General features: G+C 46.9%; 1 protein-coding gene across 1 annotated transcript; it reads left to right on the plus strand.

The window, feature by feature from the left end:
• The first annotated feature begins 33,775 nt into the window (after positions 1-33,775).
• Positions 33,776-60,501, plus strand: LOC141167427 (extracellular calcium-sensing receptor-like). Its single transcript, XM_073654831.1, has 5 exons — positions 33,776-34,033; positions 57,703-58,530; positions 58,882-59,109; positions 59,220-59,343; positions 59,591-60,501. The coding sequence occupies exons 1-5, from the start codon at positions 33,776-33,778 to the stop codon at positions 60,499-60,501; spliced, it is 2,349 nt and encodes a 782-aa protein (XP_073510932.1).
• The last annotated feature ends 11,588 nt before the right edge of the window (positions 60,502-72,089 follow it).

Here is a 72,089-nt window from a genome sequence, read left to right on the forward strand (position 1 = left end):
GGGGTTTGATCCATGACACGTCTCCATGTTTTGGTGCGGACCACTCTGTCTGCAAAAATATATGGACAAGTGAACACCCCCCATAGACTAAAAGGTTGTGTGCCCACGATGAGATTTTGGTGAGTTTTCGAATCTCCATATTTTGACTGTGTTACAAATGCAGAGTCTTACAGTTCCAACAAAGTGGATGGGATTTTTATCAAAAACATCAAAACCTCACCAAATCCACGTTCTTGATAACGTAGCCTAACAGGGGCGAGTTCTATCCATGAAAAACCGACGTCTGAATGAGCCCTCGTAGATATATTTGGTGCTGTTGTAGAAGTCCTAGTGTTATACAAGAGTTGTGCTGGGCTTCATTCAGACATCCGTATTTCACGTGTATTCTTTACATGTTTAGTGGTAGGAGAAGCTTGAATTTTTTTTTTTTTGTATGGAAGAGAACCAGATGCCAAACTTGATGGTAAAAAAGAACACATGGCCAAAAATGGATGGATGAGACCAAGGTAGTAGAACATTCTAATGTTATACTGGAGCTGTACTGTCACTTTACGGCAACCAGAGTTACTCTGGGCTCATCCTAAGTTTAAAGTAGGCCTACAATAGGCTTGTATCACCTTTTATGGTCAGCCTATGGTTGTAGTAGAGCTAGAGATTAGAGAATCTTTTGAAATTCAAATTCGGCAGATTCAATGAATTTTCCATTTGGGGCCAATTGATTGAAAGTGGTCCAAATCCTCCAACTGGATCAATTGACCTGAAAACCGTGTACGACACTATTCTCTTTTCCTCATATACTATTCTTTCTCATTACTTTGCTATCACACACTATCTGTAGAGTTTATTCAGTTTTTTTATGGCTTTCGCTCCCCTTCTCCTATCTCACACGTTCAGTATTTGGTTAGTATTTTACATTAGTATTTGGAAGACAAAACCAGGATTGGGTGGAAAATGCAGAAGTGGTGACGTGTTTCTATTATTCTATTCCTCTTATTGTTCCACTGCTGGTTTTGGCTTAGAAATACTGATGTAAAATACTGACCAAATACTGAAAGTGTGAACGTGGCCTTAAGCTGTGAACTGTGATATTATCTCCATTATCCATATTTATCAAAAAACGGCTGCTGCATTCCATTCTTCTGCTTTTATACTGGCTATGATAGTCCCTCCTGGCCTGGATGTGCTATATTATGTGATGACATAGTTTCATAATTTCAGTTTTTAGGCCACGTTCATACATTTAGTATTTGGTAAGTATTTTGCATCAGTATTTGTTCCACTCCTGGTTTTGGCTTTCAATCAGAGGAAAAGTATAATAGAAAGACTTCACCACTTCTGTATTTTTCAGCTACTCCTGGCTTTGGCTTACAAACACTGATGTAAAATACAGGCTAAATATTGTACGTGTGAACATGGCCTACTGGATGAAAGTCGGAATAAGTTCATTGAGTTCAATCTATAAACTAACTTGTTGATCCAAAAGAAGGCAAAAACTCTATGATGCAAATGATAATTTCACCATATTAGGGGAAAAATTCCTTCCAGGTCCATAGTTACAAGGTATTAGGAGGAAGCCTGGCCAAGGTCCTGTGTGGTCCTTATTTGGCTGATGCAATCTTCTGCAGTGTGTAAAATAGTGGCGGTCAGTTTAAGAGATTTGTGCAAAGCAAATTGTTCAAATTCGCTATGTTCAGCAAATTGCTACAAAATTCCATCTGAATTAGATTTGGTCATCTCTAACTAAAGCTATTGTATGGTTAGACTAGGACTGTATTGCCAATTTACTGCGTATTAACGCTTTCAGCAGAATTAGCAACACTTTTTGTCATTGTGGATGAATGGTTTACTCTGAACTTACATCGACCATCATCTGTATCTGAAACCTGCTTTGTTTTCCTTCTTCTGGCACTTTATATTCCTCGCCTTAATAGCAAATCCACTGTCTCTTTCTTTGAGTCCTGCAGCTTGTCCTTTCTTTTCTGGTTTTGACAGTGGAATCGCTCTAAAAATGACGAATACAAGGTCCCACAAGAAGGAAACTAGAGCAGGTTTCACATGCAGTTGGTGATTGCTGAATGTCCCAAGTAAACCAATAATTCTCACATAATGTCTGAACTGATGATTCTGCTGAAAGCTGAATTTCTGACACATGTTATAGGCACGGTAAAAATCGATGTTTAGGCTGTGTGCACACGTTGCGCTCTTGCTGCGTTTTTTCAGTACAGATTTGTTACAAAACCTGAAGGGTTTCCTGAGTCCAGCAAAGGGAATGAGAATCCTGACGTCTCGTGCACACGTTGCTTATTTCTGACTTGTAGTTTTGGTGCAGATTTAAATCTGTATGATGTCAATTCTTTCAGGGTTTTTGCTGCAGATTTCATCCATACTACTGTAATGAGTGGGGAAAAATCTGTACCAAACTGCAAGTAAAAAACGCAGCAAAAATGTACATTTTTGCAACATTTTTCCTGCCAAGAGATGCAGAAATGGACCTGTAAATTCTGCACCAAATACTTAACGAGTGCACAGACCCAAATAGTGCAATTGTCACTATACAATTTTACAGGTCTATGTGCACAGTACTGTGCAAAAGTTTAAGGCAGGAGTGGAAATTGTACAACGGGAAGCTTTCAAAAATAGAAGTGTTAGGCTGTGTGCCCACGTAGCGTTTTTCAAGCGTATATGCTGCGGAATTTCCGCAGCGTAAACGCTTGAAAAACGCATGTATATCCGCACCCCATGGTCCCCAATGGCATTCCGCAATGTCAATGCCCATGCTGCGGATTTTTCCGCAGCGTATATGCTGCGGTCAAAAATCCGCAGCATGTTCATTAATTTTGCGGAAGCGCAGCGGAATCAATGTGCGGATGGTACCCAAGTCTGGATGAGAGGAGACTCTCATCCAGACCTGGGTACCAAAGAACCTGTAAAAAAAAGAATAAAATAAAGTTTATACTTATCTTCTGATGTTTTCCCTCCGTCGCGCTGTTGTCTGAAGGACCTGCCACGTCATTGAGTCATGTGACCCACCACATGACTTAATGACGTCACCGCAGGTCCTGCACACAACAGCGTGAGCCGCTCAAGCCTCCGGACGGGGCAGAGAATGCATCAGAAGGTGAGTATAAAGTTTATTTTTTTATTTTTTACCATTCTGAACAAGTTGTCAAGCACTTTTCCAAGTGATGCTTGGAGAAGTGCTTGATAACCCGCATGCGGAAATGCATGCAAAGACAAACGCTTCTACCTGGCGGGAAAACCGCATGTAATATCCGCATGCGATTTTCCCGCCAGGGAGAAGCGTAAAAAATATGCTTCAGGTCCGCAACGTGGGCACATAGCCTTAACAGTTTATTTTTCTCAATTTACAAAATGCAAAGTGAATGAGCAAAAGAGAAATCTAAATCATATTAATATTTGGTGTGATCCACATTTGCCTTCATCAATTCTTCTTGGCTATTTGTCATTTGCACACAGTTTTTGAAAGATCTCAGCAGGAGGTTGTTCCAAACATCATGGAGAACTGACCACAGATCTTCTGTGTATGAGGCTTGTGCAGATCCTTCTGTCTCTTCATGTGATCCCAGACAGTCTGGATGATGTGATATCAGGGCTCTGTGGGGCAGATCATCACCTCCAGGACTACTTCTTCTTTATAACGAAGATAGTAATTCCCGTATTTTTCAGACTATAAGATGCACTTTTTTCCTCCAAAATTTTGGAGGAAAGTGGGGGGTGCGTCTTATAGTCCGAATACTATATTATTGTATGGCCGCATGGTGGTGGGTGTGGGGGATCAGCGGGGCACAGGAGGCAGCAGCCGCCTGCTGCAGCCTAGCTGTGCCCGCTAGTAAAAAAAAGAATATTCCCTGCTCCCCACGGCCATGGGCGTGGAGAGCAGTGAATATTAATTTCTCTTAATAGCTGGAACACTGGAGCCACAGCGTGGCTCCTGCTGCCGCTCTGCGGTCAGTGTGCCCTCTATTAAAGCTCATGAATATTCGCTACAACCCACTCCCATGGGTTGTAGGGAATATTCATGGTCTTTAATAGCAGGCACACTGACCACAGAGCGGCAGCAGGAGCCGCGCTGCGGTACAGTGTGCCGGCTATTGAACAGACTAAAGGGTCACTGCTCCCCACGCACAGAGTCCCGGCGTGGGGAGCAGTGAGTATGCCAGCACAGTGTCTCACACTGTATGAGGGCGCATGGCAGGGACGCCATGCACACCCTGCTATGCACGGCTCATACAGTGAGAGTGTCGGCAGCTGAGCGGGACAGCGCTGGAGGAGAGAGGAGGTGAGTATGATTGTTTATTTTTTTTTGTAGGCAGCGTGACTCAGAGGGTGCCATGCATACCAGGATGGGGGCTCAGAGGGTGCCATGCATACCAGGATGGGGCTCAAGGGGTGCCATGCATACCAGGATGGGGGCTCAAGGGGTGCCATGCATACCAGGATGGGGGCTCAGAGGGTGCCATGCATAACAGGATGGGTGATCAAGGGGTGCCATGCATATCAGGATGGGGATAAAGGGGTGCCATGCATACCAGGATGGGGGATAAAGGGGTGTCATGCATACCAGGATAGGGGATAAAGGGGTGCCATGCATACCAGGATGGGGGATAAAGGGGTACCATGCATACCAGGATGGGATGGGGGCCACTTATGCCAGGAAGGAGGGGCCATACGTACTAGAATGGAGAATATTAACAGAATTGGGGGACATTACCGCAATACCAGTGTCAGCAGCAGACCCCTCCCCCATAACAGGGCATCATGACCACATTTTTTGCTTAATTTTTTCTTCCTATTTACCTCCTTTAAAACCTAGGTGCGTCTTATAGTCCGAAAAATACGGTAATGACATTGGCTGTATGTTTGGGGTCGTTGACCAGCTGTAGAATAATTCTTTAGCCAATCAGATGGTTTCTTCATGTAATGGTATTACATGATGGAGAAAATCTGAGGTTAGTTCTTCAGGATGTTTGGAACAACCTCCTGCTGAGTTCCTTCAAATACTTTGTGCCAGTGACAAGTACCTAGAAGAAGTGATGAAGGCGACGGGTGGTCACCAGATACTGGTGTGATTTACATTTCTTTTTTGTTCATGCACTTTGTATTTTGTTAATTGATAAAAAAAAAATATTAACACTTCTACTTATGAAAGCTTCTTACATTATGAAGGCGACGGGTGGTCACCAGAGCATTTTTTCCATACACAGTAGTGTCTGTATTAGTGTATATTTATGTATATAAACTCCTCAGCATTGAAATTGCAACACCAAGAAGAAAAAGTGATAAAATTATGGAAAGCACAGGTTCGATAGAAATTTTAGCAAATTATGTTGGTTATTAATGGTCGACTGATGAAGGTTCTATCACGCTGAATACACTTGGGCAAATCATCCAGATCTGCTGCTGGCAGCTCCTGTGTAATCAAATGACGTCCCTGATGTGTTTGATGGGAGACAAGTCTGGAGATGCTGCAGCCGTGGCAGTACATTTAGGCCACGAAGACTGCTCAGAGTAGCACCAGCAACGTGCGACCTGCCATGGTTGTGTTGAAAAACATCTCCAAGGACACTTTAAAGAAATCACAATTTTACTAGTTGCATAATCAATGTAGCGCTGAGCTGTTAGGGTACCTGGAATGAAGCCTAGAGGGGTCCCGTACATTGTGCTATCCCACACTATAATCTTGGGAGCAGGACTGGTGTGACATTTCCTAGTGAAGGCCTCTTGATGTTGTTGCCCATGTGGTCTAATCAGATCCAAAGAATGGCGCATAGTGAGACATTCTGTACTGCAATTGAAATTAGATGTCACATGCCAAGACTAAGACAAAAGTATCTGCAAAAACCATCACGAGGCATTTGCGCTACGGACCAGACATCCAGTTACAGGTGTCCATTCATTTCACACCACCGCTCTCAAAGGCTATCACGGTGTAGAGCAAACTGGCAAAGGAGGCTGAAATGAAGGTCTGTCCTTTTCAGCAATAAGTCCCTCTTTTGCCTTGAAGATAGCCAGAGATTGATCTGGAGACCACATGGACAATGCCACAATACCATAAAGAGGCCTTCACGAGAGAACATGAAAGTGTCCACATAGATTTTCAACACGACAAAGCCAGGCCACATCTTGCTTGTGTACTTGTGAGCAGCCTGTATGGCCTAAACGTGCCGTGTCTCCGGACCTGTCTCCCGTCATTAGATGGTGATTACACAGGAGATGCCAGCTGCAGATTCTGATGATTTGTCCAAGTGCATTCAGCAGGAGGAGAACCTTCATCAGATGACCATTAATTGCGAAGGTGGTAGCAGTCTAGGATATAAATGCCGGGATTTCTGCACGAGGCTCATACTTGAAACTGAATAAATCAATGTTTTGGATTTTTTTTCATCCTTTGCTTATCGTTAACATGTCTAGCCATCCTGTGATTTCCATAATCCCATGACTTTTCTTCTTCGACTTTACTGGTCCCATTACCGGTTGTAGGGTTCAGCTTTCAGCAGAATCATCAGCACTAGGAGATTGTGGGACAAAGAGCTGTTTTACTTTGGACATACATCTACCATTACCTTCATGCTCACAACATGGAGGAGCGCAGATCACGATCACACTAGTATTTGTGACGTTCGCTCTTTTTATCCTCCATGGTGTGATGATGTAGAAAGTGATTCCAAGATTATAGTAATTATACTATTGTTTTACTAGGATGACACTAGGGCTGTTTTACGGTTGTATGAGGGATACTCTAGTAATATTGTCCCTGTGGTAGGTTAGCATTACAGTTTTCTATTGTTATACTACTAGATACTTCTGTACTAGGGTTAATGTGTTCACATACTGTCAAAATACAAGGATACTGAATTCCTAGCTAATCAAGCACATTTTATTTTGTTATGGGATACCGTGATGATCATCTCACACGATGTCTCACCAGCTGGAGAGCAGTCAGCGGTGATATATTATATACAGTATCTACACAGAGCTGGGTATATACAGTGGGGAAAATAAGTATTTGATACACTGTCTAGTTTGAAAGTTTTCCCACCTACAAAGAATGGAGAGGTCTGTAATTTTTATCGTAGGTCACTTCACCTGTGAGAGACAGAATCTCAAAAAAAAATCCAGAAAATCACATTGTATAATTCTTACATAATTACTTTGCATTTTATTGCATGAAATGAATATTTGTGACAATAGAAAAACAGAACTTAATATTTGGTCCAGAAACCTTTGTTTGCAATTACAGAGGTCAGACATTTCCTGTAGTTCTTGACCAGGTTTGCACATATTGCAGCAGGGATTTTGGCCCCCTCCTCCATACAGATCTTCTCCAGATCTTTCTGGTTTTGGGGCTGTCGCTGGGCAACGTTGAGTTTCAGCTCCCTCCAAAGATTTTGTATTGGGTTCAGGTCTGGAGACTGGCTAGGCCACTCCAGGACCTTGAAATGCTTCTTACGGAGCCACTCCTTAGTTGCCCTGGCTGTGTGTTTCTGGTCATTGTCTTATTGGAAGACCCAGCCACAGTCCATCTTCAATGCTCTTACTGAGGGAAGGAGGATGTTGGAAAAAATCTTGTGATACATGACCCCATCCAGCCTCCCTTCAATACAGTGCAATTGTCCTTTTCCCTTTGCAGAAAAGCACCCCCAAAGTATGATGTTTCCCCCACCATGCTTCTCGGTTGGGACGGTGTTTTTGGGGTTCTGTTCATCCTTTTTCTTCCTCCAAACACGACAAGTGGAGTTGCTACCAAAAAGTTCTATTTTAGTCTCATCTGACCATATGACCTTCTCTCATGCCTCCTCTGGATCATCCAGATGGTCATTGGTGAGCTTCAAACTGGCTTGGACATGTGCTGGCGTGAGCAGGGGGACCTTGCATGCCCTGCAGGATTTTACTCCATGACGGCATAGTGTGTTACTAATGGTAATGTTTGAAACTATGGTCCAAGCTCTCTTCTGGTCATTGACCAGGTACTCCTGTGTAGTCCTGGGCTGATTAGTGACCTTTCTCAGAATCATTCTTATGCCATGAGGCGAGATCTTGCATGGAGCCCCAAACCGAGGAAGATTGACAGTCATCTTGTGTTTCTTCCATCTTCTAATAATTGTGCCAACAGTTGTTGTCTTCTCACCAGGCTGCTTGCCTATTGTCCTGTAGCCCATCCCAGCCTTGTGCCGGTCTACAATTTTGTCCCTGGTGTCCTTAGACCGCTCTTTGGTCTTGGCCATGGTGGAGAGGTTGGAGTGTGATTAATTGAGTGTATGGACAGTTGTCTTTTATACAGGTAACAAGTTTTTTCAAACAGGTTCAATTAATACAGGTAATGAGTGCAGAGTAGGAGGGGTTCTTAAAGAAAAACTATCAGGTCTGTGAGAGCCAGAATTCATGCTGGTTGGTAGGTGATCAAATAATTATTTCATGCAATAAAATTCAATTTAATTATTTAAAAATCATACAATGTGATTTTCTGTTTTTCATTTTTATATTCTGTCTTTCATAGGTGAAGTGACCTACGATAACAATTTCAGACCTCTCCATTCTTTGCACGTGGGAAAACTTGCCAAATTGGAAGTGTATCAAATATTTATATTTCCCACTGTAGCAATGGAGGAGATAATACAAGTCAGTGATATCTTTATTTTAGGGGACTCCAACTTGCAGGAGTTGCAGTTTCCAAACATTGGGAAATCCAGGTCAGTACCACATACTGTTATAATTGAGGACATGTTCTCCTTCTTTCCCTCTCCAGGTTATTTTCACATCTATATAGAACATTATGGCACCTTCTTGTGATTTTCCCCATTTTATACTCTGAAGGTAATACAGCTTCCATCGACCTCAGTGGAATTTTAATAAATGGAGATGTCCTTATCGGAGCAGTAATACCCCTTCACATTGATAAACTGTACCCCATGGTGACCTTCCAGGAGAAGCCTCCAGCAGATATCTGCACAATGTAAGGTTACGAGTAATCACATTTATTTACTTCATACCAGCAAACTCTCACGGAACATCAGGGTGTTCTCTCAGAATAAGAGGAGACCTCTCGGACTCCTAAAGGAGTTGGCAAATCTTCTATTTACCACCTAACTCCCCATACCCCCAAAACCTAATGACAAGAAGAGATAAGCAGGAAGTATAGAAGGAGATCTTGGAAGGATAGGAGGTTGTGTGCAGGTAACTAGTACAGGGAGACTAGGTCACATATGTATGGAGGAAACAGGTTTTCGATGGCTTGGTATGCCAAAGTTAAGCTTTTCAACTGGAGTGTCTGGGCAACAGGGAGCCCGCGCAGGGATTGTAAAAGGGGAGAAGCCTGGGAATAGCGGGGTGACAGGTGGATTAATCGACCAGCACACTTTAGGATAGATTGGAGGGGTGCGAGAGTGGTAGAAGCGAGGCCACAGAGCAGGAGCTTGTAGTACAAGAGGCGGGAGATGTTGAGGGCGTGCACTGCTGTTTTTCTAGATGCATGGTTGAGAAATGTGCAGATCCCCGAGATACTTTGGAGTTGGATCAGCAGCAAGTGGAAAGGACTTGGATCTGACGTTTGAAGGACAGATCAGAGTCAAGCTTGCGGGACTGGGGATAGCGGGCAGCCATTCATTTTGATGGATAGGTCAGTTGGGGGGGGGTGAATGAGATGGTGGAAAGACGATGCATTCAGTTTTATCCATGTTAACTTTTAAAAATCTAGCAGAGAAGAAAGATGAAATAGAGGACACACATTGTGGGATTCTGGTTAGTAAGGAGGTGATATCAGGTCCAGAGAGGTAGATCTGTATATCATCAGCATAGAGGTGATACTGAAAGCCGTGAGACCATGACCTGTCCCAAGCCGAAGGTGTAGATGGAGAAGAGCCTGGGTCCCAGAACATTACCCATGCCCTCCCCAGTGCACTTACTGGGAAGGACTACCTAACCACAAACACATGGACAAGTGAATATGGCCAGGGACAGTACGGAGCCAGTCCACAGCTTGTCGGTGAGACTTGTATTTCACCACAGCCATATTCTTTAGCTCGGTGAAAGGACTTGGGAAACCGTATCTACTCCAGCTGTCATTTCTCCCAGGAAATCCTCTAATGCAGCTTCTTGCATAAGCAATGGCAGCCCTTCCAATATCAACTCACACTTCTCGTTGGTTCTTAGCCAGAGACAAAAATCTTTCTTTACACCTTGAATTTAATCACTACAGAGTTGGACAATGGCCTGATCTGCAATGCGTTTTGAGAAATAACGTGCATAAGCAAAGCCACGGTTTTGGTCACTGAAGGTCATTAACCGAAACTCATACTGCTTTCCTACAGACTGAAAGAGGGGTATCAAGACTTCCAAGACAGGCAAGACTTCCCTGTCCTCCCCAAGAGAACAACTGTCCATGTTCTCCTCCTCATCCCCCTCCTCATTATCACCAAATCCGCATTGAGATGAGATGAGGCTGGGCTGCATACTTCCTTGCTCCGCCTGCAGTACCTCCTCTTTATCTGTGAGCAGCCAGCGTTTCAGTAGACAGAGAAGCGGGATGGTGACGTTAGTTATGTCGTCATCGCCACTCACCATCTTGGTGGAGTACTCAAAGTATTGGAGGACGGCACAGATGTCAGACATCCATGCCCACTCATCAGTTCTTATGTACAGAGGCTGACCTGAATGCCAATGGGTGTGTTGATGCTGGTACTCAACAATTGCCCTCTGCTGCTCAAAAATCCTTCCCAACATCTGCAACTTTGATTTCCAACAAGTGGTGATATTGCACAACACTCGGTGAGCTGGAAGCTGCAAATGCTGCTGAAGTACTGCCAGGGTGGAGAAAGCTATAACTTTCTCAAATGGGCACACACGCGTTGTACTTTCACAAGCAGCTGTGGCAGATCTGGGTAGGTTTTGAGAAATCGCTGAACCACTAAGTTGAGCACATTTAGTGCTTTCTCATTGCTGATGTGTAACCCTGTATAGAGAACAATATCAGCACCGAAAAATTGAAAGATGAAATATAGCCTGCTTTATATACCACGGTACTCAGAAAACCAATTTTGATCCTATCTTGTGTACCCCTGTGACAAAAATATCTGCACCAAAAAATAAATTTCACTAGAGTAGAATTAGTATAATGGTGACCGACATCTCTTCCACTACAGCCAAACCCAATGGAGACCCAATCAGGATACTCTACATTTACAAAAATTAGTGGCAGACACCATCAAAGTGGCATCGATTTCACCAGAGTAGAAGTAGTTTAATGTTTACAGAAACCTCTTCCACTACAGCCAAACCCAATAGATGGAGACCCAATTAGGATTCTCCACATTTCCAAAAATTAGTGGTATGCACTAGCAATGTGTAATCAATTTCACTACAGTAGAAATAGTGAAAATAAGTCCCACACCTCTTCCATTACAGCCAACTTAGGAGATGGAGACTCAATCGGAAGTGTTTACATTAAAAAAAATAGGGCCTAAGACCACAATTCCCGTGGCCTAAAGATTGGAGATGGTGGAGTTCAACCTCTTAGCTTTGTCATGTGTAGGATGAATCAATCTTTTACGTGACCACAATTGTGGGACTGAGGGCAGGTTGAGGTGCTGAGAGAGGGCAGAGTACAGTGAAACGGACAAACTGATAGACCGTGAGTGAGGTGCAGGCGGAAATGTTATGGTGGATTGAGAAACGTATGGTGTGCGCAGTGAAATGATCCCAGCAGGCATGTCCGCTTCTGTTACAGCTGACGGGCTCTCACTGAGCGTAACTGCAGTGGGTATACAGCTGGTTCTGTCAGAGACCTGCATGACAATACTTGGCCCGGTAACAGAGGAGGAGGAAGAAGCAGCAGAGGCATTTGATGGGGCTGCTGATGGTTGATTATTGAAAATCAATTTAGAGTTTATCATGTTTGTGTATCTGTTTGGGGAGAACAACATCTGCACCAAATACTCAATTTCACTAGAGTATAACTATACAAATGAATGGAGCCACACACCTCTTCCACTACAGCCAATCCAATAGATAGAGACCCAATCAAGATTCTCCATATTTCCAAAAATTAGTGGCAGACGCCAGCAAAGTGTAATCAATTTCACTACAGTAGAAATAGTGAAATAAGACCCACACCTCTTCCAGTACAGACAACCCAGGAGGTGCAGACCTAACCTGGAGTGTTCACATTTCCCTAAATTAGGGCCTAACACCACCGGAGTGGCATCAATTTCATTAGAGTACAGGTAGTTTAATGGAGACTCAAACCTCTTCTACGACAGCCAACCCAATAGATGGAGACCCAATCAGGATTCTCCAAATTTCAAAAATTAGTGGCAGACGCCAGCAAAGGGTAATACATTTCACTAGAGTAGAACTAGTGTAAAAAAGACCCACATATCTTCCACTACAGTCAACCCAATAGATGGAGACTCAATCAGGATTCTCCACATTTCCAAAAATTAGTGGCAAACGCCAGCAAAGTGTAATCAATTTCACTACAGTAGAAATAGTGTAAATAAGACCCACACCTCTTCCACTACATCCAACCCATGAGATGGAGACCTAACCAGGACTGTTCACATTTCCAAAAATTAGCGGCAAACACCAGCAAAGTGGCATCAATTTCACTACAGTAGAAATAGTGTAAATAAGACCCACAACTCTTCCAGTACAGCCAACCCAGGAGATGGAGACTGTTCACATTTCCCTAAATGAGGGCCTAACACCACCGAAATGGCATCAATTTCATCAGACTACAAGTAGTTAAACGGAGACCCAAACCTCTCCCACTACAGCCAACCCAATGGATGGAGACCCAATCAGGATTCTCCACATTTCCCAAAATTAGGGCCTAAAACCTGCAGCAGCAGCAAGAGTAGGCACAGAAGCCATATGACAGACTGCAATTCCGTGAGATCAATGCAGCACAATAAAAACTACAACACCGCCTACTCTGTACAGTCTACAGTTTGGGTGCAAAAGTCCTTGTAGATCCATGACTCCTTCATCTTGATGAAAGTTAGGCGGTCTACACTTTCATGGGACAGCTTATCCATCAAGGCACCACCAGCAGCACTGAAGACACGTTCTGAGAGAAGGCTGACTGCCGGGCATGATAAAACCTCCAAGGCGTGACAGGCGAGCTCAGGCTATTCATCCATTTTTGAAGACCAAAATGTAAAAGGGTCCAAATCCTCCCTGATGGTATTTATATTAAGCTCTAGATACTCCTCCACCATCCTCTCCAGTAGTTCACCACGTGTCAGACTTGTACTCTGTTGTGCTGGTGCACGAGGTGGTCTAAAAAATGTGTGGATGGACTCACAGAAATTGCTCCTGCCATTTACTCTGCTGCTGCTGCTAATGTTTTGGCATTGACGAACTGACGTGCCAGAGGTTTAAAAACTACAGCTGCGATGCACACTGTGTGCCTCACTGCTATCTTGGGGAAAAGCTCTATTAAGGTTGCTTAAAAGCTTGTTTCAATACTCCAACATAAGCGGGTCCCTTTCCAGGGCGGGAAGCATCGGGCAAAATTGACTCTTATAAGGTGGATTTAAGAGAGTGGCTACCCAGTAGTCAGCATTATTTTGAATCCTAACTATACGGGGATCATGTTGCAGATAATGCATCAAGAAGGCACTCATATGTCGGGCTCTTCCAGGAGGTCCAAAGCCAGGCTGTATTGTGGGCTGTGTAGCACTGATGTTTGTTTCCTCCATCCCCTCCTGCCAACCACGTTCAACCAAGAGGGGATGATTATCCTCATCATCCTCTGACAGCTGCTCGCCCATCACCTCTTCCTTCTCCATTACTTCCTCGGCTCTTGCACCTTCACTAACTGTTTGCCTGGTATCACCAAACCCCCTCGATCACAGGAATCCACCGTCACTTGGCATCCTCCTGTGTGACGAGAGTCTGGAACTTTGAGACATTCTCATCCCTTCCGTATCCTCCTCTTCTTCTGGGACCACCACCTCCTGCCGAAGGTTATTCGAAGTCTGCTACAGCATGTAGATGACAGGAATAGTGATGCTGATGACAGCATCGTCAGCGCTAACCAGTTTAGTAGCCATTTCAAAACTGTGCAGAAGGGTGCAGAGGTCCTTAATCTGTTCCCACTCCGTAAACATGATATGCCCCATGTCCGTACTGCGTTACTGCATGACATACTGCGTCAGAGCTCGTTACTGCTGACACAGTCGCTGCAACATGTGCAGAGTGTAATTCCACTGCATCAGCACACCGCATATCAACCTGTTAACTGGCACCGACAAAGACCTCTGTATCGATGTAAGTCGATGACATGAGGGATGAGGGGTGCGAACGGTGGAAGTGAGCACACAGCTTCCGAACTTTGTGAAGCAGCTCATCCAGGCCAGGATAGAAGCAAAGAAATCACTGTACCATCAGGTTGAGGACGTGAGCCATGTAAGGCATGTGTGTGAGCTTGCCCCGGGCTAGGGCCGCTAACAGGTTCGTACCGTAATCACACACGGCCTTCCCTGGCTCTAGGTTCAGCAGAGACAGCCATTGCTCAAACTGAGCCTGGAGAGATGCTCACAACTCTTCAGATATATGACTGCGATCTCCAAGGCATATTAATTTTAAGACTGCCTGATTGCGGTGAGCCCTAGCTGCGCAGTACAGAGGTGGTGTGGATTCGCTCTGCACCCTTGGAATGAGTGCCTCGTTAAGGCATAGGTTGAGTGTGCAGGTGAAGGCCCTAGGGGAGGTGGAGGATGCAGAAGCAGTGAAGGAAGTGGTAAATACAGAAGTCACCCAGTGCCCAGTAAGCGAGATGTAATGCCCTCGGCCATGCTTACTCGTCCAGGTGTCTGTGGTGAAATGCACCCTGGCAGATGTAGATTTAGACAAGGAACGGGTGATGTTGTCTGTGACATGCTGGTGTAGTGCAGGCACAGCTTTCTTAGAGAAGTAATGTCGACTGGGCAACTGGTACTGGGGGAATGCGATGGCCATCAGTTTTTGGAAACTGTCTGTATCTGCCAGGCGGAAAGGCAGTATTTCCGTGGCCAACACATTGGAGGTGGTGGAGTTCAACCTCTTAGCTTTGTCATGCGTAGGATGAAACAATCTTTTACGTGACCACAACTGCGGGACCGAGGGTTGGCTGCGGTACTGAGAGAGCGGAGTATGGTGATCCGGACAAACTGATAGACCGTGAGTGAGGTGCAGGCGCAGATGTTACGGTGGATTGAGAAATATGCGGTGTGCTTGGTGAAACAAACACAGCAGGCGTGTCCGCTTCCGTTACAGCTGACGGGCTGTCACTCAACCTGACTGGAGCAGGTAAATAACCGGAGTTTCTGCGATGGGAGACCTGCATGACAATACTTGGCACGGTAACAGAGAAGGAGGAAGAAGCAGCTGATGCGTTTGATGGGGCAGCTGATGGTTGTTGAGTCCACTGGTCCGCATTTCAGCGCGGTGAGATTCCCAGCATAACGCATGTTGTTTGAGCATGTGAACGTTCATGCATCTAGTAGTCAAATTATTGCAGTTTTTCCCTCTACTGAGTTTTTTATCGCAAAGTTTGCAGATAACGTGAGTTGGCTCATCCTTTGTGGTGACGAAAAATGCCCATGCTAGGCAACCCTTGCCGCCACTGCAAGCTGCAGACTCATGACCACTGCTGGCCACAGCCACGGTTGTGGCTAAGAATGCAGTTCTCCTCGTGCTTCAATCACTCTGTGTCTGCGCCGTACGGCGAAATGTAACCTCCTCATCTTCCTCCTCCACCTTCTGAAAATGAGCTACTCGGCTGCGTGACTCTAGGTTCACACCAACTAGGATCTTCAACCTCGTCATCCAATGTGTTATCCCATTCCTCGCCCTCACAGTGACTCTTCTCCTCTTGTTGCCCTGACAACACAGTACAGTCCATATGAGTCTCAAGTATCTGAGTCTCATCGGGATCACCTCCCTCCCCTGCTTTTAACGTCTGGTGATGAGGGTCAGGAACCTGCTCAGACCCTACTTCGTCCTGCCCCGAATCCAAGCTAAAAAATTTTGGGCATCGGTGCAGATGCTTTCCTTCTCTTGACTCTGTGACTGGAGTACACTTCTGATGCCCATGGTATAGAATTGGTGAACAGTTCTACAGACTCGCCCATCTGTAGTTCACTACAGTCAGTTGGGCATTTGGACTGTTGTGACGCGGGGAGAAGCATGGGTAATTGGGGTGCCACCTCTGTGGACTGTACTGCGTGTGGTGTTGAGGTGGAGGAAGAAGTGGAGAGGCCACTGTAAGCAGAGCTTGCCATCCACTGGAGCACCTGCACTTTCTGGGCCTTATCAACAAGGTGTATCGCTGTGCAGCTGCTAAAGGAAGGGAGTACAGTAGGTTGTCCACTAGCATAAGTTTTCAGTTGTCTTTGGATAGGACCTGTTTGTGTAGGTTCACTAGTGCTTTCACTAACATTATCACATTATCACCTACCCCACGTATACCTTGAACACCAAGGCTATGCTCCTTTCCACCACGACCTCTCTTTTTCCAACTCATGTTGCTCAGATAATGTGGTAGGAGCACACTATTAACAAAAGAAAAATTCATTTTTTTCCTGTGCAATAGCTCAGCACACACCTGAATTTCAGCGACACTAAATAACAAGGTAAGATATGGCCTGCTGTATAACATTACTAACAGACGAAAGAAATTTTTTAGTGTGGATGAGGCCGATGAAACATAAGAGATATCCTCCAAATAGTGTTGAGCGAGCACTAAAATGCTCGGGTGCTCGAAGCAACGAGCAACGAGCCGAATGTTAGTCTATGGGAGTCCCGAGCATTTTTGCGGCGGCACCCCCGGCAGTCTGTAGAAAACCTAAAAAGTGCCCAAAACGATAGTGACAGTGCACAAATGACATGGGGACTGCATGGGGATCGCCCCAGGAAGCATTTCTGACCCCCAGGTCACTGCTGTCAACAACGTGGTCAGAAGTATTAAGCCACTTTTACGGGCTCACAATAAAACGTTCAAAAACGAAACTGAAACTGTTTTCCTGTGAAATATGTTAAGGAACTTCCTTTCCAGGGTAAAGACTTGTGTATAAGGTAAAATAAATAACCAAAAACAAAAATACTCCTCCACACCTTGGGCTATGTTCACAAGTAGCATTTTTTATGCGTTTTTGCACTTTTGTATTGCTTTCAACTGTGACAAATGCATTCACCGGGAAATGTCATTTTAACATTTTACAAACTTATCTGGCCATGTGCTGTGTGACACATGCATACAGTGCTGAAAAGACACGGGAACAGCATGGGGAAGACCCCTGGAAGTATCTCTGACACCCAGGTCACTGCCTAAAAGTGTGCCCATCAGAAGTGATCCTTGCCGCATCAGAAGATGCAGACTTGCAACTATCCCCGTGCAAGTCCTTCTCCCAGGGCAGTTTTCAATTGTACCTCCCCCATTCCTTGCAATGCAAGCACAAGTATGCCGACAGCCACCCACCCACCCCCAGGCTACAATACCATACTGCTTGCTTGCTTGCACTTGAAATTGGGCATCTTTTAGGCATGTGGAGGCGGAATCTGGCCACCACGTCATGGCTGCGTTGGCGGCCTAGTATCCATACTCAGTCCCCAGCCGCCCGGCGGCCGGGTGTCCACGCTTGGTCCCCAGCCACCAGGGGGCGGCCGGGTGTCCATACTCGGTCCCCAGCCGCTCGGCGGCCGGGTGCCCACACACGATCCCCAGCCGCCTGGGGGTGGCCGGGTGTCCATAAACAGTCCCCAGCCGCCCCTATGTGAAGGACAGCCTAACCACAAACACGTGGACAAGTGAATGTGGCCAGGGATGGTCCATCTGACTGATGCCTTCACACTGGGTTAATATTGTGGAAGCCGGGACACAGTTGGACACTGGGATGTAACACGTCCAGACATAGAGGATTGCGGGTCCTGGGTCAATAAGGCTTCAACACAAAGTTCAGAAGGTAGACAGCAGCAGTGATCGGCCTCCTACACAATGAGTCAATTATTCATGATCATGAGGCCATCCATCTCCTTAGCTTTCTGTTCCTTGGAATGCAAGCGCATGTATGTAGTAGCGGCTAGGCCTGAGGTGGTCAGCGTTTTGGCGCATATCCTACCTCCTCCGAGGATTGCTGGATGTTTTCCTGCTACTATCCCAGTTCTATGACTCCCATGATCATTCACATCAATATCAGGCCAGTCAACCACACATGTCTTGTAGGATATGTTTCTGTACCAAAAGGAGCGGTTCGGCTACACAGTTATAGGGCATACCGTGAGTGCAATGCCTACCAAAAATTTCAAGTCACTCCAATGCCCCATGGAAGTGACATGGAGGTCAGAGGGCCTTAACTAAACCTTTTTTTCCATTTATAGCAACTGGGTCTCCTGTACACTGTTGGCCTAAGCAGTGAATGGAAGGCTTTCCAAAAATTAAGAGAAACTGCAATGCCCCTTGAAACAGACGTGGATTACAGAGTACTAAAAACCTTCTACCCATTATTGGGGAGTGGGTCTCCCTTAGTGTTCGCCTATGCATTGAAAAGCAAAAGCTGACTAAAATTTGGAGGAAATGCAATCGAAGAGTCATGGAGGTTAGAGTTAATTAAAAACAACATTTCAATGCCCGTTGGAAGAGCTGTGGAGGTCACAGTAGCTTAATAAGACAGTTTTAAAGCCCCTTGGAAGAGACGGGGTGGTCACAGTAGCTTAACAAGACAGTTTAAATGCCCCTTGGAAGAGACGTGGAGGTCACAGTGGAATAAAAAGACAATATCAATGCCCCTTGGAAGAGTGGTGGAGGTCGCAGTAGCTTAACAAGATGGTTTTAATGCCCCTTGGAAGAGCGGTGGAGGTCGCAGTAGCTTAACAAGACGGTTTTAATGCCCCTTGGAAGAGCGGTGGAGGTCGCAGTAGCTTAACAAGACGGTATTAATGCCCCTTTGAAGAGACGTGGAGGTCACAGTAGTTTAACAAGATGGTTTTAATGCCCCTTGGAAGAGTGGTGGAGGTCGCAGTAGCTTAACAAGATGGTTTAAATGCCCTTGGAAGAGACGTGGAGGTCACAGTAGCTTAACAAGATGGTTTTAATGCCCCTTGGAAGAGTGGTGGAGGTAACAGTAGCTTAACAAGATGGTTTTAATGCCCCTTGGATAAGTGGTGGAGGTCACATTAGCTTAACAAGACGGTTTTAATGCCCCTTGGAAGAGTGGTGGAGGTCGCAGTAGCTTAACAAGACGTTTTTAATGCCCACTGGAAGAGACGTGGAGGTCACAGCAGCTTAACAAGACGGTTTTAATGCCCCTTGGAAGAGACGTGGAGGTCACAGTAGCTTAACAAGACGGTTTTAATGCCCCTTGGAAGAGTGGTGGAGGTCGCAGTAGCTTAACAAGACGGTTTTAATGCCCCTTGGAAGAGCGGTGTAGGTCGCAATAGCTTAACAAGATGGTTTTAATGCCCCTTGGAAGAGTGGTGGAGGTCGCAGTAGCTTAACAAGACTGTTTTAATGCCCCTTGGAAGAGACGTGGAGGTCACAGTAGCTTAACAAGATGGTTTAAATTCCCCATGGAAGAGACGTGGAGGTCACAGTGGAATAAAAAGACAATATTAATGCCCCTTGAAAGAGTGGTTGAGGTCGCAGTAGCTTAACAAGACGGTTTTAATGCCCCTTGGAAGAGACGTGGAGGTCACAGTAGCTTAACAAGATGGTTTAAATGCCCCTTGGAAGAGACGTGGAGGTCAGAGTGGTTTAACAAGATGGTTTTAATGCCCCTTACAAGAGCCATGCAGTACAGCATATTCAAAACATTATTCCCATTATTGGGGAGTGGGTCTCCCATAGTCTTTGCCTATGCCTTCCAAGCAAAATCTGCCAAAAATTAGGACGGAGGAACTTGCAATGCTGGCAAACAAGAGCCATGCAGTACAGCATATTAAAAATATTACTCCCATTATTGGGGACTGAGTCTTCCATAGTCTTTGCCTATGCCTTCCAAGAAAAAGCTGCCAAAAATTAGGACGGAAGAACTTGCAATGCTGGCAAACAAGAGCCATGCAGTGCAGCATATTAAAAACATTATTCCCATTATTGGGGAGTCGATCTCCCATAGTCTTTGCCTATGCCTTCCAAGCAAAAGCTGCCAAAAATTAGGACAGAGGAACTTGCAATGCTGGCAAACAAGAGCCATGCAGTACAGCATATTAAAAACATTATTCCCATTATTGTGGAGTGGGTCTCCCATAGTCTTTGCCTATGCCTTTCAAGCAAAAGCTGCCAAAAATTAGGATGGAGGAACTTGCAATGCTGGCAACATGGACCACGGTCACCCAGATGATATAGTGGTGGTGGAGGCTGAGGATAAGGAGAAGAGCAAAAATCAGCTGAAATGAGGAAGCGTACACCCATGTGTGGGTGTGAAGAGGTGCATGGGAATACAACTCCCAAAATAACACAGTGGATTTGACTTCATGCTACTCTGCTGTCATTTGGTGGTGATGAGAAGTCTAGCCCAATCCAGCCCTTGTTCATTTTGATAAGGGTCAGCTTGTCAGCATTATCAGTTGACAGGCGAGTGCACTTATCAGTTATAATTCCCCCAGCGGCACTAAAAACACGCTCCGATAACACGCTAGCGGCAGGGCAGGCCAGGACCTCCAAGGCGTACAGAGTGAGCTCATTCCAAGTGTCCAGCTTGGATACCCAATAATTAAAAGGCACAGAGGAATCACGGAGGACGCTGGTACAGTCGGCAAGGTACTCCCTCACCATCTTTTGAAACTTTCCACTCCTTGTGAGAGTACCCCACGCCTCAGGGCCTGTAAGCTGGGCGGGTCTCAGAAAACTGTCCCAGAATGTTGACAGTGTTCCCCTGCCTCTGCTGGATTGGAGTTGCGTCTCTCTTGCCTGTACGCCTTGGTTGGTCAACGAACTGTGACCTCTGCCGCTAGCGTGTTCAGATGGGAATTTTTTTAACAGTTCTGCAGCAAGGGCCTTCTGGTACTGCCACATTTTTGTAGACTTCTCCACCTCATGAATAAGAGAGTGAAAGTTCTCCTTGTAGCGGGGGTCTAAAAGTGTCACCAACTATTAATGACTGTCACCCAACATTTTGACAACGCGAGGGTCACGGTTAAGGCAGCGTAACATAAAGTCAGCCATGCGTGCCAGACTGATAACGGGCAAGACTTCCGTGTCCTCATCAAGATGACGACTGACCATGCTCTCCTCCTCCTCCTCCCCCCTGTCCTCAGGCCATCCATGCTGAACCGACGGTATGACAGTTGTACAGGTACTACCGTCTACAGCGCATGATACCAGCTCCTGTTCTTCCTCCTCCTCCTCCTCCTCCTCTCCCTCATTGTCCACCAATGCACGTTGGGATAAGATGAGGCTGGGCTGTGTGTAATCGCCCATTACGGCTTCTTGATCCATCTCATCATACTCTGGCTGCAATGCCTCCTCTTTAATTCTCTGCAGAGAGCTTTGCAAAAGACAGACAAGTGGGAAGCTGACGCTAATGATGGCGTCATCACCACTCACCATCTTGGTGGACTCCTCAAAGTTTGCCAGGATGGTACATATGTCAGACATCCAGGTCCACTCCTGAGGTCTTATGTGTGGAGTCTGACCTGAATATCGACGGCCTTGTTGCAGATGGTACTCCACAACTGCTCTCTTCTGCTCACAAATCCTTTGCAACATGTGGAGGGTAGAGTTCCAACGTGTGGGGACATCACACACCAGTCGGTGTGCCAGAAGCTGCAAACACCACTGCAACACAGCAAGGGCGGCGGAAGCTGTAGCCGACTTCCGAAAATGAGCTGACAGGCGGTGTACTTTGACGAGCAGATCTGGCAACTCGGGGTACGATTTAGGAAACCGCTGAACCACGAGGTTAAGCACATGAGCCAGGCATGGTACGTGTGTGATCTCGCCTCGCCTCTGAGCCGCCATCAGGTTACGGCCATTGTCACACACGACCATGCCTGGATGTAGGTTCAGCGGTCTCAGCCACAGATCTGCCTGCTCTTTCACAGCTGTCCACAACTCACAAGCAGTGTGAGGTTTATCACCTAAGCTTATGAGTTTCAGCACAGCCTGTTGCCTCTTGGCTGAGACAGAACTGCAGTGCTTCCAGCTTGTAACTGATGTGGTGATATCTGAGATGGAGGCTGAACATGAGGAGGAGGAGGAGGATGATGATGCGCAGGAGCTGTACACTGTGGGGGCAACTCTGACTGACATAGGGCCCGCAATCCTCGGTGTGGGGAGAATGTATTGCGTCCCAAGGTCCGACTGGGTCCCGGCTTCCACTATGTTTACCCAGTGTGCCGTCAGGGAGATGTACCATCCCTGGCCACAAGCACTTGTCCACGTGTCCATTGTCAGGTGGACTCTCCCAGTAACTGCGTTGTTGAGGGCACGGCAGATGTTTTGGGACACATGCTTGTGTAGTGCGGGAATGGCACACCGGGCAGAATAGTGTTGGCTGGGGACCGAGTACCGAGGGACGGCCACCACCATAAGGTTAAGAAAGGATTCCGTCTCCACCAGCATAAAAGGCAGCATTTCCAACGCAAGCAGTCGTGAAATGTGCGAATTTAGGACTGTGGCCTGTGGGGTGTTGGCTGCAAATTTGCGCTTTCGTTCAAAGCTCTGGGATATGGACAATTGAACGCTGCGGTGGGACGTAGACGTGGACGTTGATGCTGTTTCTTGAGAAACTGCCATAACAAGTGAAGACTGAGAGGAGGGGGCATCTTTGCATGCAGTATGGACAGGGGATTGCCTTTCACGCACAACAGGGGGTTCTATTACACGCACAACAGTGGAAGAAGCAGTGGTGACACCCGCTGACACTGGTCGTGCACCCTGGGGTTCGCCCCACAAAGTCAGGTGCTTTGCTGACATGTGCCTGATCATGCTGGTGGGGGTCAGGCTGGTAGTTTTGTCACCCCTGCTGATGATGGCATGGCAGGTGGTACAAATGGCCTTTTTGGGGTTATCAGCAGAGTCTTTAAAAAAATTCCAGACTCTGGAAGACCTACCGGTTGTACTGGCAATGTCCCTCATGCTGGTGTTACGGGGAACTGTTGCCTGCCTTCTGTGTGCGGCCACCACACTGCTTCTTCCTGCCTGTTGGGGTATTCTGCCTCCCTCCCCCTGTGTGCTGCTGGCCTCGCTCTGCATGTCCTCCTGCCACGTTGAGTCAGTTACTAGATCATCCACCACCTCCTCCTCTTCCACTTGCGCACCACGATCCTCCTCCTCACTTTGCGGCAATTGTGTCTCGTCATCATCCACCTCTTGTGACAAATTGCCAGGGTCGACTTCCTCTGGCCGTGGCTGTTCAAATATTTGGGCATCGCTACTTGGGATCTCCTCTTACACCACTTCAAGCGGAGCAGGCGCGGGGCACAAATATGGAAATGGACCAGTGAACAGCTCTTCAGAGTGTCACAGTGTGGGATTAGTTGCTGTCTGACGACACTCGGCATGGTGGGAGGAAGGAGCATCAGGGTGAGGAGGAGTATGTGGTTGAGACTCACGGCTACTATAACTTGACCGTGTGGAAGACAGACCGGAGGTGGTGGTGCCCAGGTAACTGGAAGTATTATCTGCTATCCAATTAATATCCTGTTCACACTAATCAGTTCGCAATACTGGTGTTATAGTGTGCTTCCCTAGTAATTCGGTCAAGAAGTGGGAGCGAGAAGATGTGGCTGTTGGTTGTGGCACATTTTCACCTAGGCCACGGCCCCATCCTCTACATGCACCATCACCAGAACGTCCAGTTCCACGTCCCTTGCCACGCGCCTTGCCCATTGTAAATGAAGTAAAATAGCTTACACTCGCACTATCAATGGAAAAGGGGTAACAAAAAGGAGATTAGAACCGTGGAAGAGGAAAACCACAGTTCTATTTATCTGGTCTACACCAGAATCTTTTAAACAGATATATTTGTGTCTGAACAGTCAGGGAGACACTATTACTGTTTTTTTTTGCGGAAAAAATGCCAAAAGCAGGATAATACAGGGATTTGAACTGTGGAACTGCAAAACCACAGTTATAGTTATCTGGCCTACACCAGACTCCTTTAAACTGATATATTTGTGTCTGAACAGTGAGGGAGACACTATTACTGTTTTTTTTTTTAAGGAAAAAATGACAAAAGGTGGATAATACAGAGATTTGAACCGTGGAACTGCAAAACCACAGTTCTAGTTATCTGACCTACACCAGACTCTTTTAAACTGATATATTGGTGTCTGAACACTCACAGACACACTCAATTTTTTTTTTTTGGGGGGGGGATACCAAAAGGTTAATAAGACGCGTATTTGTACAGTCTGACTGAAAAAAAAAAAAATACAGGATTTAGATTAAAAAAAAAAGGATTTTTCCTGGCCCCCTGAGACCGGGGAATAAGTCTAGCAATTTGACCAGCAGGAGCACACGGGACTGTAATGCAGCGTTTGCTGGTATAACCACTGCGTCTCCTATACAGCCTGCCTGCCTGCCTGCCTGATATCTGGGATGGATATTAGTCCTGAGAAGGACTGTTTGTTTGATTTGGCAGGCTTTAGAGACCCTACACTACCTATTTCGCACTATATATCTCTCCCTAGCTCAGCAGTACTCTTCCTACACTGGCTGATCCGGAGCGACTGTGTCCAAGATGGCGGCGCCCGGTTTTAAATACTCAAGGTGACGCTGTGCGGCCAGCCAATCACTGTAATGCCCACAAACAACATGGCTGCGGCATTACAGTGACTGGCTGGCAATCTCTGCATGTTCATTGGCTCTGTAAAGAGCGCCAAACGTGCAGGGCGGAGACCCGAGCTCCCACCCGAGTAACCCGGAAATGCTCGGTGCTCGCCGAACATCCCGAGTAGTGAGATGCTCGGGCGAGTACCGAACAGGGTCGAGCATGCTTGCTCAACACTACCTCCAAATAATTTCAAACTAAGATGTCCCCTGTTCTATCACGTTAGTAACAGAAGAAAGTATATTTTTACTGTGGATGAGGCCTGTATATCATAAAAGAGATGATGCGAACAATTTCAAACCGAGATGTCCCCTGCTGTAAAACGTTAGGAACAGAAGAAAGTATTTTTTTTAGTGTGGATGAGGCCTGTATAACATAGGAAATATTCACCAAACTATTTCAAACTGAGATGTCCCCTGCTGTATCACATTAGGAACAGAAACATTTTTTTTTTTTTACTGTGGATGAGCCCAGTATGACCTAGAATATATTTCCAAAATATTTCAAACTCAGATCTAGCCAGCTGTATCATGTTACTCAGAGCAAAAAAATATTTTTTTTGTTACTCTGCATAAGCTCTGCATCCAGCTGAATTTGACCGCCACTGACATAATAGCTGGCGTACAGCACAGTGTATCACGTTTGTCACACGAAAAAATATTTTTTGGACTCTGCCTAGCAAGAGAAAAAAAATATTTTTTTACTCTGAAACCAGCTGAAGTTCAACACCACTAAAATAGTATCTGGCTTTTAGCAGACTGGATCACGTTTGCGACACAAACAAAACTTTTGTGGACTCTGCCTGCTAACAAAAAATATATATTTGTTTTACTGTGTGTACAGCTGCATATCACCCATCAAAAAAAGGAAAATGTGGGCTAACACAGCTTGCACTATCACATTAGCAACAGAGAAAAAAAAGTTTTTTGTGCTCTGCAATAAGAAGCTTTGCAGACTCTGCATAGAGCAGAATTTCAACTCCACAAAATGAAAAGGTGGGCTACAAGGGCTTGCTTGCTTGCTTTATCACATTAGCAAATGCAAAAGTAGATTGAAAGTGTACTCATGTGACTCGCCCCCTGGGCCGTGGGGCACCCGGGACCGGGCTTCTGTGCGATGATGGGGGTAGTAGTGGCAACCCGAACGCGTGGCTCAGGGTGGTCAGACCAAATGCTGTGGCAGTCTATTTATAGATTTGAATGTCCGATTATGCCACCCGTGGATTGCGGTCAGGGATAACCGCCGCTGCAAGGCAGACCGCTGAGGCTGATGTTGTGGGTGCAGCAGAGTGTAGTACAACTCCCCACGGGAAGAGTATAGCCTCAGGGCAGTGTAATAGGATGCTGGGGGTGATGGTGCAGGCGCAGCATAAATAACACAGAGTCCAATGATGTAGTCCAGGGTTTTTACTCACAGTTGTTATCCATGTCATTTCTGAAAGCAATGACTGCCCAAGCCGTGCTGCGTCCACCAGGTGAGGAGCTCAGTCAACCCCCAGAAAATTCAGGAGTATGGCACAGGACTCCCTTCTGTCCTTTCTCTGGCCTCTCGTGCCCCACCAGTGACCAAACTTCTGTCCAGCTACCACGGATCTTTGCGGGCAAACGTTGGCCCCCGTTTCCCGCTATCCTATATGGTGCCTTCCTAGCAGGTTTGGCGGGGGGTCGCACCAATAGATGATCACGACCTCCGGTTTTTGGCTGAGGGATAATTTACCTCCACCAACTTGGGAATCCGGTACCCTTCCACGACCTGACCCTTCACCCGATATAACGCGGGTTTGCAACGGTTGCTGTCCATTCTGCTATTCTTAGGGTCCCTTCTGCCTCCTTGTTTCTGGAGCCTTTCTACTCCTCTGTCTCTCCTCTTTCCTTCCTTCTCCTTCTCCTCTTCTCCTCTCTGGCTCCGGCCTTTTCTCTAGGCCTGCCTTCTGAGCAGAGCTCCTACAGAGCCTCTGCTCCCTGTCACCTCTCCACTGTACTGAACTGACTGACTAAAGATGGCTCCCACCTTTTATCTGCTTGTGTGTGTCTGAGCTCAGGTGACCTGCACCCAGTGAGCTCCTTCCTATGCTCCAGAAACCGTCCCCTCTGCTCCTACATCACTGGGTTCTCTCCCCCCTCCCCACTCCAGCCAGGGACATAGTCAGTTGTGCCTGCAATTATATGGGAGCACCGTCGAGCTGTCCCCCGGAAATGGGGTGAGTGTGTGTATGCAACTAACTGAGCCCTGGTGCATACTCCATCCTTACCTGGGAGTGAAATATCACACCTCTGGTTGAGGTGCAATACCCCTGTAGCAACCGAACCCTCGGGGCGCTACATTCCCCCCTGGTAAACCACAGCACGTCCTCGGGCTGGAAAAGAGCAAAAACATTTAATTTACAAGACATGCAAAACTTTTTCAAAACTTTTTACGTTAGAAAACGGCCAGCATTATTCAACTTCACTTTATGGGAAACACTTTCTCTTTACTAGACATTATGCTGCATTTTTAATATTACCCGAACTCTTTTGTCATATATCATATAAAACATTTTCAATACTATGTGACTCTTTTAGAAGCATATAAAACTTTTCATATAAGTAAACTCTCGTCTTCACTGGCCACTGTGCAACTTGCGACCAGGTGTCCATTCTTTCAACAAGGTGCAAAACTTCAGCAAGCTTTCAAACATGAGGGACGCTTTGTCCAGAGGTAGGCGTTGCTGTACTTTTATAAAACCTATAGGGGGCGCTTTAAGAAGCGCAACCATTTACAGGGATTGGCCGCTCCCAGTCCTTGGCCAGGTGGGGAAGAGGGATGGCTGCTCTCAGTCCTCAGCCAGGTGGGGGAGAGGGATGGCTGCTCTCGTCCTCAGCCAGGTGACTTGGGGGTTAACCTTTGAACGGGCAACAGTCCCAACCGGGGCAACAAAAACAGTTCCTTGTACACACTTGCTCATCAGTAACGGTATCCTCCTGATGCTCCTCCTTCCTCCTCGTACTGATCTTCAGACCTGTCCGGGCCCTCTTGATATTCGGGCTCTGGTTTGGGGTGCTGCTCCTCTCTTATCCTCTGGACATGAAGGGCATACCATCCCTTTAGGCCTCGGTGTCGGGTGTAGGACACCAAGACTCCTGGAAACAGATCCCGTTCTGGGTGCCTTCTGGCAGGTGGCTTTCCATGTCTCTCCGGGTAACGAACACATCCGTGTCCGTGGTCGAGTCTCGGATGAAACCCCATCCCTGCTCCTGCTAGAACTTGACTACGGTTCCGATGATTCTGGGACCACGATCAGCCTGGGGGTCTCACCGGACGCGCATCTTCTGCTCCGCGCTCCGGGCCTGCAGCTGTTCCTGCCTCTGTCGTCGTGTCCGCCTCTCCCGCTCGAACTGCGCCACCTGGCGGTGACAGAACTCCCATCTGCGGGCTGCGGCCACCCGCGTCTCCTGCAAGGAACCCCATGAGGTCTTCTCCTGTCGGGTCCCACTCATATTTGACCTCCTTGACCGGGAGCTGGGGAACTTCAACAGGCCATAGGTCAGGCGGGAGTGAAAGCAGGGGAGCTCCGTCCTCCGCAGGCAGGCTTTTCCGTAGACTGGGGTGCACCCATCCCTCTGGTACGGGGACTGGCCCTCCATCGGGACCGGACAGTTGGGCATACAGGTCCGCGCCCAGGGGTGGTGGTTTCGAGACCGGGGGTGCATGCGGTTGGGAGGCGCCTGGTGTGGCCAGGCCTTGCGACCAGGCCTGGAGCGGGCCTCTTCCTACCATGTCCGGGGTCAGAGGGCACGACGGGGGGCGTGGTTCAGCGGCGGTCTTCGCGGCTTGCGGCCCAGGTGTTTGCGGCGGGAGCGTGGAAGCTGCAGCGGCTCCCGGGACTTCTGGCTCCACGGCGGGATCCAGGGGTAAGGCTACGGTGTCAGGACCCGGGGCAGGGGCGTCCGCCTTACTTGCCTCCTCTGCAGCGTCGTCCTCGGCCTCCGGTTTCCTCTTTCCGTCCTCGGGGCAGGCGCGCTGCCGGGTGCTGGCAGTGTCTCTGGCTGCCGGGCCACGACCCGCCGGGCCATTTCCTCTCTCCACCCGGCGACGACGTCCCTCTGCGCTCGGACCATCCTCCGGTCCAGCTCCTCCAGCGCAGTCCGCATGAACTCAGGGTCTTCTGCGGGGAGCTGAGCCATCAGCTCCGTGAGGCTGTACGGGGACTCGACCTGCATCAGGCCACTCGCCAGGGTGCTGGAGCTGGTTCCTCTCTCCATCTCCGGGTGCGGTCTGGTGAGACTGATCCAAACCACACCCTGCCCCGCGTTTTCTTCTCTTTCCGTCCCTGTTGGGGGTGGTCCTGGGGCAATCTGCTGACAATCACTCTCAGGGGCTGCCCCCCCACATTGATGGACATCTCCACAGCCACACTCATGGCTGTTGGGGGTGGGCTCCTTTTTGGCGCCATTCTGGGACCAGGCCCACGATGGGAGGTGGCTTCCTGTTGTCTTTTGGCGCGCACATCATGGCGTCCGTTTTTCTGGGGCGGGCGCCATTTTTAATACAGTGAATCAGTATTTTTTTTCAGGCACGGAATACCCGTTTGTGGCGGGTTGGTCACAATCCTGCCGACTACGCCAAAAGCTGACTCGCCCCCTGGGCCGTGGGGCACCCGGGACCGGGCTTCTGTGCGATGATGGGGGTAGTAGTGGCAACCCGAACCCGCGGTTCAGGGTGGTCAGACCAAATGCTGTGGCAGTCTATTTATAGATTTGAATGTCCGACTACGCCACCCGTGGATTGCGGTCAGGGATAACCGCCGCTGCAAGGCAGACCGCTGAGGCTGGTGTTGGTGTGCAGCAGAGGGATAGGACAACTCCCCACGGGAAGAGTATAGCCTCAGGGCAGTGTAATAGGATGCTGGGGGTGATGGTGCAGGTGCAGCATAAATAACACAGAGTCCAGTGATGCAGTCCAGGGTTTTACTCACAGTTGTTATCCATGTCATTTCTGTCAGCAATGACTGCCCAAGCTGTGCTGCGTCCACCAGGTGAGGGGCTCGGTCAACCCCCAGACAATTCAGGAGTATGGCACAGGACCCCCTTCTGTCCTTTCTCTGGCCTCTCGTGCCCCACCAGTGACCAAACTTCTGTCCAGCTGCCGCGGATCTTTGCGGGCAAACGTTGGCCCCCGTTTCCCGCTATCCTATATGGTGCCTTCCTAGCAGGTTTGGCGGGGGGTCGCACCAATAGATGATCACGACCTCCGGTTTTTGGCTGAGGGATAATTTACCTCCACCAACTTGGGAATCCGGTACCCTTCCACGACCTGACCCTTCACCCGATATAACGCTCGTTTGCAATGGTTGCTGTCCGTTCTGCTCTCTCTTAGGGTCCCTTCTGCCTCCTTGTTTCTGGAGCCTTTCTACTCCTCTGTCTCTCCTCTTTCCTTCCTTCTCCTCTTCTCCTCTCTGGCTCCGGCCTTTTCTCTAGGCCTGCCTTCTGAGCAGAGCTCCTACAGAGCCTCTGCTCCCTGTCACCTCTCCACTGTAATGAACTGACTGACTAAAGATGGCTCCCACCTTTTATCTGCTTCTGTGTGTCTGAGCTCAGATGACCTGCACCCAATGAGCTCCTTCCTATGCTCCAGAAACCGTCCCCTCTGCTCCTACATCACTGGGTTCTCTCCCCCCTCCCCACTCCAGCCAGGGACATAGTCAGTTGTGCCTGCAATTATATGGGAGCACCGTCGAGCTGTCCTCCGGAAATGGGGTGAGTGTGTGTATGCAGCTAACTGAGCCCTGGTCCATACTCCATCCTTACCTGGGAGTGAAATATCACACCTCTGGTTGAGGTGCAATACCCCTGTAGCAACCGAACCCTAGGGGCGCTACACATGCATGGAGCTCAATACAAGCGGTGCTCAACGCTGTTCTATGGCATGGGCCCTGCTCTTTCTGTCAGAATCTCAGTACTTGCACAAGAAAACAATCGATTGCACAGGTACACAGGCCAGTAATTATCTAAACTATCTGACTTCCACACAAGCGCCCATCTAGCTAGCTAATATCTGTCATTACACAGGAGTACACTGAGCTGCGTCTATCTCTCCAGCAGTTACATGGATAGAATGCTGCTGAGTGAACATGGCCGCTTTTTATATAGGAAGGGCATGTGATTTCAGCAGCCAAATGCACAAGCCCTTTTGTCTGGACAGTGTGGATGCTTACTGCGCTCTGATTGGCTGGCTACGCTTTCCTGACTTAAAGTTACCGCCTACCGGAAAAAAAAAAAAGCGCGCCGCTGATCTGACCTGTTCTGAGTTGCCCTATATTCGCGTTCCCGCGCTTATTCGTCGAACAATTTCTGATCTTAACAAATTTTGCTCGCCTTTCCGACCACGAATCTGAATGTGCCATATTCATGCCGAATTTGAAACTTTAGAACATTCGCTGAACAAATTCTCTCAACACTAGTCATGTGTATGTTACATTCTCTCCACTTACTACACAGTCTCTTACTGTAGTCTTCCGGCCATTCTGATTCAGATTTGTCGATTGTCTTGCTCATTGAACACTTCTCCCATACAACTCTCCAGCAGCTTACAGACTTCTGCACACTCTTGTGCTTTCCTCTGCAGCTTCCCTTTGCTGCATCATACTCTTGTCAGGCTCTTAAGTTGCCTTGGCTGAGTTATCTTACTTGAGCTGAGTCTGCTTCACCTCCCTATCCACTCCACATGATTCCAGCCACGCACTGCCTTACTTCCTGCTTTCAGCTCCTTTTATATAGTCTGTGGAGCTGTTGTGACATCTTACTTAGTTACAAAGGTTGAAAAAAGACACAATTGCAATGTATCCGTGAAAATCGGATGCAAAATGGGTGATCTGTAAGGGATCCGATATTTGGCACACTCATAGGACTTGAATAGGCGAATTTCATCTGATAGATAAGAAAGAGAAAAGTGCATGCTGGGATTTTCTTCTGTCTCCTGAGGAGTCCTATTGAATAACATTGGTCAGTTTGCTTTCCATGTTTTATCTGATTATAAAACAAACAGCCCACGTGTGTATGATACTCTCGTATTTAGCCATGGGATACATTCACACATCTATGTATTACCATCCACGAGAAATGAGAAACGGACCAAATTTTTTCTCAGGTGTCATCCTAGTTTCTTCTCGATTTTTTTTTTTCTCATCCACTTCACTGAAACAGGTAGATGCTCTAATTTTTTTTTTATCCATTGCCTCTTAGCAATGAATGAGTTAAAAATGGAGGAAACTCGGATGGAAAACTGACAAAGTCTGTCTTCTATGCTTCATTTGTTTTACATTGATCGCCATAGATATTAATGGCCGAGTCTGATCCACAAGACCGATGAGAATAGGAACTGCTTTGAGATCAGTGACACGGAACCATTTTTGAAACTGATGTGTGTATGGATCAGTGCGCTGTCAGAGAAAAATCACGAATGTGTGAATGCCGCTCTAGGCTAATAAAAATTGTCCGATTTTCATCCTCAAAAAACTGACAATTTTTCATCTCTATTGTCATCATCATTACATCATCTTTATGTAACTTTAGAAGACCAAATACAGCTATGTATCCTTAAAACTTGAAGACTTTACAAATGATGCACATGGGTTTAGATTTTGTTGCCGCACCCATAGGCTTCAATAGGTGAGATATGGAAGACAGTAGTGCCGGCTGCGTTTTATTTATTGTGGACATTTAATCCTTGTGAAAAACAGTCATCTGAAGAGCCCTATTTAACAGCATTGGTCCTAGTGCGTGCTGTACGTGTAAGGTCAGTTTTTTGTACGGTTAACAGTCGGACTGAAAGTAGAGTTGTGTCAACATAGCCTTTATTATTTATTTTTAATGGCCTTCAGCTTGATCTTGAGCCATGGCGACTTGATGGATGAACAATCTGTAGGAAGATCGATTTTGAGTAAGCCTAGATAGGTCCACCAGGGTCTTCTCTGCTGTTATCTTGATAGTATCAAGCCATTGAGTTGCTTGTCTTCCTCTTCGCCTTGTTCCTTCTATTCTTCCGACAATGATGTCCTTCTTCAGTAATAGCTCTTTTTGCATGATGTGTCCAAAGTAAACAAGTCGTAGCTTGGTGAACCTTGCTTGGAGTTACATGTCTGGCTTGTTTTTTTCCAAAATTGATTTGTTTGTTCTTCTTGCCACTCTTGGTATTGATAGCATCCTTCTCCAAAAACCACATTTCGAAAGCGTTGATTCTTCTTTTGTCTTGATTCTTTATTGTCCAGGTTTTCCATCTGCATGTTACCACAAAAAAGACCAAACTATGTTTGAGCTATGACTTCGTCGTCAGTGAAATGTTCCTTGATTTGAAGACCTTGTCCAGTGACTTCATTGTTGATTTGCTCATAGCTATTCTCGTATTGACTTCAGTTCACCAATTTTCAATAAGATGATGATCGATTCAAAACTGTGCTAACATGAATAATTAGAAAGTTACATAAACTGGTGACTTGCATTAGTATCAAGCAAACCTGGCAGATACCAGGGCCCAATTGTCTTTTGGCATCTCAAACCAAGATTAAAGAAGACACAGTACACACTGTAACTGTTGGCCAAGGGCACACACACACTTGAGCTGACCCTGGAAATTATTTTTTTGTGGTTCCCATTTTTTGAACTCCAAATCCCCTGTGCTGGAGACAAGCTTTCATGTTTTCCAGGCATTAACCCATCACTGGTACACAGAAAATACACAGGAAGCCTATAATCTGACTCCAAAAGAAGATGCGTCAAAGTCCATTCATGACCACAAATGGTCTAGTTCCTTTTCATATGACCATCTAGACTTTGGAGTCCATTTAATATTTTCTTCTCCACCAAATGCTCTTACAAGGGTCTCATTGTCAAGTCCCTCATGACCAGGGTATACTTATTAAAGGTCTCAATGTACTTATGTGGGATAAGTTATTCACAGTATAAATCTCATAGAGTCCATTATTTACTTTTTTCAGGTTCCGCTTTGAACACTACCAGCAGTTCCAGGCCATGAGGTTTGCAGTCGATGAAATTAATAGAAGCCCTGAACTTCTCCCCAATGTCACACTAGGCTTCTATGCTTATGACTCCTGTGCTGTACTACAGAAGGAATTAGAGGGTACCTTGTGGATGCTGTCTGGAACTGGTCAGGCCATACCCAATTATTGTTGTCGTGAAACCCCACCTCTGGCTGCGATCATTGGACACTCATCATCCACCTATTCCATTTTAATGGCTCATATTTTGGGATTGTACAGATACCCACAGGTGAAATTACTAAATGCTCATTGATTGAAATGAACTATAGACTCTGGCAGATGTGTGCATGTAATAATGAGTAAATTTAGATGCTCTTTTATACTTTTCATAGTCTTTTTTTATAGATGCAATGTTTTATAGATCACACTTTACACTTAGTCAAACCTGTTTTCTATAGATGTCCATTGTTAGCCACTGGACTTGGGTTCAAGATGGTTTTACTCCATTACAAAATGTTGAAGGAAGGGACTAAATAGGGATTAGTGGTTGCCAGTGTAGATCCCTGGATCGGACTGATCTGCCCACCCATATCCTTTACTAATTTGAATAAGGACTCTCGCTTCTCAGATTGCAAGTTCAATACTTTAAGGCAACACAGTGGTAAAATGCGCCACATGCTTCATTTCACATCACAACCACTCATGGCACCATATTGACACATATAGTATAAAGAGCTCCTGACCGAGTATCACAAAATCATGTTTTTTATTTTGTGTAAGTGGGTCATCTCTATTCACCCATCTCGGGATATGTCGCACCTAGAGAAAATGTTAGTAAGGGCACATCTGTCAGCTAGTTTGGACAGGCCATATTGTTAGTGTCCCGATTCCGACCTATCAGTGTGTCTGGACGCAGTGAATGACAGTTTTGCTGTCCAATGTAGGACAGGGGCATCAGGGACATGCTGAGGTGTCGGTATGGTGATGGACAGCTTAGCCGTCCAAACGGATGCTGTGGTTTGCTCAGCTGTCACTGTCTTGAGTGACAGTTTAGCCACCTAAATCAGGGTCAGGACGTACCTGTTATGAACTGCTACAAGCACTAAGGAAAGAAAGGAAAACTGTCCCTACAATAGGACTAAGCTGTATCCCTACGATGCAGCGGGGGACCTGTTCCTTGTGAACAGACCCGCCTAAGTCCTCGGCTAGTCTGAACGCAGACCTATAGATATAAGTGAGGGATCCCTACAAGAACTAAGGACTGGGATATAGATGGACACCTCCTAGCAGAAATTGTAGCAGAGCAAAGACAAACAAAAAGTACTAGTGGTCCAAAGACCAAGTAAACTACAGAGTTAGGTACAAGGCACCTGGCTAGCTTAAGAGTAAATGTAACACTGAAGTCCAGCAAGCCAGAAGAGCGGAGCTGGATTATATAGGCAGAAAGTCATGTGACCAACAAAATAGAAAAAGAACTAACAGGAGGGTTCTAACAGTACCCTCCTGGCTTTTGACCTCGGACCTCTTGAATAACCAGCCTTGTGACTTGTCCCTGAGTAGTGACTAGCATCTGTCATGGTATCATCACTCACTGTATCCTAGGGATGCTGTGAGTAGTAGCGTAGCTACCGGGGGTCGCCCCGGGCCCCGCCCTAAGAGGGGCCCACCCGGAGCTATGCTACATTAACTATATACAGTGCTGGCCAAAAGTATTAGCACCCCTGCAATTCTGTCAGATAATACTCAGTTTCTTCCTGAAAATGATTGCAATCACAAATTCTTTTGTATTATTATCTTCATTTAATTTGTCTTCAATGAAAAAAACACAAAAAGAATTGTCCTAAAGCCAAATTGGATATAATTCCACACCAAACGTAAAAAAGGGGGTGGACAAAAGTATTGGCACCCTTTGAAAAATTATGTGATGCTTCTCTAATTCGTGTAATTAACAGCACCTGTAACTTACCTGTGGCACCTAACAGGTGTTGGCAATAACTAAATCACACTTGCAGCCAGTTAACATGGATTAAAGTTGACTCAACCTCTGTCCTGTGTGTACCACATTGAGCATGGAGAAAAGAAAGAAGACCAAAGAACTGTCTGAGGACTTGAGAAACCAAATTGTGAGGAAGCATGAGCAATCTCAAGGCTACAGGTCCATCTTTAAAGACCTGAATGTTCCTGTGTCTTCCGTGCGCAGTGTCATCAAGAAGTTTAAAGCCCATGGCACTGTGGCTAACCTCCCTAGATATGGACGGAAAAGAAAAATTGACGAGAGATTTCAACGCAAGATTGTGCGGATGGTGGATAAAGAACCTCGACTAACATCCGAACAAGTTCAAGCTGCCCTGCAGTCCGAGGGTACAACAGTGTCAACCCGTACTATCCGTCGACGTCTGATGAAAAGGGACTGTATGGTAGGATACCCAGGAAGACCCCACTTCTTACCCCGAGACATAAAAAAGCCAGGCTGGAGTTTGCCAAAACTTACCTGAGAAAGCCTAAAACGTTTTGGAAGAATGTTCTCTGGTCAGATGAGACAAAAGTAGAGCTTTTTGGGAAAAAGCATCAACATAGAGTGTACAGGAAAAAAAGAGGCACTCAAAGAAAAGAACACGGTCCCTACAGTCAAACATGGCGGAGGTTCCCTGATGTTTTGGGGTTGCTTTGCTGCCTCTGGCACTTGACTGCTTGACCGTGTGCATGGCATTATGAAGTCTGAAGACTACCAACAAGTTTTGCAGCATAATGTAGGGCCCAGTGTGAGAAAGCTGGGTCTCCCTCAGAGGTCATGGGTCTTCCAGCAGGACAATGACCCAAACACACTTCCAAAAGCACTATAAATGGTTTTAGAGAAAGCACTGGAGACTTCTAAGGTGGCCAGCAATGAGTCCAGACCTAAATCCCATAGAACACCTGTGGAGAGATCTCAAAATGGCAGTTTGGAGAAGGCACCCTTCAAATATCAGGGACCTGGAGCAGTTTGCCAAAGAAGAATGGTCTACAATTCCAGCAGAGCATTGTAAGAAACTCATTGATGGTTACCGGAAGCGGTTGTTCGCAGTTATTTTGGCTAAAGGTTGTGCAACCAAGTATTAGGCTGAGGGTGACAATACTTTTGTCCGGCCCTTTTTTGGAGTTTTGTGTGAAATGATCAATGATTTGATTTTTGCTTCATTCTCTTTTGTGTTTTTTTCCTTGCAAGCAAATTAAATGAAGAGAATAAGACCAAAGAATTTGTGATTGCAATCATTTTCAGGAAGAAACTGAGTATTATCTGACAGAATTGCAGGGGTGCCAATACTTTTGGCAAGCACTGTAAGCGTGCGCAGCGTTCATCCCTGCAGTAGTGCAGGGAGACAATCTCCCTGCACTGCCGCTGTCTGTTCTTTAGACCTAGTGGCAGGCTGGAAGGCAGAGGAGTATATGCCCACCCCGGGACGACGCTGGGTGCCGGCACTGTACCTGTATACTGCCTCCAGCATACTGCAGACACGCCAACATTGCACGCTGGGTGGGCGTCTGCTGCAGAGACGTCAGAATGCATGGCACTGCTTCTTCCCTCAGAGAGGAGCAGGACAGGAGATGCTGTAAGTACCAGCTCAGGCTGCTGCCTGCTCCCGGCACAGAGAACAGCTGATCGGCTAGGGTACAAGGTGCGGGACCCCGGCCGATCAAATAGTGATGCCCTATCCTATTGTTTCAGAGTGTCAGTGAAGCAATTGACACCAGTTTGCTGTTCAAAATAGTTACCTACAGGCCAGGTATTTAAAACTGTGGTTTCTCCGTCACACGGATTACATATAAGTTCGCTCCAAATTGCCTACTGTACCAACGTCTTCCGTGATACCTCTGTGCCTTATAATTATTGACACCTGTCAGCATGATATCACAGCGCTCTGACCACGGTAATGCAATTACCGAGATCAGAGCCTGTGTCTCCTGCGCTGTCATGCAAAAACCAGGTTAATTCGGGTCCCCCATTCACATGAATGGGGTCCGTGTTCAGGGTTCGAGTACTGTTCTGGTACCCAAACTCAAACTTTTAAAAAACTATTCGGTGCTCGGCTATATTAGCCAAACCCAAACAGTGTTCACCCATCCTTAGTTGCAACTAGTGATGAGCGAGCATGCCTCCTACTCAAGATTTATGAGCATGCTCGGGTGTTTTTTTGCCGCATGCTCAAATATTATGTTTGAGTCACTGTGTGTGCATGATTTGCGACTGTTTGACAGCTTTAATACATGTGAGGAATTCCTGTATGTTAGGCATTCCTGACATGTATTAAAGCTGTCAAACAGTCGCAAATCATGCACACACAGTGACTCAAACATAACATTAGAGCATGCTGCAAATACTCGGCGACCGCCCAAGCATGCTCATCGAAAGGGTCAACAATACATGGAGGTAGATGCTTTGGAGGTTGGTGTAGGGGTTGTTTTATCTCAGTGGCCCAAAACCCTGACTCATTTGTGGCCATGTGCATTTTTCTCAACAAACTTTTCTTCTGCTGCAAGAAATTAAGATGTTGGGAACCGTGACTTACTCAATGTTAAATTAGCCTTTGAGGAATGGAGGCATTTTTTGGATGGGGCAGTTTATCAAATCACTGTGGTCACTGACCATAACAATAATTTAGCTTACATTGAATCAGCTAAATGGCTAACTCCTAGACAGGCCAGATGGTCCTTATTTTTCTCAAGATTCAATTTCTCTATCACATTCAGGCTGGGGTCCAAGAATGTGAAGGCTGGCGCATTGTCAATCAGTCTTGATTCAGTTTCACCTCCAAAACCTCCATCCTCCATTCTCCCTAAGGACATTGTGGTTTCTGTGGTATCCTCAGAGTTGGAAGCAGCGATCCATAAAACTCAATCGTTGGCCCCGTCCGCCACTCCAGGATCCAAATTATTTGTACCTGTGTACTAAAGATTGTGCCTTTTACAGGATTTTCATGATTCTGTCTTCAATGGTCATCCTGGGGTCACAGTTTCACAGAAAGCTAATTCCAGACTCTCTTGGTGGTCGTCTATCAGTAATGATATTAAATATTTTTTGCATCCGCTTGTGAGGTCTGCGCGCATGCTAAAGTCTGTCACAACCGGCTGGCAGGGGAATTGGTTCCATTAACAACTCCAGAAAAACCGTGGACTCATCTGTCAATGGATTTCATCACGGGTTTGCCTCTGTCTGATGGGAAAACTGTCATTTGGGTGGTGGCTGACTGATTCAGTAAACAAGCTCGTTTTGTTACTTTTTCATGGTTACCTAAGGCAGTAACACTCTCTAGGTTCTTTATCAATCATGTGGTGAGATTGCATGGAATCCCTCTGAACATTGTATCTGAAGTGGTGTGCAATTTGTCTCCAAGTTCTGGAGAGGTTTTTGTAAGAAATTGGAGATCGACTTGTCATTTTCATCTGCTTACGACCCTGAAACTAATGGGCAGACAGAAAGGACAGATCAATCTTTGGAACAAATTTTAAGGTGTTTCATTGCGGCTCAGCTGGAGGACTGGTCCTCATTTTTACCTCTTGCTGAGTTCGCCTTTAACAGTCAGGTCTATCAGTCCACTGGAACCTCACCTTTTTTTTGCAATTTTGGCTTTCATCCCCATTTTGGTGAATTTTTTAGGATGAGTTCTGGGTGTCCTGGAGTAGAGGTGGCCATAAGGAAACTTGGGGATGTCTGGAGGGAGGTTCAGAAGAATATTGAAGTGGCTCAGCTTCGTCAAAAACAGAATGCTGACAGGAAACGTTCGGCAAGTCACATCTTTAAAGTAGGTGATAAGGTTTGGTTATCTTCCAAAAATATTAAGCTGAACGTACCGTCAGTGAAGTTGGGTCCTAAATTTATTGGCCTGTATGAGATTCTGGAGGTAATTAATCCTGTAGCCTTTAGATTAAGACTTCCTTCGACGCTCCGCATCCCAAATGTGTTCCACAAATCACTGTTAAAAGATTTTGTTGCATCAGTGTTGTCCGCCTCGTCTCCACCTCCCCTGGTTTGTGTTGATGGATGTTTGGAGTACAAGGTGCAGAGGATCATGGATTCTCTAAGGGTCCGAAATTTTCTCCAATATCTCACCCATTGGAGTGGATACGGACCCGAGGAGACATCCTGGGTTCCGGCTCATTCCATGAAGGCTGATCGTCTGATCAGAGCCTTCCACCATAGGTTTCCTGGGAAACCTAGGGGTCAAGTGGCCCCCTTTAGAAGAGGGGGTACTGTCACAATTCTGCCTATCAGTGTGTATGGATGCAGTGAATGACAGTTCTGCCATCAAATCTAGGACAGAGTCGTGCTAAGCTGTCTGTAAGGTGATGGGCAGCTTAGCTGTCCAATTGGATACTGGGGGGTGCTGAGCTGTCAGTGTTTTGAGTTACAGTTTAGGCGTCTGATCAGGGACAGGACATGATGGGGCTTCATCCATGGGTCTCCTGTTTGGCATAATTACTTAGCTATTTCACCAGTTCTCTTTCTTAGATTATTGCCATTTGTAGCTTTGCTCAAGAAGTGTGTGTGTGTGCTCTCTGCTCCTAGTCTTATATTCTGATCTTTGTAGCTCGACCTTGCATTTTCTTTTGACCTTGTGTTTTTCTAGCCCTTTTGTCCTAATCTGCTACCTTCTTGGAATTCTGATCCCGGACTGTGACCTGACTACTAGTGATGAGGGAGTATGTTTTATTAACTCTTTTGGCAAGCACGCTCGGGTGCTCGCTGAGTATTTTGCCGTGCTCGGCATTTCTTTTAAGGTCGCTGCGCCTGCAAGTGTCACGGCTGTTAGGCAGGGTGATCGTGTTGTATCATGATCACCCTGGTGATATGGTGGTGGAGGATGAGGAGAAGGAGAAGGAGGAGGACAACAGAAAATAGAAAAAATCAGGAAACGTACACCCATGTCTGTATGTCAAGAGGTGCATGGGAATAGACCCCCCCCAAAAAAGCCACTATATTTGACTTTATGTTCTGCTGCTATCATATGGTGGTGTTGAGAAGTCTGGTACAATCTAGGCCTTGTTCATTTTTATAAGAGTCAGCCTGTCAGCATTTTCAGTTGACAGGCGGATGCGCCTATCAGTTATAATACACTAAAAACCCACTCTGACAAAATGCTAGAAGCAGGGCAGGCCAGGACCTCCAAGGCACAGAGAGCCAGTTCTTGCCACATGTCCAGCTTGGATACCCAATAATTATAAGGCACAGAGGAATCACAGAGGATGTTGGTATGGTTGGCAAGGTACTCCTTCAGCATCTTCCAAAACTTTTCCTTCCTTGTCAGAGTACCCCGCGCATCATGGCCTGGGCGCTTGGAGGGCCTGAGAAAACTGTCCCACACCTTTGACAGTGTTCACCTGCCTCTGCTGCATCGTATTTGTGTCTCTTTTGTCTGTACTCCTTGTTTGTCCAAGGAACTGTGACCTCTGCCGCCAGCATTTTCAGATGGGAATTTTTTTTAATAATTCTGCCTTCTGGTACTGCAACATTTTACTAGACCTCTCTGCTGCGAGAAGGAGAGATAGAAAGTTCTCCTTGTAGTGTGCGTCTATAAGTGTGACCAACCAGTAATTAATGAAGGCCAAAATGCGTACAACGTGAGGGTCATGGTAAAGGCAGAGGAACATAAAGTCAGCCATGTGTGCCAGACTGCCAACAGCCAAATCTTCCCTGTCCTGACTAAGAGGACGACTGTCCATTCTCACCTCCTCATCCTATTCATTCTCCCTTTCCTCAGGCCACCTCTTCAGAGGTGTGCAGTTTGTCCCCTGAGCATATTAGCTTCAGCAGTGCATGTGCCGCTTGGCCGAGGCAGTGCTGCAGTGCTTTCAGCTTTTCGAATGATGCTGCTGTCCTCACTCTGCATGTGTCTTATCATCATCATCCACATCTTGGGGCAGTTTCCCACAGTCACCTTCATGTGACCGTGGCTGCTCAAATATTTGGGCATCGCTACATGTGATCTCCTCTTGCCCTGCTTGAAGCGGACCAAGCGAGAGGCCCGAATATATAAATGGAAAAGTGAACAGCTCTTCGGAGTGTCCAAGCGTGGGATCAGTTGTCTCTGAGCACTCAGCATGGTGGGAGGAAGGAGGATCAGGGTGAGGAATATGTGGTCCAGACTCAAGGCTACTGAGACTTGACCATGTGGAAGACAAGGTGGTGGTGGTGACGGCAAAGTGATTGGAAGCATTATCTGCTATCAAACCAACAACCTTTTCACAGTTCTGGCTTCAAGAGTGTTGTCCCGCGGCCCCTTAGCAAGTGGGACAGGAAGCTAGGTCGACATGATGTGGGTGCTTGTTGTGCTCCATCAGCAGGCACAGTTTCTTCTTGCTGACAGTCTCAGCCTCTGCGTGAAGCATCACCATCACGTCCACTTCCCCGTCCCTTGCCACGCCCCTTTACCATTTTAAATGGAGTGGAACATTTGGCCCGCTCCACCATATGTCTGTATTATTACCGCAGTAATATGCAATCACGTGTGACAACCACGGTTTTAGGCTGTGGCCTTGTAGTATAGTATAGGTCAGTGACCAAGTGTGAATAGGTTTAACAAAACACAGATCGCTGACTTTAAATGGAGTGGAATTTTTGACCCTCTTCACAAAATGTCTGTATTATTACCGCAGTTATATGTGATCATTTGTGACAACCACGGTTTTAGGCTGTGCCCTTGTAGTATAATATTGGTCAGTGACCAAGTGTGAATAGGTTCAACAAAACACAGATCGCTGACTATAAATGAAGTGGAATATTTGGCACGCACCACAAAATGTCTGTATTATTACCGCAGTAATATGGGATCACGTGTAATGATGGAAAAGTTTCTCTGTTTACACAATACAACAATGTGAATAAAATTTAAAAAATCTGTCTGTATTCTGCTAACAAGGAAATGGAGCAGAAAAATGGAGTGCTGTATTGCTTTTTAAGAAAATAATCAGGATCAAGAGCAAAAAAATTACCCCTGATATGTAGGGCTATTGATATCTGTAACAGCAGCAGAAGATTGAAGTTGCACAGAACATGCAATAGACCCTATTGTGCTTTATTCACTGCCACAAACCCTGCCTACCTCCTGCTATCACCAGTAATATATGCAGCTGGATTAGTCCTCAGAAGGACTGTTAGTTTAGATGTTGTGGTAAAGCGACTTGCTTGGCTCTCCGGAGGCAGACACAGGACACATGGGTTGGGTAAACTTCCTGCGGGTTTATTGTGCGGCATAAACTCCAGCAGCATCCCATAAAAATAAACAGTCCCTCTCGGGGTTAATGGGAAAACAAAAGATGAAATATAACAGAGTCCTCTAGCCAGCAAGGCCTTTGCCAGCTGCAGATAGTCCTGTGAAGTTTCAGCAACACCAGTCCTCCGGAGTTGCTCTCTGGCGTCAGCCACACACAGCCTGGAGACTTCAATCTCCAGACCACACACTCCACCCTGGAAAACAAACTGATTGAACATTTAAACCCTGTTCATATCCCCCCTCTCTAACGGGGGTTTGGGCACCTTCAGACATCAAGGAGTGAATTCTGGAGAGGGCATGCGCATTAGTGTGTAACTTCCCGGGTCTATGCTCCACGTGAAAATTAAAGTCTTGGAGACCTAAGAACCACCTAGTTACTCAGGCATTCTTACCCTTCTTTTCCCTCAACCATCTCAAAGGGGCATGGTCTGACACCAGTTAAAACTTCCGGTCAAGTAGGTAATATCTTAGCGTGTCTATGGCCCATTTTATGGCTAAGCATTCTTTCTCCACAATGGCATAATTTTTCTCACAGTACGAGAGCTTCCGGCTCATATACAGGATGGGATGCTCTTCTCCATTTATCTCTTGCGACAGCACGGCTCATAGGCCAACTTCTGAGGCATGTGACTGGGGCACAAACGCTTTATTAAAGTTTAGTGCGACCAGGATCGGCTTCTTACAGAGTGCCAGCTTCAGCTGTTGGAACGCCATCTCAGTTTCAACCGTCCATTTCACCATTGTTGTTTTTGTGCCTTTCAGGAGGTCCGTCAGTGGTACGTCAGTCATGGCAAAATTTGGGATAAACCGCCAGTCCAGCCACGGTTTTCTTCGGCCAGGCTGATGGACTTTATAATTAACCTCGCTGACTTTTTCCACCACCTTGTACGGACCTTGCCATTTAGCCAGGAACTTGCTCTCGATGGTAGGGATTGGCACCAAAACACGGTCCTCATCCCTGCATGGCGTTCGTCAGAAGCTGTATCAGCTGTTGCTGAACCCTGCTGGTGCTGCTGCTGTGCCTTTTGCTGCAACTGGATCTGTTGAAGCAACAGTTTGGTCATCTCCTGGTGCTGCTGCTGACTTTGCAAGTGCTGCTGGTGCATCTGTTGTTGGCTCTGAACCAGGTGCTTAATGAGCTCCTCCATGCTGCCAGACTTCTCTGGCTGGCTGGCGGTCTGCACCAAAGACATTGACCGGTCTCTGTGGCAGGTACACGTGTTCCTGGAATCTTGCACGCACTCTCACACCAACTGTTGTAAAGCGACTTGCTCGGCTCTCCAGAGGCAGGCACAGGACACAAGGGTTGGGTAAACGCCCTGTGGGTTTATTGTGCAGCATAAACTCCAGCAGCGTCCCATAAAAATAAACAGTCCCTCTCGGGGTTAACGGGAAAACAAAAGATGAAATATAACAAGACTATCTGCAAGGTCTTTGCCGGCTGCTGTGAAGTTTCAGCAACACCAGTCCTCTGGTGTTGCTCCCTGACGTCAGCAACACACAGCCTGGAGACTTCAATCTCCAGACCACACACTTTACCCAGGAAAACAAACTGACTGAACTTTTAAACCCTGTTCAGTCACACCCTGAGGTGGAGGTATGGGGAATGACTCCCCTCCCATCTCTTCGTCATTCCCATGTAGCCACACCCTTTAAAACAGTTAACCTCCTGCATATAACATGCTGGCAAAAATTCAGTAGGTCTTAGTTCACACAGGAGAGCATCCTGAGAGACACATACCTCCCCTCGCATATAATACCAGTGACTCTGTCACAATGTGTATATAGCTGTGGAATACCTCACTTAAACAACCACCAATTCTATCCCTCAGCAACTCTCCCTAGTCTGCCTGTTTCAGGGGTAAACTGTGACGAGCATAGGGTCACCAGATCTTATATAGACCCAATGACGATATGTGGCCGGCCTATCACTGTAATGCCAACACCAAGATGGCTACTGCATTACAGTGAGTGGCAAGCAATCCCTGCATCTTAATTGGCTCTCTAAAGAGAACCAAACATGTGGGGCGGGGACACGGGCTCCCGCCCAAGCATCCCGGAGACACTCACCAAGCGCCGGGCATCTCAAGCAGTGAGATGCTTGGGTGAGTACCGAGCAGTGACAAGCTCGCTCACTCATCACTACTTCTGACCTCTTGACTACCCAGCCTCATGGCTTGTCGACTAGCGTCACAATCAGCAGGTGGTCACACATGAGATTGAGTCCAGGGACAATATTGTAGTCAGGAATAGAGATGAGCGTTGTTCTACTCGAACTGTTCGCCAATCTCAAATTCGAGCTGTTTTGGGCGGTGTTCGAGCCGTTCGGCGAACACGAACAATTTGAGAAAAATTCGGCTGTTCGAGGTTATGTTTGATAACTGTTCGTGCACCAAAATCATAACTGGATTTTTTCTCAGTAATGATGAAAATTAATGTTAATACGCAGTTTGAGTGTACAGCGGGGTGGGGGGAGGGGCAGGGGATGGATCTCTGCAGGAACAATGAAGATCTCCATTTTTTTTTCTCTTTCCCGCATTTGCAGTGGGGAGGTGCAATCTGTCAGCCTATCAGCAGCACACACACGGAGCGAAGTGCTTTTTTTCACACAAGCAAGGGCATGTGTCATTGGCAGTGTATGTCACATGTCCTTGCCCTATAAGACCAAGCCATTTTCCCCGTCGCCACCACTTTCTCACTGCTGCAGCTGCGTGTTAGACGGCACCGCTGTTGCTGTGTGCGCTATACCTTGTTAATTTCAAGCCAATTTTCGCACAAATCTACAGATAGCTTGGGAGTAGGGAATAGTTGTGATTGCAGTCCTTTTAAGGACTAGGTTACAGCATTTCCTACGACTTTTATCAGGCAGGTCTGTGCTCTTAAATAGATAGATTGTGGGAGTAAAGACTAATTGTAATTGCAGTCCTTTTCAGGACTAGGTTACATCAGTTCCTATGAGTTTTTGCCAGGCAGGTCTGTGCCAGTGCTGTGCAAGTTTTTTTCACAGCATTTGGCTGAATCTAGCAAAGCTAATCCTTTTTGGCCTATTGCAGAGTGTGTTAGTCAGTGGAGTAGCCTATCTGTGTTGCAAGATATACCACCTGTGTATAGAATACAAATTTTTTTACTGCACCTAGTGAAGTAAAATCTTTTGGGCATAGCATCATTCTATTAGTCCATCTATACTGACCTCCATCAGGTTGCAAATTGAATATAATTTTTTTCTGCATCTAGCTCTGAAAAAATATTGGGCTTCTAGCTGTGTGTGGGACTTGTTCTATTAATCCATCTATACAGACCTCCATCAGGTTGCAAACTGAATATATTTTTTTCTGCATCTACCTCTGAAAAAATATTGGGCTTCTAGCTGTGTGTGGGACTTGTTCTATTAATCCATCTATACAGACCTCCATCAGGTTGCAAACTGAATATATTTTTTTCTGCATCTACCTCTGAAAAAATATTGGGCTTCTAGCTGTGTGTGGGACTTGTTCTATTAATCCATCTATACAGACCTCCATCAGGTTGCAAACTGAATATATTTTTTTCTGCATCTACCTCTGAAAAAATATTGGGCTTCTAGCTGTGTGTGGGACTTGTTCTATTAATCCATCTATACAGACCTCCATCAGGTTGCAAACTGAATATATTTTTTTCTGCATCTACCTCTGAAAAAATATTGGGCTTCTAGCTGTGTGTGGGACTTGTTCTATTAATCCATCTATACAGACCTCCATCAGGTTGCAAACTGAATATATTTTTTTCTGCATCTACCTCTGAAAAAATATTGGGCTTCTAGCTGTGTGTGGGACTTGTTCTATTAATCCATCTATACAGACCTCCATCAGGTTGCAAACTGAATATATTTTTTTCTGCATCTACCTCTGAAAAAATATTGAGCTTCTAGCTGTGTGTGGGACTTGTTGTATTAGTCCATCTATACTGACCTCCATCAGGTTGCAAACTGAATATATTTTTTTCTGCATCTACCTCTAAAAAAATATTGGGCTTCTAGCTGTGTGTGGGACTTGTTGTATTAGTCCATCTATACTGACCTCCATCAGGTTGCAAACTGAATATATTTTTTTCTGCATCTACCTCTGAAAAAATATTGGGCTTCTAGCTGTGTGTGGGACTTGTTCTATTAATCCATCTATACAGACCTCCATCAGGTTGCAAACTGAATATATTTTTTTCTGCATCTACCTCTGAAAAAATATTGGGCTTCTAGCTGTGTGTGGGACTTGTTGTATTAGTCCATCTATACTGACCTCCATCAGGTTGCAAACTGAAGATATTTTTTTCTGCATCTACCTCTGAAAAAATATTGGGCTTCTAGCTGTGTGTGGGACTTGTTGTATTAGTCCATCTATACTGACCTCCATCAGGTTGCAAACTGAATAAAAAATTTTCTGCATCTACCTCTGAAAAAATATTGGGCTTCTAGCTGTGTGTGGGACTTGTTCTATTAATCCATCTATACAGACCTCCATCAGGTTGCAAACTGAATATATTTTTTCTGCATCTACCTCTGAAAAAATATTGGGCTTCTAGCTGTGTGTGGGACTTGTTCTATTAATCCATCTATACAGACCTCCATCAGGTTGCAAACTGAATATATTTTTTTCTGCATCTACCTCTGAAAAAATATTGGGCTTCTAGCTGTGTGTGGGACTTGTTGTATTAGTCCATCTATACTGACCTCCATCAGGTTGCAAACTGAATATATTTTTTTCTGCATCTACCTCTGAAAAAATATTGGGCTTCTAGCTGTGTGTGGGACTTGTTCTATTAATCCATCTATACAGACCTCCATCAGGTTGCAAATTGAATATAATTTTTTTCTGCATCTAACCCAGCCAATAGTTTTGGCCTAATACCACAGTTTGGCCACTCAGCTCTGCTCGGTTCCCATCCATTGTTTTTTTGTGCAAACAACTCCAGAGTTGTGAATTAGTTAACCACCAAAATGAGTGGAAAAAGGCCTGCTGCTGGTGGAAAGGGGAATAGGCGTGTTGGGAAGGGGAAAAAAGGTTGTGTCCGTGGGGTAGGTGTTAAAGCAACAGTAACATCTGCAGAAGAAAGACCATCTTCCAGCCAAACTAAAATGTCTACTTCTTTTAGCGGACAATGTGATAAGATCCCTTTCTTACGGCCACGCCAATCGCTACAAATTCCAGATGAGGCACAAAAACAGCAGGTGCTTCAACGGATATCAAGTGCTCCTTTAAGTGGGCTCTCCTCCACATCAACTTCAACATCACAAATACTCCAGTCCTCAAAGGTGTCACCCCAATGGCACTTGCTTCCTCACAGCTCCCAAATCTCCAGCTGCCCGTCTGAGTATGAGGTAGAACAGATGGTTGAGTCTGCAGAGCTGTTTACTCATACTATAGCCTGGGAATCAGAGGTCGACTCCAGCGCTTCTGTGAATCCAGACAAGGAAATGATCTGCACTGATGCCCAGAATCTTTATGAGTCGGATCCAGGACCAGATGCAGAAGGTTCTGACCATAATGTAGACCCTCATTCCCAAACTGTAACTCCTGTTGGTGGAGACAATGAGGAAGACGATGATAAGACTCAAATACCTGATTGGAGCGACAACTTTAGTTTTTTGTCAGGGCAGGAACAGGTTGGCTCTGAGGACGACGGGTGTGATAACGCACAGGGTGATGATGATGAGGTTGGAGATCCCATTTACTGTCAACCCACAGTCAGCCAAGAGATGAGGTCAGCAGAGGAGGTGGAGGAAGATGCTAGTGACGACGAGGTCAGGTTGCGCCTTCCTGAACAGAGACGTAGTACTGGAAGCACGTCAACAACTGCATCCTCAAACACAACTCTGCCTCTCACCACAAGTCGTGGTGGCTCTTCAGGTCGCATGGGTGCTAAGCCTTGCATAGCCTGGGCATGTTTTCAGATCGATAAAGATGACCCAACTCGTGTCATCTGTAACATTTGTCAGCAAAAGCTAAGTAGAGGCCAAAAAATACATAGTTTGAGTACTTCATGCATGAACCGGCACATGGACATGAAGCATAAGTTGCAGTGGGAAGCTCAGTGTGCTACAATGCGGCCTAGCCGGCCGGGCCAACCACCGTCTGCCATATCTTGTGCATCCGCGGCCTCTTCATCCTCTGTGACTGGGGGGACAGCAGTCACACCTGTTTTGGGGCGCAGACCTGCCACCTCTTTACCCGCAACAGCCAGCGTGATTGGCAGGTCATCATTTTCTTTGGAGGTGGTAACACCAGCTGGTGTTGAGCGCTGTCCGACATCGATAGCACCACCTTTGGATCAAGGCAACCTAACATGTCCGCCTGCATCTTCCTCACAGACCGGCAGTTTGCCGGGGACACCCTTATCAACCCCGTCTAAGCACAATAGCCAGCCCTCGGTCCCTCAGATGTGGACAAGTAAAAGACCATTTCCTCCTAGCCATGAGAAAGCTAAGAGGTTGAATTTCACCATCTGCAAGCTCTTGGCTACAGAAATGCTGCCTTTCCGCCTGGTGGACACAGAGGATTTTCGAGACCTTATGTCCGTCGCAGTGCCCCAGTACCAGATGCCCAGTCGGCACTACTTCTCAAAGAAAGGTGTGCCTGCGCTCCACCAGCATGTCGCACACAACATCACCGCTTCTTTGAGAAACTCTGTGTGTGACAGGGTGCATTTCACCACAGACACTTGGACGAGTAGGCATGGACAGGGGCGTTACATGTCGCTGACTGGGCACTGGATAACTATGGTGACAGCAGGACAAGGGGCTGCTGTCCAAGTCTTGCCGTCCCCACGAGTTGTGCGTCAATCCTCTTTATGTCAAAGTTCCTCCACTGCTTCTGCCTCCTCAACCTCCTCTCGGTCTTCCACCTGCACCCAAAGCCTGTCTGGTCATGCCACAAGCTTTCTAACTGCGCAGAAGGGATCCTGCACACCTCCTTACTATGCTGGCAGTAGGGCTCAACGTCATCAGGCGGTTTTTACATTGAAATGTCTGGGAAATGTGAGTCACACAGCTGAGGAGTTGTGGTCAGCTCTGGAGAACCAATTTCATGAATGGTTGTCTCCACTGGACCTGAAACCAGGGAAGGCCGTGTGCGACAATGCTGCAAACCTGGGTGCGGCCTTCTCCGGGGCAATGTCACACACGTGCCTTGTATGGCTCACGTGTTGAACCTGGTTGTCCAGCAATTTTTAGCCCACTATCCCAGACTAGATGGCCTTCTGCAGAGGGCACGGTTGCTGTGTGCTCACTTCCGCCGTTCGCATCCCGCAGCTCAGCGACTTACATCTCTACAGAAGTCGTTGGGCCTGCCACTTCACCGGCTAAAATGCGATGTGCCTACCCGGTGGAATTCAACTCTGCACATGTTGCAGCGACTGTGGCAGCACCGACAAGCCCTGGTGCAATACGTTCTGACGTATAGCCTGGGCCAACGAGATTCAGAGGTGGGGCAAATCACGCTGGAGGAGTGGTCTCAGATCAGGGACCTATGCACCCTTCTGCACAGTTTTGAAATGGCGACGAAGATGTTTAGTGCTGACGATGCCATTATCAGCATGACTATTCCGGTGATTTACATGCTGGAGCACATGTTAAACAGAATTCGGAGTCAGGTGGTGGCACAAGAGGAGGTGGAGGAAGTAGAGGAGGAGGTGTTGTATGCGGAAGGGCTAACATCTGCAAGGTCCAGACGGTCGGCAGCACCAAGGCGGCAGGCATGTGAGGGTGGGGGAGATGGTTTTACTAGGGCGCATGGTAGCAGCCAAACTAGTGAGGAAGGTGCAGGAGCCCAGGAAGAAGTGGAGGACGAACTGATGGAAGACTCATCAGATGAGGGAGACATTGATCACATTTCTGTTGTGCGAGGTTGGGGGGAGAGGACAGAGGAAGGAAGCATGATTGTTACCTCGCCACCAACACAACAGGGACTTGGTGCTCCTGGATGCGCAACACACATGAGTGCCTTCTTGCTGCACTACCTGCAACATGACCCTCGAATTGTGAGAATTAGAAATAATCCTGACTACTGGGTTGCCACACTGTTAGATCCCTGGTACAAAAGTAAATTTGCAGAAATTATTCCTGCCATAGAAAGGGATGCACGCATGCAGGAGTATCAGCAGAGACTGTTGCAGAATCTTACATGTGCTTTTCCACAAAATACCAGTGGTGCACGTAGTGAATCTCACAGTTCCAACTTGCCAACCGTGGGACCGTCAAGTGTTCAGCACTCAAACCGTAACAGAACCACAGTATCTGCTGGTAACATCAATTTTGCGGAATCATTTCACCACTTTTTTAGCCCATCCTTTGCAAGGCCACAGGAGACAAGAAGTCTGACACATAGTCAACGCCTAGAGACGATGGTACAGGAGTATCTCCAAGTAAACATTGAAGCCACGACTGTGTCACTGGACCCTTGCTCTTTTTGGGCTTCCAATCTGGATAAATGGCCGGAGCTAGCCACTTACGCCTTGGAGATCTTGTCATGCCCCGCAGCCAGCGTTCTGTCTGAACGTGTGTTCAGCGCTGCTGGTGGTGTGCTGACAGATAAGCGCACGCGGCTCTCCACTGATAATGTAGACAGACTCACGTTCATAAAGATGAACAAATCATGGATCCGAAACAACTTTTCTACCCCTGTGTCATCCTGGGGAGACTAAAAGCTTGATGATTGGTTAAAATCACCCTACCAACCGTTTTAAGCTTTCAAATTACTAATCATGTTTATCTGTATCTTGGCTGGAAAATAATTTGGGCTTTGTAGCAGTGTGCAGCACTGATCCTATTAGGCCATCTATATTAAAGCTTCACCAGATTTAAAATTAATAATAATTTTTAGCTGCGTCTAGCCTGGAAAATAATTTTGGGCTCCGAGATGCACAAGACACATAAGTGCCTTCTTGCTGCACTACCTGCAGCATGACCCTCATATTGTCAGAATTCGAAGTAATCATGACTACTGGGTTGCCACACTCTTAGATCCCCCAAACTTTTCGATCAACCTTTTCATTTTAATAAAGACCAAAAAAATGGTCATTTTTGAAATTATAAGCATTAGCAGGTTGTTAGAAACTGAAATCAAACAGTTTTCAACTCAAAACTTTATTCTAGGTGATGTTACATTTTCACATAGGACCCCTTGTTCGAAAGGAGCTTCTGAACTCTCTCGTCCATTAAATTTGTCAGGTTTTGGATGGTTTCTGCTTCATTTGTTTTGCATGAGGACAGAATACCCTCCCAGAGCTGTTGCTTAGATGTGAACTGCCTCCCGCCATGATAGACACTCCTTTTGATGATGCTCCAAAGGTTCTGAATGGGGTACAGGTCAGGGGAGCATGGGGATCACACCATAAGTTTGTCCCTTTTTATGCCCATATCAGCCAGAGATGCAGATGTTTTATGTGCAGCATGAGATGGTGCATTATCATGCAGAAAAATGTTCTTGCTGTGAAATACACGGTTCTTCTTCTTGAACCATGGCAGGAAGTGCTGTTTGAGAAAATCCACATACATTATGGAGTTCATCTTTAGCGCCTTCAGGGATCCTAAAGGGGCCGACAATCTCTCTCCCAATGATTCCAGCCCAAAACATTACTCCACCTCCTCCTTGTTGGCGCTGTAGCCGTGTTTGCGTGGGGTGTCCATCAACCAGCCATCCTCCACTCCATCCATCTGGACCATCAAGCGCTGCACGGCACTCATCCGTGAACAAAACAGTTTTGAAATCAGTCTTCATGTAATGTTTGGCCCACTGGAGCCGTTTCTGCTTGTGTGAAGTGGATAGAGGAGGTCGACAGGATGGCGTATGCACAGCTGCAAACCTCTGAAGGACCCTGCATCTTGTTGTTCGGGGGACGTTGGAGGCACAAGCAGCTTCAAAAACTTGTCTGGTGCTATGACAAGGCTTTTTTGCCGCTGCTCTTTCAACCTGACGTAATTGCCTGTAGGAAAGAGTCCTCAATTTGCCCTTATCAGCACGCACACGTGTGTACTGTGAATCAGCTACATACTTCTTGATTGCCAAGACACTTCATCCTGATCATCGCACAATGTTGATTGTAGTCATGCCTTGACCTAAACACTCCACAATTTGTTGCTTCTCAGCAGCCGACACATCCTTTTTCTTTCCCATTTTGGCAGAAAATGTAGGCTGCTTAATAATGTGAGACAGCCTTCTTAAGTAGTCTTGCCTTTCATTGGACACACCTGCCAAACTAATTAGCACAGGTGTCTGCAATTGCTTACAGTGATATAAAGAGCCCTGACACACATCACCATCAATGAGTTTAACTGACAAACAAACAAATTCTTCCCTTATCACTCCTAAACACTTTTTGCATAATAATTTGGAACGCAGTGTACATGTGCTTTTCCACAAAACACCAGTGGTTCACGTAGTGAATCTTACAGTTCTAACTTGCCAACCGTGGTCTGTATGGAGTTGTTCAATAAAGGGCCCAAAATTAAGATAACATAGATGGGAGAGGTCTCTATGAATAGGAATTCCTAAGTATTTGATACCCTGTGAGGGCCAGGCAAAGGGAAAGTTGGACTGGATGGAATCCTATATGGATTTGGGGAGGGAGACATCGAGGGCCTCAGACTTCGCTGCATTGATTTTAAAATTTGACCATGTAACAAAGTGATCTATTTCAGCCATAACAGCATGGATGGATATATGTGATTGAGTGATATATACTAGGACATCATCAGCAAATAGACAGCACTTGTACTCGGTGCCTCCCACCTCAATCCACCTAATATTGGGGTTATGGCGAATTGATGAGAGCAGGTGCTCCGTCACTAGGGTGTATAAGAGAGGGGACAGAGGACATCCCTGCCTTGTCCCATTGGTGATTGTGAAAGGTGATGAAAATGTTCTGATGCACCCCCTGGGCCTTGGGACACCCGGAGCCGGACCCTTTTTGGTGGATGCTGGTGGTTGTAGTCTTCGTGGCGGCGACCCGGTTCCGTGGCTCAGGGTGGTCAAACCAGTGGCGGAACTATTTATGTGGTTTTGATGTTTAAATGTCCGACTACGCCACCCGTGGATTGCGGTCAGAGTGAACCGCCGCTGCAGGGCAGACCGCTGAGGCTGGTGTTGTGGGTGCAGCAGAGCGTAGCATAACTCCCCACGGGAGGAGTATAGCCTCAGGGCAGTGTATGCGGAGGATGGGGGTGATGGTGCAGGGCAGCAGTAACGACACGGAGTCAGTGATGCAGTCCAGGGCCTTTACTCACAGTTCTTATTATCCAGACCACGTCTGCAGGTAACGGCTGCCCACGTCGTACTGTGCTCACCAGGTGAGGGGCTCAGACAACTCCCAGATAACTTTGGAGCGCTTCACAGGACCCCCTTTGTGTGTCCTTTGTCTGGCCTTTCTTACCAACCCTTCTGTCCGGCTGCCTCGGGCCTCCTCTTGGTAAACTTGGCGCCAGTTTCCCTGACCCTATGTGGTGCCTTCCTAGCGGGTGTAGCGAGGGGCTGCGCCACATAAAATGTCACAGCCTCCGGTTTCTAGCTGAGGGTCGTTTTCTGCCTCCACTAGTTTCGGGGACCGGTCTCCCCCTTTGGCCTGACCCCTCCACGCAGGTGGATTCGGGCGTGCGGTGGCGACTCGCCCATCCGCACCCCTGGGATCCCTTCATTCCTCGTTCCTGGAGCCTTCTCCGCTCCTCTTCCTTCCTTCTCCCTCTTCCAGGCCTGGGCCTCTGTTACTAGGCCCGCCTCCGGAGCAGAGCTCATGCAGAGCCCCTGCTCCCTGCCACTTCTGCTCAGACTTCTCTGCACTGAACTAAGATGGTGCCCACCTTTTATACTCCCTTCTCAATGCACCCAGGAACTGCTTCCTCCCTGCTCCTGCACTACAGGGTTCCCCTTCCTCAGTGTTCCCTCCCCCCACTCCAGCCATGGACAGGGACTGTCATGCCCATCTCAGAGGCATATTGGTCGCCCTGCCCCACGGCAATGTGGTGTAATGCATGCAGGTGTCGGGTCCTGATCCACACTCCATCCTTACCTGAGAGTGAGATATCACACCTCTGGGTGAGGTGCAATACCTCTGTAGCAACCGAGCCCTCAGGGTGCTACAGTTCCATTTATCTTCAGCCTAGGTGACGTATTGTGATACAGGGCCGTGATTTTGGCTATAAAAGGGTCCCCTAGACCCCTACCCCAAGCTTTTTAAGAGAATCATATATGGCGTGCCAGGAGACTCTATGGAATGCTTTCTCAGCATCCAACGAGAGTATCTAATTACAAATTTTTAACTGCATTTAGCCCAGGAAATACTTTGTGCCTAGTAGCAGTGTCTGCTAGTCAGCGGATTATCCCGGCTGTTAAGCAAGCCACACCACCTGTAGTTTAGACACTTAATTTTTTCAAAGGAAATGCTTCGGGACCACGGGATACTTAGTGAAGAGCATCAGGAGGCACCCCAAGGCATAGGGGCTGGGACTGGCAGTAGGATGCCTTGCGGTGGACAGCCGAGCTCGATCCTTATAAAAGCTTTTTAACTGCAGCAGCTTTAGTGGACGCTACTGGAGCTGGAATTACCGCGGCTGCTGGCATGAGACTTGCCCTCCAATAGATCCTTGTAAATGGATTTAAAGTGTATTCATTCAAATTAGAGAGACAATTTAAATTAAAAAGCTTAGAGCTGCCTCCACCACAGGGGGGCTCGCTCGACCCACCAGCGGACAGGCACCAGTATTGGGAGAGGGGGGCTGGCCATCAGGGTTCACCGCGGCTCTGGCACAAACCCGGCGACACGGAGGTGGCACGGGCAGGAGCGGACTGGCCGTGTCAGCTTCTCACTTTTTGGATTTTAGAAGGGCATGACATGCCTATATCTGTGTCTCCCCCTCCTTTTACTCCTCCACCTCTTTTATTTTCGCATGACTATATGTACTTGTCACTTTTCCATGTGTTAGTTATGTCTTCTGAGCAGTTTGTCAGCTTTTGGACACCTTTGAAGGTGTTTTCTATGTGTTTCTATGTGTTTTTGTTTGCCTGCCATTGGTACGGTGTTCGAAGGTGTTCGACGAACAGTTCGACGAACAGTTCGGCGAACACACGGGTGTTCGACGAACCGAACCGAACTCGAACACTACGGGGGTGGCTCAACACTAGTCAGGAACATACAAGGTTGGCAACTGCAAGGAGTGACGTACCAAATTACCAGGCAAGACAAAGTCTGCACGTAGGATAAGCAATGGAAATACAGAGCACCAGGAGGTGGAATAAAAGACAGAGTCAGATTAAGTGATCAACAGGTCTGATCTTGTTATAAATATAGGGAATCTTGGAATAATATCCAGTCACTATAAAATTAAAGGGTTTGTCAACTACTGGGCAACCCTAGTTTAATCAATTCAGTATCCTAATTAAAATGAAAACAATGGATTCTCACATCCCAAAGATGCACCAGACCAGTGATGCCGGCACCACTATTCCTGATGGGTGATGTGACTGTCGCCGCTAGTTGGCTGCAGCCTTTATTTTTTAAGGCTCACCAGATGAGGTGAGGTGGTGCAGCTTCCAGAGAACACTTGGAATCATGGGGACATGGGAACTATTTGGAAACTGGAGCAGACAGACAGATGGAGTGGAACCCAGCAGGGATAGATGTGAGTTGAAACTCAGTAGTACAGATAATGGAACATACCAAACAAGGAACACCAGAGTCTCAATCCCAAGACACAGGTATATGTGTGTCAATGGGCCCTAAATAGGTTTAGAGAGATGTTATTGGTCCACGCTGAGCAACCTGCAAAACCTGACGTGGAGCACAACAGAGGGCAGCAGGCTCAGAAGAAGGGAGCAGAACCCGGGATACTCAGGACAGGTGTTGTAACATTCCTATTCCATCAGAGCTGATATCCACTCTGATGGAATATGGCTGCAGCAGACACATGATACAACAATGTTATGTCACCCACCGGGAATAGCGGTGCCGACATCACCACAGTGTCGCCGCTTTTGGGAGGTGAGTATCCATTGTTTTTATTTTAATTGGGTCTTGAATTGATTATTCAGGGGCTGTCCCATAATGGATAGACCCTTTAAGGATTTTATTTAATTGGCCACAATAATCCCTCTTTCATCCACATAAAAAACACAGAAAAGAAACTAAACCTGGTCCTATAAAGCATTACTCGAATGCAGTCATGCAGTAACATTTTTATAGTATGGGCTCTTTTCAGCCACTAGCTGATATGCCAGCCAATATTATTAAATGGGCAAATCATCTAAACATAGCTCAAATTGATTGAACCCATATTTATTTAGGAAGTGTAACTTGAAGCTCTTAGGCGTTAATATATAATATGTAGCTGAACCCCCTCTCCCACTTACCAGGCTCCATTTTTAATACCGGTGTATGCTTATATGGTTAAGGGACTTTAAATCCTCATTGGTGCCAAGTCTCAGATGTGACTTCAACCTCTGTGACCCCTATAGCTACTCCCCTAGTTCCAATCAAACATTATGCTGCATACAATTAGTACCTCATTTAGGTCATTTAATTTGGGCCATATTGCAAATCAACAACATTTTACATTTAGGTATCATCTAGCCATGATGAAACCTCTATATGGACAAAAGTGATGACCCAACCTTATGACAATACAGTACGTGAGTGTTAAGTATCACATTATATGAGTATACATTAATACATACCATTACTTTCTACATCTTAGATCAGCTATTTCTCAACAAGTCCTCTACTCAGTGACAGGACACAGTTTCCATCCTTCTTCAGGACTGTCCCAAGTGATGCTTTTCAGTCTTTGGGGCTGGCTCAAATGGTGAAACATTTTGGATGGACTTGGGTTGGGCTCATAGCTCCTGATGATGATTATGGCCGGGAGGGTATCAAGGTCATGAAACAGGAAATTATAAGGTCTGGAGCCTGCTTGGCCTTCACACAATACATCACAAGTATTTTGTCCTACAAGAACATTCGAGACATCACCAAAGTCATCAAGACATCAACAGCTAAAGTGGTGGTGGTTTTCTCTACGGACATCTATCTGATCTTATTGTTGGAAGAGATGTTGGTACAAAATGTATCAGGGAAAATTTTTGTTGCCAGTGAAGCTTGGTCCATATCAAATGTACTCTCAATAGATAAATACTCTTCTATACTTTTGGGTACCATTGGATTTGCTTTCCACAGTTCTACCATAAAAGGTTTTCAAGAATATCTCAACAATATAGACCCCAATAACATTCCAGGGGTTCAGTGGGCCAAAATATTTTGGGAAGAAGCATTTGGATGTTCTTTTCCCATCAAAGAAAACTCCAGTGGTTATAATAATGAATCAAAGTTATGTACGGGGTATGAAGACCTATCAGATAGCCACAATCTCTATAATGATGCTTCAAATCTCCGAACTTCCTTTAATGTCTATTCTGCTGTACATGTGATAGCAAAAGCTCTTGGTGACCTAATGCACTGCAATGAATGGGATGGGCCATTTTCAGGAGGGAAATGCACTGATTTGAAGATGTTTAAACCATTGCAGGTAAAGATTTAAAGATTTACATTAAAATTATTGGTAAAAACACAATTTTTATCCCACAACAATAGTATTTTATTTTCACTTTTATAACTTGTAATTTATAGCCATTTGTCCATATTTTCAGTTGGAGAGTCAGACAAGCGTGAGCAGTTCCTCTCCATAGACTGGAACCCTTTTTCTTAACAATAGTTGGGGTCCCATAGGTTGAACCCTCCAATACTTGACAGGTAATAGTTTTTAAAAATGGATTGTCAGGAGTCAATCCCATTTAGCTCATAATATAACACATACACAGCTTTTGGACATCCCAGGCATACATCAAGATTGTCAATTTTCTTTGTTTTTTTATCTCAGCTTTTATATTATTTTAAGAAAGTGAGAGTGATTTTCAGTAATATGAAAGAACTGTTCTTTAATGAAAATGGGGATCCACCAGCAATGTACGACGTTGTCAACTGGCAGAGACATCCCGATGGTTCAGTGGCTCAAGTAAAAGTTGGAAGTTACGACACTCTGGTTGGATCTACTGATAGTTTTACCATCAACTCAAGTTTAGTCTGGTGGCAGCATGGAAGTCATGAGGTAAGTTCATGTTCTATCGTTCATGTTTTGAATGTCACCTAAACTGGTGTTATTCATGGCGTGGATAGGAAGATTAAGACTTCACAATCTATATTTTGGATACCATTTAGGTTCCTGTTTCCATCTGTAGTGAAAGCTGCCCTACTGGATTCAGAAAGGCTCCTCGTAGGGGTGAACCTATTTGTTGCTTTGTGTGTGTCCCTTGCCCTCAAGGGGAGATCTCCAACCAAACAGGTGAGAAGAAAAAATAATAATTATAATTTGTGTCTTGAAGACAATCCCTCTCCATGTGCCCTGTCAGATCATATAGACATAATCAGAGGGAAAGTATCTGACTTTACATAGTAAAAAATGTCTGACAGGGGTATTGGGAGTCCTATCTGAAGCAATTAGTTGATCACTGTGCTGTCTTCAGCTTGACAGAGGAGGTCTGTAATAACGTATCTGTTCACTACTAATAACTTGACCATATTTTTTTTAGATTCCATAGATTGCTCAAAGTGTTCATGGGATATGTGGCCAAACAACCAAAAGGACAGATGTCTTTCGAAACCCATTGAGTATCTTTCATATGAAGAGCCACTAGGGTTCACTTTAGCCTCGACCAGTGTTTCTTCTTCTATGGTTCCAATTTCTATCTTCAGACTTTTCCTGCATTACAAGAATACTCCAATTGTCAGAGCAAACAACTACTCCCTCAGTTGTATCTTGTTAGTTTCACTGACGTTCTGTTTCTTGAGCTCATTAGCCTTCATTGGTTACCCAGAAACCGAGAAGTGTCTTTTGCGTCAGGCCGCATTTGGCATGGTGTTTACCATTTGTGTCTCCTGTATATTAGCTAAAACCATCATGGTAGTCTTTGCATTTATGGCCACCAAACCTGGAAGTAGTCTTAAAAGATGGACGAGTCCTCAAGTGTCTTACATGATCATAATCTGCTGTTCACTCCTTCAATTAGTACTGTGCGTTGGTTGGGTTTCAGCTTCTCCTCCGTTTCCTCAAATGAACATTGACAGCAAACCTGGAATTATTATCATCGAATGTAATGAAAACTCACTCATTGCCTTCTGGAGTATGCTGGGGTATCTTGGTCTCTTGGCATCCATAAGTTTTATTGTTGCCTTCTTGGCCAGGAGGCTTCCAGACAGTTTTAATGAGGCCAAGTTTATTACATTTAGTATGCTGGCTTTCCTTAGTGTTTGGGTGTCTTATATCCCGGCATCACTCAGCTCACAGGGAAAGTATACTGTAGCCATGGAGATCTTTGCTATCCAGTCATCAAGTTGGGCTCTTGTGATGTGCATGTTCCTACCAAAATGTTTTATAATTGTGTTTCGACCACATATGAACACCAAAGAACAACTCTTAGGTAAAGACAAAGGTCAAAAATAAGGTAAAGCACAGGTCTACATGGTGGGAAGGAGGTCCTGCTATCACCTTCATCTACGTTACACCAGGACATTACTCAATCTATATTAGAATGGACAGTGCCCCCAACATGATTCTCAATTCTTGTCGAAGATGAATGTGACTTGTTCTCCTTCTTTTAAATTCCTAACATTTGAATGCATGAAGGATGGAGAGTCTTGACAAGAATCATACCACCTTACTTATTACGGAAGGGGATTGGGCCAAAGGGAGACTTATCTATATTGACTTTTTTAATGTTGACTACCCTGGTTTTGTCCAAGATTAGAAAAACATGGCTGCTTTCTTGAATAAACAGGAATTTACCAGTCCGCAGGATGTGTGTGTGTGTTATTGGCAACTCAGCCTGTTCACTTGATATGGGACAATTTTAGTTTTTTTTTTTGTGATTTTGTTTTTTTTTCTCCTCTTCTTTGTTGAAGCTATACCTTTTTTATTTTTCCATCAGCATAGTCTCATGAAGGTAATTGACCATATACGGTACTGAAAAACAGGCAAACAATTGTGGGGCGAAATGGTGGAAAAAAAGAGCAACCCCTCCACTGGGCAAGGTTAGACAAAGTGCGGCCCTGGGAAAGGTTTAAAGGGGGGCCTTAAATGCTAACATATTCCACCATTTAAGTTGCATTTACAAGGGCTGAGTGTAGGCCGTTAAACGAGCGTGATCGATAATATTGAAATCATTCGACGATTGTTTCCCGGCTTCTTTACATCGACTGAGGAAGAATGATGGGGGCAGAACAATCACTAATAAATCAATCTGTCCCCATACTGTATCATGTTATCAGCAGCACATCTGCAGTTTACATGGGGCGATGTGCTGCTGAGAACAAGGATTTTTGTTCCGGCATAAACAATCCAATCATCCGTTGAATGGGCGGAATTTTGCTTGTTCGTTGGGCGACTGACGATCTATTTACACCTATATGAACTCTTAACAGGCAACGCCAAAGACACAAAGTGACTAATCAATACACATTTTTATATGTGAATATTCACTATTGTATATGCAGTAAATCCTACTCAATGATGTGAATAGACACAGATAATTAATAAAAGTACAAATCTTTATTAATACATAAGGATAAAGATTTTGCTTGTTCGTTGGGCGACTGACAATCTATTTACATCTATATGAACTCTTAACAGGCAACGCCAAAGCAACAAAGTGACTAATCAATACACATTTTTATATGTGAATATTCACTATTGCATATACAGTAAATCCTACTCAATGATGTGAATAGACACAGATAATTAATAAAAGTACAAATCTTTATTAATACATAAGGATAAAGATTTTGCTTGTTCGTTGGGCGACTGACAATCTATTTACATCTATATGAACTCTTAACAGGCAACGCCAAAGCAACAAAGTGACTAATCAATACACATTTTTATATGTGAATATTCACTATTGCATATACAGTAAATCCTACTCAATGATGTGAATAGACACAGATAATTAATAAAAGTACAAATCTTTATTAATACATAAGGATTAAAAATATTATATGAACAATACGAGAGGGGACAAAAAAATCCTACACAGGGAAACGTATAGGAAGTGGGTTTAGTGAAAAAATGGCATATTGTCCTCAATAATGATCAATATAATTAAATTAGAGTCCATATATTGATAAATATTATTATTATTTATTTTATATAGCGCCATTGATTCCACGGTGCTGTACATGAGATAAGGGTTTCATACAAAATACAGATACGACTTACAGTAAACGAACTAACAATGATAGACTGGTACAGAGGGAAGAGGACCCTGCCCTTGTGGGCTTACAACATAACACATTAAGTAATAAATCCAAGTGGACTGAGACATCAATAGTCATATACAGACATCATAACAACTATAAATAGTATAGGGAAATAAATTACCAAGTATGAACACCCAGGGACTCCAATGTTGGTTTCGCCAGGTGGCTCCTTGAGAAAGTCACCTGGCGAAACGTACATTGAAGTCCTTGGGTGTTTATACTTGGTAATTTATTTTCCTATAATGTTTATAGTAGTTATGGTGTTTGTATATGATTATTGATGTATCAATACACTTCGATTTATTACTTAATGTATTATAATAATCAATATATGGACTTTACTTATATTGGTCATTATTAAGAGCAATATGCTATTTTTTCACTAAACCCACTTCGTATAAGTTTCCCTATGATTTCCCTGTGTAGGATTTTTTGTCCCCTCTCGTATTGTTCTTATAATATTTTTATCCTTATGTATTAATAAAGATTTGTATTTTTATTAAATATCTGTGTCTATTTACATAATTGAGAAGGATTTACCTATGAACTCTTGACTGCGCTGTCGGCATTTATACATGTGGATAATACATACCCATACACAATATGTGATATACACATATACCCACATATGTATATACACATTGCATGCACACATGTCTACACAGAGCACATACATACAGACATAATTGAATACACAGAACAACTGTATACATACATGCAGACAGACATGTGTACATGACGCGCCCCCTGGGCCGTGGGGTACCCGGTGCCGGGCCGGTAGATGCTGGGGGTGGTATCACGGTGGCTGGCCCGGTCCGTGGCCCAGGGCGGTCACCCAAAAGGGGGATTATTTATATTTATAGGGGATTTATAGAGTTCGTGACGCCACCTGTGGAATGCGGCCAAAGGGAGCCGCCGCTGCGGAGCAGTCCTCTGGAGCTAATGTTACGGCAGCAGGGATGGTGTGGCTCTCCACAGGAAGAGCTAGCTCCAGGGCAGTGTAAATAGTGTGAGTTGTGCTGGGCGTTGTAGTGCCGGGAGGCAAGAGGGCACAGATAAAAGAATGGACGGAGGCAGTGCAGTGCAGTCACCCAAGTTTTTACTCACAGTTCTTATGACAGTTCCGCTGGTGCACTGTACGGGTGCCAGCCTTCCACGTCGCACTGCGTTCACCAGGCAGGGGTTCAGCTCTTCCTCAGGCAGATTAGGAGCACTTGACGGAACCCCACTTTCTTGAGTTCCTAGCTAGACCGTCTTCACGCTGGGTCTTTCTCCCTCCTGCCCTGCGCTTCCCCACTCTCAATCCCGCTCGGGTGCTCTGAGGTCCCTCTTTTCTCACTGGAGTTCCCAGACCTGCTTGACCCTCACGGAGATTAGAATAAGGCTTCGGCAACTGGACTCTGAAAGCCAGAAGCCTCCGGTTTTTCCAGCCGAGACTTGAAGTTACACAACTGGTCCAGGGGCCGGTCCCCTTCTTGCGGCCTACGATCCCTCTGTCTTCTGACAGATTCAGGGTGTACAGGTGCCATCCCGCACTCGCCGTACCCCCTGGGATCCCTTCTTTTAGATCGTAGCCTACTCCTCTGCTCCCCTCCTGGGCCTCTAGGACTGGGCCCTGCTTGTGGAGCAGAGCTCCTAAAGACACTCTGCTCCCAGACTGACTTCTCCCACTTACTGATCTAACTGACCTGCCACCCTAAGATGGCTTCCCATTATATACCTACTACTATGGTGCTCCTCTAAACTGCTTCCTCCACCCACACCCACTACTGGTTCCCCCTACCTTTGAGTTCCCCCCACTCCAGCCAGGGTCAGGGCTCAGCAGCTGCGCACATGCATGTTGCCCCTCCAGCTGGCCTGGAGCAGTGTAGTGTTGGATACAGGTGTTTTGGGTTCCGGGCAGCACTCCCTCCTTACCTGAGAGAAGGAGACACCACACCTCTGGGTGAGGTGCAGTACCTCTGTGGCGACTGAACCCTCAGGGGCACCACACAGACATAATTGAATACACAGGACGCCTGTATACATACATGCAGACAGACATGTGTACACAGAGCACATACATACAGATGACGCGCCCCCTGGACCGTGGTGTTAGGCCCCGGGAGCTTGCTGGATCAGAAATGGGTTCTGAGTCATCAGTGGATTCTGTGGTCTCCCATTCTGGTCCAGCCAAGGCTGATGCTGCACAGCATCGCCGTCGGTCCCAACGCCTAGCCAATGCACGAGAGGTACAAGTGGTATCTCGTGTATTTGTGCCTAGCAACATGAAGCTCAGGTTGTGGAGAGAGACTAGGCTACTGCAGCCTAAGTCCAAGATGCATCGCACTGAGCATGCCCGTGACATGGCGGACCGTGATTGGTGGTTCAGGAACTAGCTGATCCGGTGACCTGGCACCGCCTGATTGGTCACAGGTGACGTCACCAATGGTGCGACAGTGGGGCAGGGCTTAGTTTTTAAAAGGCCCGCCCACAAACATGGTGGCGCGCTCAGATCATTTGAGCTGGTTGTTTGTGGTGTGCACGCTGTTCTCTTGAGCTCCTCGAAGAGCCATATTGAGCGGGTCGGCTCAGTCCGGTAGCACGCCGGCTGAGTGCACGAATACCTGGCGGGAATCACACCCGCACACTAGCGTAGCGCCTGTATCGAAGACAGGGCTACTGCTTCTTCTCCGGTCACACGTTTCCCTGGGGTTCTTGGAGATTGTGTGAACCGCTATAGCACCATCTCCCATAGCGTAGCGCCTGTATCGAAGACAGGGCTACTGCTTCTTCCCTGGTCACACGTCTCCCTGTGGTTCTTGGAGATTGTGTGAACCGTTATACCCGTTCCGTGTGCAGTAACACGGAGAGGTTAGGCAGTTTGTAGGTGCGTCGCCGGACGCTCATCTTCCGTGCAGCTAACGGAGATAGAGCGTACCGCTATACCCGGTTCCGTGTGTAGTTAACACGGAAGGGTTATCATTTTAGTTGGTTTCTTCCCTTTCCACCCGGGAAGTGTTCGGCAGCAGTCCGCCAGGCTGCATCGCGGACCCCGGGGTCGGTTGCGTTCCTATTTAATAAAATTGTTTGCAACCGTCCCCTTAACACCGGGCCTCTGGCTGCTGGGGGATATCACGGTGGCTGGCCCGGTCCGTGACCCAGGGCGGTCAGTAAAAAGGGGGGTTTATAGGGGATTTGGAAAGTTTGTGACGCCACCTGTGGTGCCTGGTGAGGATCACCAGCGCTGCAACAGTCCTCTGAGGCAGATGTTAAGGCAGCTTGTGATGGGACGGCTCCCCACAGGTGGAGCTGGCCTCAGGGCAGTGTAGTAGTAGAGAGTGGGTTGCGCTGGGCGTTGTAGTGCAGGGGGAACAATGGTGCCGAGGAAGGACTGGACAGAGGCAGTGCAATGCAGTCAACCACGATTTTACTCACAGTTCTTAAGACACTTCACAGGTGCACTGTACAAGTAAAGGCCTCCCGCATCGCACTGCGTTCACCGGGCAGGGGTTCAATCCTTCCTCAGGCTGCTTGGGAATACCTGGCAGAACCCCACTTTCTCATGTTCCTATTTTGACCGTCTTCACACTGGTCCTTCTCCCTCCTGCTCTGTGCAGCCCACTCTCAGTCCTTTTTGGGTACTCTGAAGTCCCTCCTGTCCGTCGGAGTTATACAGACTTGCTTGACCCTCAGGGGACTAGAATGCGGCTGCGATCCCTCTGTCTTCTGACAGGTGCGGAGCATACGGGTGCCGTCCTGCACGCGCCGTACCCCCTGGGATCCTTTCTGTAGAACGGAGCCTACTCCCTGCTCCCCACCTGGACCTCCTGCCTTGGCCCTACTTGTGGAGCAGCGCTCCTAATGAGACTCTGCCCCCGGACTGTTCTTCTGAACTGCTACCTAGAACTGAACTGCCACCCTAAGAAGGCTTCCCTATTTATACCTCACTATGATGGTGCTTCCTCTAACTACTTCCTCCACCCACACCCACTACTGGTTCCCCTGCCATTGGTTCCCCCCACTCCAGCCAGGGACATGGCTCAGCATGAAACATACATTGCGTCTTGCCCTTCCAGCCAGCCTGGAGCAGTGTAGTGTTGGATGCAGGTGTTTTGGGGTTCCGTGCAGCGCTCCCACCTTACCTGAGAGAAGGGAGACACCACACCTCAGATGAGGTGCAGTACCTCTGTGGCGACTGAACCCTCAGGGGTGCCACATTCCCCCCCTGTAAAACACAGCACGTCCGCGGGCTGTAACAGAGTAAACAGGGTATAAATGACATGCAAATTTTTGAATGCATTTGCATATAAGATTGTAAAACATTTCTTCCCTTTATGGGAGGCACATCTTTCTTAAATGTTACAGGTTACATTTTTCAGAGACATTATAAAACTTTCTTAAATAACATTTTACTTCTTCAATAAGTGCAACAAGTAGCAGCATGAGGGACCCGTCCGCAAACCCTCAACGTAGGCCCTGGGCGTGGCTGCAGGGCATAGGCGATCCTGGAGTTGGACCACGGCTTCCGCCACGCCAAACGGGTTTTTGTTCTGTGATCATGGTTATTACTATAAAACCAATAGGGTGCACTTTAAGAAGTGCTGAACTATTTACATCTTCAATGTCCGGCTGTTCACAGTCCCAAGCCTATATACCCTGACGGGTAATTATGCACGCAAAATGTTCAGCAGTTCAATAATGGTGCTCCCTCCGGGGAAGCACCTGTCCACAATATGCTGGCCCAGCCGGGTCATCAGCTCTAGGTGGCGAGGGTTTGCTCTCCTCCACCACCCTGTGGACATATGGCAGGCCATGGGTATGACTGGAATCGTGACCCCTGCTGGTGGGGCGGCTGCTCTGGCCTGAGCAGCGCCGGGCGCGAGTTGAGCATCAGGAGCGTTAACCGGTGCTCCGGCGGCTTGCTGGTCGTCGGCCATGGTTGCGCCCCCTAGTAAACCGTAGCCTATCTTCTTCACTTTTTTATCAGGTAGGCCGCAGCTCCGCAGGTGACGGTCTTCTTCCAGGACCTTGCGTCGCTCGCGTCTGACATCAGAGCGTCCACTGGACTCCTTCCAGGACCTGACGCTTCCTGGTTCGACGTCAAGGGTGTGGCGTGTCTTGGGCTTCGCGCGCTTTCAGCGGTTACGCCTCTCCGATTCCCGCAGTTACGCCCCTCTTCTTCCCGTGCGGTGACAGGAAGATGGCGGACAGTGGCGGGAAATCTCAGGAATGGCGGGAAACCTTCACCACAGTGAGTATCACAGTCTTTTAAGGCGCACAGTGTTACGGATCCGGGTGGTGGAATCTCTGTGCCGTGGTGCAAGGAGGGACCCAGAAGGGCGTAACTAAGTATCATCTCAGACCGACCCTGGTCGTACGGCGGCTAACGACTCTGTGACCAGGGAGGGACCGAGCAGAGGGACTAGGTGCTACTCTGGGGATAACCTTGTAAGAGAGCAGGTGGCTCCCACGGGTCAGAAGACTGGGACTGACCGGTATAGCGGGTGGACACAGCAAGCAGGCAGAAGTCTCTGGGTTGGCAGACTGGTGGTCACGGCAAGAAACGGCAGGAGCCTCCAGGTAGGCTATCAGGTGGTCACGGCAAGTGACGGCAGGAGCCTCCAGGTAGGCTATCAGGTGGTCACGGCAAGTGACGGCCAAGCAGGCTGAAGTCTCTTGGTAACAGGCAGGTGGTCACGGCAAGTGACGGCAGAGCCTACAGATAGGCTAGCAGGTAACAGGCAGGTAACAGGCGAGTGCTCCCAGGTGAGCAGGCTAGCAGGCACAGCAGGTAGCAGGCAGGTAACTGGCGAGTGCTCCCAGGTGAGCAGGCTAGCAGGCACGGCAGGTAGCAGGCAGGTAACTGGCAGGTGCTTCCTGGTAAGCAGGTGGGCTTGCCCATAGACAGACTGGCGGGTTGTACGGAAGACAGACTGTCAGGCTGGAGAGTAGTCAGGCTGGCGGACTGGAACAGTAGTCAGGCTGGCAACTGGACCTGAGGGCTGAAGCAGAGGTAAGAATACTTGTGCAACAACTATTGCTCGGGCACCTCCATTTTGGAGGAGGTGCCTTATATATGAGAGATCCTCCGGCTATTGGCCGGGGACTCCTTAGGACGGCACGTGCGGCCCCTTTAAGAGAGAGGGAACGCGCGCGTGCCCTAAGCACAGTGCACGGGAAGCTGCCCGCGCCGGCAGCAGCAGGAAGAGGAGCGCGGGAGGACGCCGCGCGGGGAGCGGGGAGGTGAGAGGGACGGCGTCTCTGCCTAGCAGGGGGCAGAGACGCCGATGCTACAGTACCCCCCCCTTTACGCCCCCTCTTTTTTAGGCCAGACAAAAAAATTTCTAGGAGAAGCGGGTCATGGATGTTCTCCCTGGTTTCCCAAGTTCTCTCCTCTGGGCCAAACCCCTTCCAATCCACCAGAAAAAAGGTTTTCCTCCTTACCCTTTTGGGGGCCAGAATATTCTCTACCTCAAAATGTCCTCAGCGGAAACCGGAGCAGGGAAAGAACCTGGATTGTAGGAAAAAGAATTAAAGACAACAGGTTTGAGGAGAGATACGTGGAAGGAGTTGGGAATCCGTAAGGTGGCTGGAAGTTTTAGCTTGTAGGCCACTGGATTGATCTATTTAAGGACTTCAAAAGGACCGATGAACCGAGGGCCCAACTTGTAGGAAGGTATTTTGAGCCGAACGTGTTTGGAGGAGAGCCAAACCTTGTCTCCCGGACGGAATTGAGGTGGATCCAGGCGTCTCTTGTCGGCATGTCTCTTCATCCGCTCGGAGGACCGAAGAAGTGCGGACCTAGCACTCTCCCAAATGGTGGAAAACTCGCTGACCAGAGACTCCGAGGCAGGGTTGTCCACAGAAGCGGAGACGGGAAACGGAATCCGGGGATGTTGACCATAGACTATAAAGAACGGAGACTTGGAAGATGATTCGCTCTCATGGTTATTGTAGGAGAACTCGGCCCATGGCAAGAGATCCACCCAATCAGTATGGTGAGCGTTAACAAAGTGCCGGAGGTAGCAGGTAAGGATCTGGTTGATCCGCTCCACTTGACCGTTGGACTGTGGATGGTAAGCGGAGGAGAAATCCAGGGTGACATCCAGCAGCTTACACGTAGCTCTCCAGAAACGTGAGGTGAACTGAACCCCTCGATCTGACACGATGTGGAGGGGTAGGCCATGGAAACGGAAGATGTGAAGGAAGAAGTCCTTAGCTAGCTCTGAAACAGACGGGAGACCAGGCAAAGGGATGAAGTGGGCCATTTTAGAAAAGCGGTCAGCGACCACCCAAATGACTGGACAACCAGCAGAGACAGGGAGATCTGTAATAAAGTCCATAGCAATGTGTTGCCATGGGGCATCAGGTACGGGAAGAGGCAAGAGATTACCGGCAGGTAGATGTCTGGGGACTTTGTTGCGGGCACAGGACGAACAGGCTGAGACGAAGTCTACCACATCCTTGCGCAGGGTAGGCCACCAGTAATGCCGGGTGATAAGCAGGAAGGTCTTCTTTTGGCCAGCATGGCCAGCTAGTTTAGATGAATGACCCCAGCGAAGAACCTTCTCACGATCTGGTACTGCTACAAACGTCTTACCGGGTGGAAGACGAGTTAGATCCAAGGGAGCCACCTTCATCACCTTGGAGGGGTCGATGATGTGCATAGGCTCCTCCTCTTGATCGGAGGACAGGAAGGATCGGGACAAGGCGTCGGCTTTGACATTCTTGTCCGCTGGGTGGAAATGCAGGACGAAGTCGAAGCGGGCGAAGAACAAAGACCACCGGGCATGACGCGGATTGAGTCTTTGGGCATTTTGGAGATATGCCAGATTTTTGTGATCCGTATAGATGATCACCGTGTATAGAACCCCTTCCAGCAGGTAGCGCCACTCCTCCAGTGCCAATTTAACAGCTAACAATTCTTGGTCTCCAATGGAGTAGTTGCGCTCAGACGCGGAGAAGAGTTTGGAGAAGAAGCCGCAGGTTACCATTCTCCCGGATGAAGACTTTTGGGTGAGCACCGCTCCGGCTCCGGAGGAGGAAGCATCAACCTCCAGGTAGAATTGTTTGTTGCAGTCCGGACGGTGCAGTACCGGGGTGGAGGAGAAGGCTTGCTTTAAGGAGAGGAAGGCCTCCTCAGCTTCAGGCGACCATACCTTAGGATTTGCTCCCTTATGGGTGAGCGCAGATATGGGAGCAGTCCGGGAAGAGAAGTGCAGAATGAAGAGACGATAGTAGTTGGCGAAGCCCAGGAATCGCTGAATCGCCTTCAACCCGGACGGGGCCACTTTAGGACCGCAGAGAGCTTCTCATGATCCATTCGCAAGCCTGTCTGGGAGATAACGTAGCCTAGGAATGGAAGAGAGGTCTGCTCGAAGAGGCACTTCTCATATTTAGAATAGAGGTGGTTCTGCCTGAGCCTAAGCAGGACCTGACAAACATCCCTCCGGTGTGTGGGAAGATCCGGAGAGAAGACCAAGATGTAGTCCAGGTATACCACCACACAGGAGTAAAGAAGATCACGGAAGATGTCGTTGACCAATTCGTGGAAGACAGCGGGAGCATTGCAGAGACCGAAGGGCATCACACGGTATTCATAGTGACTGTCCCGGGTATTGAATGCCGTCTTCCACTCGTCTCCTTGACGGATTCTGACCAGGTTATACGCTCCACGTAGATCCAGCTTGGAAAAGATCCTGGCTCCCTTAAGGCGATCGAACAACTCGGAGATGAGCGGTAGGGGATATTTGTTGTTACCGTGATCAGATTAACTCCTCTATAATCAATACAGGGGCGTAGCGAGCCATCCTTCTTCTTGACAAAGAAGAATCCGGCTCCAGCCGGGGAGGTAGACTTCTGGATGAATCCCCTAGCCAGATTCTCCTCAATGTACTCAGACATGGCCCGGGTTTCGGCCGCCGACAACGGGTAAATATGCCCATGGGGTGGAGTGGCGCCCGGTACCAGGTCGATCGGGCAATCATATGGCCTATGAGGTGGCAATGTCTCTGCTTTCTTTTTACCAAAGACATCCGCGTAGGACCAGTAAGGAGCCGGTAGACCGGGTAAATTAGCTGGGGTAGGTGGTGGAATAGTCGGGCGAACCGGAACCAGGAAAGTCCTATGGCAGTCCTGACCCCACCGGAGTACTTCACCGGATTGCCAGTTCAGCACGGGTTCATGTATCTGGAGCCAGGGTAGACCTAGCAATAGGGAGTGAGAGAGTCCGGATAGCACATGGAAGGAAATTTCCTCAGAGTGCAGCATTCCCACCTGCAGGGTTATGAGTTCAATGACGAGCAGGATGGTCACCGGAAAGAGTCTTCCATCCATGGAGGCGACTGACAAAGGTTCAGCCAGAGGTTTGGTGGGAATTTGGTATCTCTCTACCAGGGACTGGGAAATGAGGTTTCCAGCAGCTCCAGAATCCAGATGAGTGATTTCAAAATGACAGTTCTCTCCCCAGGAGATAGAGACAGACAAAGTCAGGGATGGAGAGGGCTTACTTTTGCCTAGGACGACCTCTCCGTGCGGTCCTAGACATTGGAGTTTCCAGGCTTCTCCGGGCAGGAACGGATCAGGTGCTCCTTACTGCCACAATAGAAACAGCTCCCCTTAGCTCGGCGTAACTCTTGGCGAGATTTGACCATCTTGGTCTGGTCGATCTGCATGGGTTCGGGCGAGTGCACCCGGGGAGTGACTAGTTGAGAGGCAGGTCTCTGGAAAGTGGGAGCAAGGCTCGGAAACTTTCTCTCCCGGGTGGTCTCTTTGGTGCGTTCTTGGAACCGGATG

Source organism: Phyllobates terribilis, unplaced genomic scaffold (assembly GCF_046119375.1).
Source record: "Phyllobates terribilis strain yellow unplaced genomic scaffold, ASM4611937v1 Scaffold_11__3_contigs__length_659146591, whole genome shotgun sequence".
Classification (NCBI taxonomy): domain Eukaryota; kingdom Metazoa; phylum Chordata; class Amphibia; order Anura; family Dendrobatidae; genus Phyllobates; species Phyllobates terribilis.

Bases quoted from the DNA above. Each gene is read 5' to 3' on its own strand.
- LOC141167427 (XM_073654831.1), top strand. From the start codon at position 33,776: ATGAGGTTTGCAGTCGATGAAATTAATAGAAGCCCTGAACTTCTCCCC. The intron at 58,531-58,881 runs GTAAAGATTTAA...TTTTTATCTCAG, and splicing joins AGATGTTTAAACCATTGCAG to CTTTTATATTATTTTAAGAA. The intron at 59,344-59,590 runs GTGAGAAGAAAA...TATTTTTTTTAG, and splicing joins GGAGATCTCCAACCAAACAG to ATTCCATAGATTGCTCAAAG.